General features: G+C 42.7%; 4 protein-coding genes across 4 annotated transcripts; 3 read left to right on the forward strand and 1 right to left on the reverse strand.

The window, feature by feature from the left end:
* Positions 1 to 1,093: 1,093 nt before the first annotated feature.
* psmc6 (proteasome 26S subunit, ATPase 6) lies at positions 1,094 to 10,132 on the forward strand. The gene is made up of 14 exons (XM_070925377.1): positions 1,094 to 1,178; positions 1,718 to 1,797; positions 3,000 to 3,039; positions 3,497 to 3,549; positions 4,700 to 4,767; positions 4,992 to 5,106; positions 5,369 to 5,456; positions 5,617 to 5,678; positions 5,809 to 5,932; positions 7,880 to 7,941; positions 8,648 to 8,768; positions 8,860 to 8,940; positions 9,572 to 9,643; positions 9,726 to 10,132. Exons 1-14 carry the CDS (start codon positions 1,094 to 1,096, stop codon positions 9,842 to 9,844), a joined length of 1,170 nt encoding a protein of 389 aa, XP_070781478.1. The 3' UTR covers positions 9,845 to 10,132.
* A 1,939-nt stretch (positions 10,133 to 12,071) lies between these two features.
* Positions 12,072 to 17,964, reverse strand: cgrrf1 (cell growth regulator with ring finger domain 1). The gene is made up of 6 exons (XM_070926218.1): positions 17,861 to 17,964; positions 16,882 to 17,015; positions 16,398 to 16,575; positions 15,621 to 15,768; positions 15,298 to 15,405; positions 12,072 to 13,011 (listed from the first exon to the last, which is right to left on the reverse strand). The coding sequence occupies exons 1-6, from the start codon at positions 17,962 to 17,964 to the stop codon at positions 12,646 to 12,648; spliced, it is 1,038 nt and encodes a 345-aa protein (XP_070782319.1). The 3' UTR covers positions 12,072 to 12,645.
* An 898-nt stretch (positions 17,965 to 18,862) lies between these two features.
* On the forward strand, positions 18,863 to 32,021 carry ddhd1b (DDHD domain containing 1b). Its single transcript, XM_070926070.1, has 13 exons — positions 18,863 to 19,607; positions 20,997 to 21,173; positions 21,381 to 21,509; positions 22,941 to 23,088; positions 23,184 to 23,293; positions 24,017 to 24,123; positions 24,425 to 24,681; positions 24,906 to 24,981; positions 25,292 to 25,441; positions 25,759 to 25,823; positions 27,231 to 27,409; positions 31,420 to 31,677; positions 31,837 to 32,021. Exons 1-13 carry the CDS (start codon positions 18,863 to 18,865, stop codon positions 32,019 to 32,021), a joined length of 2,586 nt encoding a protein of 861 aa, XP_070782171.1.
* A 10,167-nt stretch (positions 32,022 to 42,188) lies between these two features.
* Positions 42,189 to 45,333, forward strand: stxbp6l (syntaxin binding protein 6 (amisyn), like). The gene is made up of 6 exons (XM_070926193.1): positions 42,189 to 42,342; positions 42,922 to 43,052; positions 43,184 to 43,514; positions 43,591 to 43,689; positions 45,033 to 45,190; positions 45,310 to 45,333. The coding sequence occupies exons 1-6, from the start codon at positions 42,189 to 42,191 to the stop codon at positions 45,331 to 45,333; spliced, it is 897 nt and encodes a 298-aa protein (XP_070782294.1).
* Positions 45,334 to 71,743: the final 26,410 nt, after the last annotated feature.

Here is a 71,743-nt window from a genome sequence, read left to right on the forward strand (position 1 = left end):
TTTTAAAGCTTGTGGGGACAGTGCCAGTCGTAAGTGACATTATTCAGCATTGTAGGTCAGAAATCTTTCAAGGAGGCAGGTGGTTGGTTCAGAAGCTAAAATCAGCTCAGACAATGTCTAAAGACAGGTAGTCTCAAAATGTGTAAGAACTGAGTCTATGTGGGATTCAACACGACGGTAAACAGATGGCAACTTTTGAGTAAGTTTCACACCTGAACTGCTCTCCATTTCCAGCAGCTGATGATGACTGATGATTTCTATGAAACTTTACCATCCTGACCTGGTCATAAACCAATGTAAATCTCTATAATGCAGTTTACAAGCATGTAATATGAGTAATATTACAAAGAATATTAAAGATCCCATTTTGGAGATTGAGATTTCCATCATAAAGCACGTCTAGCCGCTATATAAATACTGTGAAAGTATCAAAGCGCTCAGTCGACGGAGAAATTCACACAGCCCGTATTCAGAAACTGGGCCTTTAAAAGAGCTGTCGGGACTTCCGTAAGGTTGTGATGTCACAACTATACAGTCACCCCACTCAGCCACGCCCCCAGCAGGTCATCTGCTCCAGGCACAGCATGGCCATGACTTACAGGAATGTGCACATCCACCCGCTCAGTCTAAGTTATGCGAACACCCTGCTCCGGACTACTCCTTAAGTTTTTGGAGGTTGTTCAGTTTGTCTAAAACGGCTTGTTTCAGACAGAGGGTGAACTGAGGGGCTGCAGAAAGGGCCAGTATAAGATAAATATGGACTTTTTTCAACTGCAAAGCCACTCCAGTGGAATATAGAGATGAAATTAGTATAATATGGGACCTAATGAGGGAATTTAGATGTAACGCCCCCTACTGGTTTCTGGATTCAGTATCATGACGTCAGCAGGACAAATTGACGAACTTAATTTATTTCCGTTTAAAGCCTATCAGTGATTTATTTCAGTGTGTAATCATTTTATGTCACACACATGACATGTCCCTGTTACAGGCAGCTGCAGATGTGCACACCTGCAGATAACAAAGTGTCGGGGCGGCCTGACAGCGAAACACTGTAGTGACGCTGCAGTTTCCCAGCATTCAGTGGGGCATCATGGCGGACACCAGGGAGAAAGCGCTGCAGGACTACAGGAAAAAATTACTCGAACACAAAGAAGTTGACGGGCGATTAAAAGAATGTAAGGGACTATTTAATGTCGTCGTTTGTGGTGTGGCAGAAATATATCTGGTTTGTTTTGATAAGATAAATATTATCGGATAGCCAGCATCAGCTAGCTGGCCAGCTAGCTATTGCTTTGTCATGCAGTTAGCATCCTCGTAGAAGTGAATGGAAGTAAACTGGATAAATGCTAGCAGTGCTACCTTAGCTTAGCCGTAACGTTAGTTGACAAACAATAGTAACGTTAGTGCTATGCCAAACACTAAGTTGGTTAATAACTTCTAAAAGTCAGCTAACGTTAGTCCGTGTAGACATGACATGTGATATAGCAACATCACACATTTTGTCGCATCTTTTAACGTTTACGTTACCAAGAGCTTTACGTTAAGCTAACTTTGAACAGCTAACCTTACAGCAACAAGCATGTTTGTTTGACAGTGTGAGCTTCTAACCTTAGCTGTAAACAGAGTTACAGAGTTTTATTCTTGCTGTGTGTTGTGTGTCATAATGAAAACTAGAAACGATACATTCTGGTTATCCTTCTTGTTCGTTTTCCAGTGAGGGAACAGTTGAGAGAACAAACCAAACAATACGAGAAATCAGAGAATGACCTAAAGGCTCTGCAAAGTGTTGGTCAGGTAAGATTTACATTAGCGTTATGGATCTCACTTCTGGATGAATTGACGTGGCTGCAACAGTAGACTTTAAGCTACCGTTGGCGACACTCGATCTGTCACTTTTAACTATTCTAACAGTTTGCAATAAACACTTTACAAACGCCTCCGGCAGCCTTATGGCAGACATTCATGAAGTTTGAAATTGGAGGCTACCATTATTTTAAATTTAACCCCCCCCCCCCCAAGATATGACATTTGGTAAGCTGCCTAACTAGCTTCCACCAGCCATTGGTCAGACAAAAAAGACTATCTGTGCTGGTGTCAGGTATTTGTCATTAATTTTGACTTTGTCATCTGTGACTAAATAATTGACAATGAAATAATGGATAGTTTAACTAGTGGTAAAAATGATCACTATTGCTAGCAGTGTTCAGAAGGCAGCATTCTGTCTCAGACTCCACAGAGACTCTGCATCACACAATACAGGTGTTGTCATTGATATTGTAAAGGAATATGAATTTCAAGTGTCAGAAAATTGCCTCAATATATTTAAAAGGATCTGACCAAGTGTATTTAAATTTGACCTGGCTTACAAAGAGTACAAACAGTGTTGAGTTGAGAAAATGATCTGTTGACAGTCATATTGACATACACACAACATGACACACATTTCACTACAGTTTCAATGTCTATATCTGTAGAATATGTCACAGACAAAAAAAATCCAACTTTTTTAAGCAAGTCTCTCAAGCTTTTTCTGTCTAATTTAAATAAGAATTAAATGTATAATTAAATGAAACATTCTATTACTGATGGTTGTTAGGAAAGGCAAAATCAATGATAAGGCTGTGGTAGAGGTAGGATGTGTGGCCCGGCCATAAGTTGGCTTCATAACATGTCTGACAATGGTAAGAAGAGGTGTCTGTAGAGCAGGATATGATGTTATCAAATACATATTTGATAAGCAATATGTATATTTTATTAGTTATTGGGAACGTTTGTATATTATTCAGCACAATACAGTCAACTCATTTTTAGAGTCTGTACTCTCAGCACATGCTTATAGAGAAATGCAAAATAGTACACATTTGCCATCGCATTTTCCAACATATTTATCACACATTGTCATCCAGCCTAAATTTGAGTTAAAGATTTGGGTCCGAGGGTGTGTGGGGGGAAGAGAGGGTAGAGGGTTAATCTAATCTGTGCCTGTTTCCCTGCAGATTGTTGGAGAAGTGCTCAAGCAGCTGACTGAGGAGAAATGTAAGTTCATTGGCTGACTGATCTCACATTTACAAGTGTCACAGCACAGGTAATGCTGGCTAAATCTGAGCCCATCGCTCCCCTAGCTCCCTTCGTTCCCCGTACGGTTGTCCTCCTGACTGAGCTGATTTGGTTTTAGGTAATTTAGCTTCACAATTGGACATAGAGTAGGTAGAAACTACGCCAAAGTACTTCAAGAATGAGGGTCATCAGTCATTGTCCATATTGCACTGTGGATTTATCTGCAACATGGCAATCTTGTGTCCATATCGCTGCTCTCCTCTCTTTTTCCTCTACTCTCGCTTGCTCTGTGGCAGGCTCATATTACGTCAGACCTGCCCTCTTGAAGCTTGGCAACCAATGAAAACGTACAAATGCCAACCCTGTGACTGTGACACATGTTAAACCAGTGTTTAGCTCAAACATAAACTAATTCGTTGTTTTTGTTTAATTCTAGTTATTGTCAAGGCCACCAACGGCCCCCGATATGTGGTTGGATGCCGCAGACAGGTAGGTGCTGAACGGACACATCCTGTAATGTGTTATTGTCTCTGGGGTTTCTGAGCCCTCTCCGATCCATAACACAACTTTTAGAGGTAAAGAAATTGTGTAAGGGGGATTTGACTGTGGCTTATTGTATTCCATTTTCAAAAGACTGAAGGACATTAATGTCAGACTAGACTGACTCACCGGCTCTAGGCTGTTGGGATAAGCCTGCCATTGAGCGATTATTTCACTCGGCATTCTCATCCTCTTCCGCTCTCTGCGTGTTTACCATTTTGCTTGATTGTGATTGGTTTAAAGAAATACAAACAAGCCAGAGCGTTTTTTCCCCCCCCTATCCCATAATGATAGTGGGTTGAGCAAAACCTTACTATGAGATGTCAAATTAAAATGAATATATTGCAAACCTGTCTGCATATATTTGTGTCATGACCCAACGGTTAAGAACCTGTCATTAGCTGCGCAGAACATTAGGATCCCTTGAAATAAACAGATCAGGGGAAAGTCATTAATTTAACCTGTTCTTTAAAGCTGAGCTGTATGTAGATGAATAGAGTGTGATGGGTAAACGGCGACGATTCGAAATGTGTTAATCATGAGGTATGGCAAAAGTGCATAAAACTTGGGGAAAAAAAGACCTCAGTTTTGGTGCTGTCAGCTGCACCTTAGGTTCAAGGTTCAAAGGGTTGGGTCACTTGAAGTTTAGGGGGACCTCCACTGATTGTACACTTCAAAGTGTGTTTCCAGGTTTTGGCAAGTACCTCTGCTTGTCAGAACAAAGTAGTATAAAGTCCTTATTGTCTCCAGAGAGAGCTGCGTGAAGTGTCCTCAAGTGATGTCACTTGGTCCAGGCTACGTTAGCTGCTACTAGAATAACACACCTGAATCTCAGACCATACCTTACCGTCCATCATGAGACTGACAATATTTATAGAAGTTCGTACGTATTATTCTGCCCACCTTTATTTTGTATGATTCATTTATTGATTTTTTTTTTTTTTTTTTACAAATCAAAATTCAAAATAGTTGATTTTGGGTTGGATTTTTTGTGGGTAGGACAAAATGTTCCAAATATGCCTACGCAATATAGTCTCAGTAAATGTTGACCTGAATAATTTGAATGTGAACTCTAATCTATTTGTATTTTTCATCCCAGTTGGACAAGTCACAGCTGAAGCCAGGCACTAGAGTGGCTTTGGACATGACTACACTCACCATAATGAGGTAGGCGGGGTGTAATTATCACTCAGAATTGGTTAAACAGTATCACAGGCTAGGACACTGAACTGGAGAATTATAGTCTGTGTCTTGGCATATGTCCTCCTCCATATGGTGTTCAAGCAGTCTTCTTGCTGCAAATTTACACAGGACAGGTTACGGCTGAACATCAAATGATTGTTTATCACAGCAAGGAAATTGATGGTGATGCATTTCCTGTTCTTTCAAAGGTACCTGCCCAGAGAGGTGGACCCTCTGGTTTATAACATGTCCCACGAGGACCCTGGCAGTGTCTCCTACTCTGAGATTGGAGGCTTGTCTGAACAAATTCGTGAGCTGAGAGAGGTACAACAAAGCCACAACAATCAATCAGCAATTCAATCATACAAAGCAGACTCTTCATTTTTGGCTTTTTTATTATAATGCTCACGTTCTTATAAATGTATTGGCATGATTTGCAGTCTTGTATGTGTTTTACAAGATGACATTTGTATGGTTGGGCCTTGATTGGAGGGATTGATTCTGTTTTCAATGAGAGGCTTTAAAACCAGATGACAAATTCAGATTATAATTTCAAAACAATACCGCTACTGTTATTTCGTGACAGGTGATTGAGCTTCCTCTGACCAACCCTGAGCTCTTCCAGAGAGTGGGGATCATCCCCCCTAAAGGGTGTCTGCTATACGGGCCTCCAGGTTAGTAGTGACATCCATGCATGCACATCACATCACATCCCATCTTATTTTATGTGTGTGAGGTTCATATTATTTATTTGAGTTTTATGATGCAAATATAATCCTGTAGGGTCGTTTTGGACCTGTTTATCTAGTATTGATGAGATTGCTTCTGTAACAGGCACTGGGAAGACTCTTCTAGCCAGAGCAGTGGCCAGTCAGCTGGACTGTAACTTCCTCAAGGTGAGAGTCGGCGCCAGTGGGGGTGGACTGCCACGCTGCAGTGCTGTCAGTCAACTGATGCAGATGTGTGTGTGTGTGTGTGTGTGTGTGTGTGTGTGTGTGTGTGTGTGTGTGTGCGCGCGCGCTGCAGGTGGTGTCCAGCTCCATCGTGGACAAGTACATTGGTGAGAGTGCCAGGCTGATCAGAGAGATGTTTAACTATGCCAGGGACCACCAGCCCTGCATCATCTTTATGGATGAAATCGATGCCATCGGTGAGTGAGGCTTTAGCTATTTAGTTTAGCTTTAATGCTTTTTAAACAGTGTATGCATTTTCTCATCATCTACTCTGCTTGAAGCTGCAATCAAAGCTTTACATATCTGCCAAATGTTGTAAGGCTTTTATTTTGAGGTTGCTTCAGCTTCCCGTTGATTTTTGTCATGTAGTTAGCGGCTGCTAACTCCTCAATTAGTAAAAATTGGGCTATATAAAGCTATGTACACTTTCAGCGCACTCAGATCCCATCACGTGTATTGCACAACCTACGGGGATTGCACACATGCTGTGACATTGTTTCCCATAATCATGTGCCATGTTTTCAATGAGATTTTATTAGATAAAGCGAGGGAGAGAGTACATTATTCATCTCAAAGAGAAACTACAGTATTAACGCAGCCAAGTCACATACACTATGTTGCCAAAAGTATTCACTCACCCATCCAAATAATTGAAATCAGGTGTTCCAATCACTTCCATGGCCACAGGTGTATAAAATCATGCACCAAGGCATGCAGACTGTTTCTACAAACATTTGTGAAAGAATGGGTCGCTCTCAGGAGCTCAGTGAATTCCAGCGTGGTACTGTGATAGGATGCCACCTGTGCAACAAGTCCAGTCGTGAAATTTCCTCGCTCCTAAATATTCCACAGTCAACTGTCAGTGGTATTATAACAAAGTGGAAGCGATTGGGAAAGACAGCAACTCAGCCACAAAGTGCTAGGCCACGTAAAATGACGGAGCGGGGTCAGCGGATGCTGAGGTGCATAGTGCGCAGAGGTCGCCAACTTTCTGCAGAGTCAATCGCTACAGACCTCCAAACTTCATGTGGCCTTCAGATTAGCTCAAGAACAGTGCGTAGAGAGTTTCATGGAATGGGTTTCCATGGCCGAGCAGCTGCATCCAAGCCATACATCACCAAGTGCAATGCAAAGCGTCGGATGCAGTGGTGTAAAGCACGCCGCCACTGGACTCTAGAGCAGTGGAGACGCGTTCTCTGGAGTGACGAATCGCGCTTCACCATCTGGCGATCTGATGGACGAGTCTGGGTTTGGCGGTTGCCAGGAGAACAGTACTTGTCTGACTGCATTGTGCCAAGTGTAAAGTTTGGTGGAGGGGGGATTATGGTGTGGGGTTGTTTTTCAGGAGCTGGGCTTGGCCCCTTAGTTCCAGTGAAAGGAACTCTGAATGCTTCAGCATACCAAGAGATTTTGGACAATTCCATGCTCCCAACTTTGTGGGAACAGTTTGGGGATGGCCCCTTCCTGTTCCAACATGACTGTGCACCAGTGCACAAAGCAAGGTCCATAAAGACGTGGATGAGAGAGTTTGGTGTGGATGAACTTGACTGGCCTGCACAGAGTCCTGACCTCAACCCGATAGAACACCTTTGGGATGAATTAGAGCGGAGACTGAGAGCCAGGCCTTCTCGTCCAACATCAGTGTGTGACCTCACAAATGCGCTTCTGGAAGAATGGTCAGAAATTCCCATAAACACACTCCTAAACCTTGTGGAAAGCCTTCCCAGAAGAGTTGAAGCTGTTATAGCTGCAAAGGGTGGACCGACGTCATATTAAACGCTATGGATTAAGAATGGGATGTCACTTAAGTTCATATGCGAGTCAAGGCAGGTGAGCCAATACTTTTGGCAATATAGTGTAAATCAGGAAAAAAAACCAAAAAACCCCATTAGTTAGGTCAGTAATAACCATAATTATTAAGACAAATTCTGTGTGATAACTAAAATAAGCGGAATAACAATACAACCAGAATAGAAGAGAATAAAGACTGTGAATAGACACACAATTTCAATATGCTTCACATCAATACAGTGGTTCAGATTCTCACTCAGGCCTTCATTGCTTGAGTTAGGACCTGCCACCCTGTGTCCTCACTGTATATCGTATACACATACGTATATATGTTTGTGTGTCGTTCCATGTAGGCGGCCGTCGTTTCTCTGAGGGAACCTCTGCTGACAGAGAGATCCAGAGGACTCTGATGGAGGTAATGAGTCACTGTAGTGTCCCAGTGACACTGTAGTGTCCCTTTTTAATGGCCCAGGCTCTCAGAAGCACACATTGTGGTACACACAGGCTCTCCCACACCACACATATACACACACTATATTGAATGTTTCTTGTAGTACAGTGTAGTTTTAGAAGTTTCATAGGCTGCATTCGTCGTGTATTTGAGTTTTTGTTTTTTCCCTTACGTCAACTTTCATATACTTATGTTTTATATGCGTTGTTTACAGCTATTATTGATTCAATTGTTTAAATTTCCAGTGAAGTTTAGTACAACATGGGGGCACTGTTACTATTTCCATCCATGTCTGTCCAGACTCACCATACCGATGATACATAAGTATGATTCCAGTGAATATACATTGTTGAACTGATAAATTAGTGATTATCATAGATGTATTGGCTAAACGGGTACACAAGCACTTTACTATGTAAAGATGGAGTGTATATATAGAGCTACACAAAATGTTGTGCTTTTGTTTTCCCCTGGCAGTTTTGGATGCAAAGCCTTTGCTCATTTGAAACGAATGAACTTGCAAGGAGTGGCATGTTTGAGTTATTCAGTAAACGTACTGCAAAGCAGGGCCAATATGTTTTGTTTAAAATATTAGAACTATCAAAATAAGCACAGTGGATAGATGATTAAAAGCAGTGATTTGAGTGAGCTGTTTAATTTGCCGTGTCAGCTGCTGAACCAGATGGACGGCTTCGACACACTGCACAGAGTCAAGATGATCATGGCCACCAACAGACCTGACACTCTGGACCCGGCCCTGCTGCGGCCCGGCAGACTGGACCGTAAAATCCGTAAGACCTCCTTCTGTTCCTGGTCATCGTCCGTGCGTCAGCTCGGCGTGACAACATCCAGCAGATCTAAATATCCTCTTCTCTTCCTCAGACATCGAACTGCCCAATGAACAGGCTCGTCTGGACATCCTCAAGATCCACTCCAGTCCCATCACCAAGCACGGAGAGATAGGTTAGTGGTTTACCTCCTCTTAATACCGTCCTCCTCTGCTGGCTTCGATATGCTCCCTTAAGCATGGCACGCAACTTGCTCGCTGCAGTGGACTTCCTTTGTCCTATGTGATCATTGGAAGGTCACACAGGTTGGTTGCTTGTTAATGAGCTCATCGAGGAACTCTACAGCCTTATCCTAGCATTGTACGCACTGATGCTGTGGAAGAGCGTGAGCTGAAAGCAGGCAAAGCCTTCCAGTTACTGAGTCAGTTTCCTCAAATTGACACAATTCACTTATTGCATTCATTTCATTTGTCCTCATCCCCTCAACACTTTCTTGTGTTTTATTCATCATGCAACTTTCAATGTGTAGTGTGACAAAATGTTCATGTCAGTGTACATTGACAGTCATTTAACTGACACCAGAAGCTTTTGAGACCCTTTCCTGGTTTGAGAGTGGCACTTGGATTTATAGTAAGATAAATAAATGGGAAAGATGGGTCCCACCAGACTGCAACAACTTGAATCTCTAGATAATAGACATTAGAAGCTGACAAACAGTGAGAAGGTCTAAGGGTAGACCCACTTCCTGTAAACACAGAGAGGGAGATGCTGGGGTACGTTTCCTGATTGCCTTTGGTTGTTTTCAGATTTTGAAGCCATTGTGAAGCTGTCAGATGGTTTCAACGGAGCTGATCTGAGAAACGTGTGCACAGAAGCAGGTTGGACCTCAAACTGCCATTCAGTATCATCATTAGTCTGTCTCTATTCGCCTCTATTCACGTGGACGTTGTTTGTTTGCAGGTCTGTTTGCCATCCGCTCTGACCGTGAGTACGTCACTCAGGAAGACTTCATGAAAGCTGTGCGGAAGGTGGCTGACTCAAAGAAGCTAGAGTCCAAGCTGGACTACAAGCCTGTATAAACCCTCTCTGTTTCATAGTCCTTTTCTCATATTTTTCATGGGTTTGCTGTGTTCTGTGCCTCAAGGCCAGAAATAACTGTTTGTTTATGTTTGTGGGACGCAACAAAAAAAAGTACATTTCCTCCCAGTTGCCAACAAAGTGACAGTAACTCCTGTTTCCACTTGTTAGTCTGATCCGCCTCAGTGTTTACACTTGATCAAAGGCTGATCATTCCGGCATACCACAAAACACTGATAATAAATCTTGGAAAATAACTTCATGTACTGAAATATACCATTATATCTCAAGTTTTCTGTGTTTTTCAATTTCTGACTGAACATTCATTTCTCTTATTACCTTCAAGTTAGTGTGATGGACGCTCAGCATCGTCCAAACTGACACATGGCATTTTGAACGTGAAAGAAACTGATGACCGTTGAATCAAGTTCCCCTTACTAGCTTTGTCCTGTGGCTTTCAACGATTTATGGTCGTCATCAACAGACAACAAGTGGGCCATTTTCATGACAACTTCACTACTCCATCCTGTGATGAAAACTGGTAGGCTGAAAGCTCTGGAAAAAGACAGTAAGCGGACTAGTCTAAAATGAAACTTTGAAAGGTTGAAATGGTACATATTTAAGCCCTGTTCGGACATGATTAACATTACAAAGGGATCTGGGGGATTAAATAATCACTATGTTCCTCTGTAAATTAACTGATCATTCTGGTGGGGAAATGACAGGATATGGTCAGTAATAGACATGGACATTCAGTGTTATGGCGGCGGCAGCTCTGGAACTGTTCATCACGAATAAACGTCTAGAAAGAAAAGAGGCTGCAGAACTTCTTAAATCATCATGTTTTGAAGTTTTCTTAAGTATCAGAGTCATCCAGTGATGGTTGTATGTCCATGCATGGGTACACAAACGGGAGCAGCTAATTCAGCTACTTTTAACCCTAACAAATATTGGCTAAAAAAAAATAGCAGTACTGTCCTGTAGCTGACAGTATAGCACATCTGATGAGCTCTTACGGGGTCTTGCTCTACTGATGGCTTTTCATTTTTTAATGATGGGAACCTGGGAACCTGTCCATGGCGTTTCCCTGCTGATACTGAATTCTGATGCATCACCTATTAGCCTTAGAGACTGCATTGTTCACTCCACAGTACACAGACATACTGATGACTTGGCTACTCTTAGAGCCTTACCATAGTGGAGCTAAAAATTTAAAGTTTAGCCTAGACGGTGGCACTACACAAGCCTTCATAAACCCTCATGGATCTTCAAACCCTGACGTGCTGTGTGGTGGTCTTTACACCTGCTGGTGTTTCTGCACTCAAAAACTTAAGACTTTTTAATTACGCCTTCCCGTTCATGGTTTACAGTCAGCCTCATTTACAGCGTCAGATCAAAGCATAGGAATTGAATTGGTCAATAAATATGTCCTGTAAAAGTGGTCAACAAACACATTCACAAAATGGACTAAACATAAATGATCTGTAAATGAAAATATCACTAACTCTTACCTACGTCCTTTACAATGTGAAGACTCTTCCTCTGTGATCTCAAATTGATCAGCCGTGTCTGACTGAGTGAAAATGACTGAAAATGTCTCCTCAACAAAGCTGATCATTCTGTTTGGTTCAGCATCTGGATTTGATTGTGACGGCCTAGTTCATAATATACCTAAGCTGGAGCTCTCAGGTCCCTGCTGATATTTTTAAGTTGATTTAGAAAGTCTAATTGGCCCATCAAAGTAGTTCTGTGGTCCATTATGTCCCAAATGAAGCTGTCTATACATGATGTGCTTGTGGTCAGGTTGTACATGTGTCAGTGCTGAAAGCTCAGCTGTGTAAATGAGAGCACTTACATTCATGCTGGAAACCACAACAACGTGCTTATAGTATTCTTAAATGAGATGAATAATGAAAGGCCAAACAGAGTTAATACTGAAATAATGTGAACTTGAGGCAGAGATGTGGGATAAAATCTTAAGTGGTGAACCCAGGAACACCCAGGAAGACTGCAGCTGTATCCCAAATCCACACCACCCACTAGTTCTAAGTAGTTAGTATGTTGACCAAAAAACACTTTTTGAATTGAGGACCTGCTCACAGCTGCAAATTAAAAAAAACTAAATTGTGAATGGTGTTGAGACAGCAGTCAAGTAAAGAAATCTTGTAAGAAAAAAGGTACTAAAACTTTGAGGAACGTTTCTCTTCGCGAATTAAGTTTCTGTTTAACTGATGTCTGACAGTGCATTCATTGTACAGTAAAGTATGTTGATTTCTTGTATGCTATCAGCTAAGCCAGTATATAACTACGAAGATTAGTATATAGCACATGCTGTATACGGCCAGTTTGTAGGTTTATTGCACCGTATACAGATAGATTGATAGAATGAATTGGGTTAACAACACAGCCTAACAGACCAGTGTTTCACATTAAATGATGTCTCCGCTGTCATTACTCTCTACAGCTCAACACAGGAAAAACACACGGTAAACTGCGGCTGGAAAGAGACAATTCCTCATTTTTGTTCTTTTTTTTTTTAAAGTGGAGACTTTGGATCAGGCGTAAAGGCTGGAGGCGGTCTACTGGATTAGTTTGTATGGTTTGCAGCTACTGCAGTGTAACCCACTGATGTTGAAGATGCATCGACACCGCTACAGTCCAGCTAAACTTTTCTATCCATGGAAGCTTGATGCAAAATCATTTCGCGATCTCGGTGACAGGGAGTTGCAGGGATTCTTTTGTAATGATGACTGTCTTCCTACATGTTATCTCATAAATAATGATTCACCGGTTCAACATAGAGTCACTGTTCTGCAGCTGGTCCCCGTGTCAGGGTGAAGGACTCCAGCACGAAGGCCCTGCAGATGGGGCAGTGCTGGAAGTGTGACACACAGCTGTCGCACACACAGGCATGTCTGCAGGGCAGCAGCACCCTGTTCACCGCTGCATTCTGACAGACCACACAGTCTCTGCCGCTCCCCTCTGACCAGTCCTCCTCCTCCTTCTCCTCCTTCTCCTCCTTCTCCTCCTCTTCCTCCTCCTCCTCCTCCTCCAGCACTGGACTCTGCTGCACTCTGGCGGCCTTGTCATTGCGTTCACTGTGTTGGGTACTCTGCTCGGAGTCAGGAGGCCCAGACGCCCCCCCACTGTCAGCTGACATGAAGAGAGGCTGCAGGAGACACAAGGAATGGTTTTCTTACAGAGGACACTTTAACTTGCCATAGCAGAGACGACACTATGCCAACCATTTACACATCAACATCAGTTCACTGTTCACAGGGAAATAACCACGGTCATGTCAGAGCTATGTCATCAAGGTTATCTCAGGTCAGGTTCAGAGGTGACACACAGAAAGCCTGCATTACATGCGTCACATACTAGGGACTAAATGTAAGCTTCTTCTCTTGGCCTGCACAGATTTTGACCCCTAAGTCGCTGGAATATCCCTATATATGTTATCAGTTGCACCTGTTAGACATGTCAAAATGTCCACCATGGGAGGCTTTATGAGTTCTGTTGCCTTTGAACAAATAACAGCAGTTTGTTGGGCAATTTGTCCTTCGGTTGACCTAATCTAGGACAGGGTTAGGGTTAGGAAGAGAGGTTTCACACCTGTAGTTTGGTTCATTTGGTCCGGCCTTTTAGTTCTGGTCCAGTTCCTGTTCACCCTGGCTTTTTACAAACAAACCCAGAGCTCGAAACATGACGTTATACAGACTGACATGCAACTCATTCACTGTACGGTTCTGATGATGATGTCATCCTGCATCATCAAGCACTACATGAACCTTACAAAGGGAAATGCGCTTCAGTGTTTATTAACTTTATCCTCTCTGGTTTCAAAGAGAGCTCACAAAGAAATTAACTACTAGAATTTCTGAGCCCCTTTCAAGCCCTTTTAAGTTAAAACCTACTGACTGTTTCCTGTCATCACTGATGGATTTTAAACCACATGTTGATGCAGATTGACATAAAGACCACAGCAGCACAAGGTGAAGTGCGCCTTGTTACGCCTTCTAAAATCACCGTAATAAATGCATTATTTTATATTTCATTATGTCTTCACCTCAAGTCCACAAAGAAAATCAAATCAGTTTAATAATCTGGGAAACACTGTTGTTGTTGCTTTGTCTCACAGTGAAGTGCAGCCGACACGTGCCCTTATTCATGTGCATTTATTTATAATAAAGTCAATCCAACAAAACCATCATTCAATATGTGCATTTTGACACATCTGCACGTTGTTTTCACGATCAAACACTGTCCCTCTGCTCCGCCGGACCGCCTGTTGCTCTTCTCTCTGCTTGGTGGCGTTTAATAATAGATCATAAACATAAACTTGTATATTTATCATCAACGGATAATATTAGGATACATGAAAGTAAGTCCGCAAAATAATAGTTCAAGCATGCAAAACATAGAAATGGCTCAGATCAGTTCAGTCTAATACAAAAAGTATTGGTGCCCTTTACAAAGGGTTTATATCATTATTATTTACTTTATAAGCCATTAATAAGAATCGCTTTTGGGGTGCCAGGTTGTGGAAAATCCACTGTGTCATTTTAGCTCTTTATTCATCAAGAGGACTCCTCCAACTGACCCTCTGGAAAAGGGCTGCAGGGCATCCATTTAGAAACAGCTACAAAAATGTACATGTGCAAAATGAATGGATTACTATAAGAATCCTTTATTAAAGATGTACTAACGCTTATTATGAGGTCGCTTCCTGAGCAGCTCGCAGTCAGCAGATGGAGTTATTGAAGTTTGGTGGCTTTTGAATTTTTCATGCTTGAATCACACATCTACTATCACAAAATCTCAGCTGCGCCAGAACTCCTTGGAAGCGGACCGAGACCCTCCTTTTCAGGTGGTCTCGGCCTGGTTGTTTGGTCCACGTCACAGTTCAAGTGACAGCTCTCTCATGGGCCCAAACGACACTAAACGAGTTTGTGTGACCTGAACAGGTTAGAGGTGAAAGCAAGAGAGGGAGAACAAAATCCACAGAATCTTGTTTTGTGCAAAAATGAAGATAGTGTGAGGGACTTTGGTACTAAAGAGGTGGTAACTTTGGATGATACCCACTTGATTAACTTCAGCTGAACTTTGGAGGTCATTTTTATACAGAACGAGGACTGTGGACTAGAATCTCTTGGCATCCAGTATAAACAGGAGAAACAATTACAACGCCCAGTAAAGCTTTCCATGTACATTTGGGCATGTGACATTAAGACAATCCTTTAATGCTGTGTAGAATCTTTAAAGCCACAACTCATGACTGGTGAGTTCCACTCTATGCTGCTTCTCTAAACACTGTTTTTGTGAGTCACAGTGTGGTTACCTTTATTACCATACTCTCTTCCAGCTAACCACCGATTTTAGGCAAAATATGGAGCACCTGACCGTGAGTTTGACAGGAAAGCAGGAACAACCTGCCGGAACCAAAAAGGTAACATACCTTTAACTCGTACATGTTCCCTTGTGAGGTGAGAAGGTACTGAAAGAGAACCCGTGCAGAAAGGCTGTATTTGTCATCAGGGACATGAATAACTGTCACACTGGCCACCTGGAAGAGGAAAGACAGCGTAATGAGTTTCTTTGAATTCGGATTTTTGAATTGCTTCTCTTGAAGTCTCTCCTTTCTATGGTGAGGGTTTTCTTTCCAGAGAGCTGGGGCTGGTCAGGATAGTTGGTGCTGGGGGCGCAGACACTGACAGTGTACTGTATGTGACAGACTACACAAAAAAGGAGATGAAACTGAGAAACTGCTGCTAGACTCACGATGTTGTGTGTGTCCCTGGCTTGTTGCTCTGCCAGCGTCAGCACGGCCACAAGAGGGTAGCGTTCTCTTGGCAAGGGCCCCAAATCTGTGATGCACTGCTCAGCAGGAATCTGTGTGTGTCGCTCCTCTCTGTCTTCACTGCCAATACTGGGAGGACGGGGGTCAAAGAGGCTAACATCTGGAGCTGCTGTAGGAACAATGTACATCAGCCAAGTAAACATCATGACAGCGTATGATCACCATGATAAAATGGCTGCTGTGACTGTAACATCCACCCCAACACTAATAACCGACAGATAGTTCACTTCCTTTACTTTATTTTGCTGTTTGGCGTATTTATTATGACCAAACATGAGCATGACATCACCTCTGAATATTTTCAGCGACAGTGAGGACAGAGAGCAGAATCATGTGGGTCATCATTGACACCAGGAGTGAGAAAACGTGCTGATAATTTGGGAGGACTGACCTTTTAAGGTATGAGGTTAGAAAGGGTTATGTTTAGGTATCAGGTTATGCTCTATTAATAATAATAAATAATAATAAATCACCTTTATCAAGTGCTTCTCTGTATACTCAAAGACATTTACAAAAAAAGAAAAATGAAAAGATAATATAAAAACTCTAATCTAATCCAATAATAATAATCTAATATATCTAAAATTATAGAGATGGGGGGTTGGGGGGTCAGGTAGGGAAGGCAAGTTAGAACAGGTAATATTAACCTGCACATTAAATTGTTTCTTGTGAGTCTTTGTTAGTACTGTAAAGGATACTGGAAGCTCTGACAGTGGTGGTAACAAAGGTGCAGGGCCTCCTGGAAATACTGGGGGGTGCTGAGCCTCAGACCGTGCTGGTGGGCCTGCAGCGTCCCCTGCAGGGCACTGACCTCACAGCCCCAGAAACAGCTCAGGACACAGGGCTCCAGACAGCAAGGCCTCACTGACACCCCGTCTGCAAGAGAGTGCTTGCTAATGTTATCATGGCCAGGCACACAAAAGATAAGGGTACGACACAGAACAGAAATTAAGTCTGTATTTTGTCCTAGAAATGCTTTACTAAGCAGTAGTTACTGTAGCTTTATGTATACTGATTCAGGTACAGACACACATGGGAGCTGCAGTACACTGCAACAGGAGGGTGAATTGTCATACTCTTGTAACTCTTTATTGTATTTGTTGGATGGAGACACTTTAAATCCAAGTGAAGCTATCTCCACCCTTCCCAGCCACTGATAGTACTGATGGTGACAGTTCTCACCAGTGAAAGATGCCGGCCCAGAGCCCATCTCCAGGGCAAAGGGATTGGTCACCTGAACCATTTGCTTCTCAGGGGTTGGGAGGATGGACTCCGTCTCGGAGCTGCGAAGGATCACTGGGACGTCGAAGCCAAACCTGCGGGACGGGAGGCAGAGTGAACAAGGTAATCATGTCTTGCATCGCTCTTAATCTCCTACCAGAGAAATAAAAAGCTGAGAGCTGTACATATGAGAAAATATGTTTGTTATCTTTTCTATATCAGACCAACTGACTTTGCGGAAAGGAAGTTTTTCCCTGCATATGCTTGCTCACGGTGGGACCTGTTGGGTCTCTGTAAATAATATGATAAAGAGTAGGGTCTAAACTTGCTCTGTATGTAAAAAGTGCCCTGAGATAACTTCTGTTATGGTTTGGTGCTATATAGAGAAAACTGAATTGATCTGCTTTGACTGATTACAAAAATGTCAAATGTTAAATGTTCAAACTGCCACTCTGTTGACACACATGGTGTTTTCTCTAGCGACACCTTCAGGACAAAACCCACGTAGGATTGCAATTTGACAGTAGGGAGCTTATTGTAGACATTCAATACTTTTATTTAAATTTTGGCTGCAAATTTACAGTTAATATTTATGTATTTTCTTGATATGTATTTTTCAACTGTTTAATACAGTATGTGTGTGTGTGTCATAACAACGTACTTTCTTATGTGAATACATTTGGCCAAAGTATTTTTGTGAGCATCAGCGACGGGTAGAATCTGCCTCAGATGCTCTACTATATAATACTGTAATACGTTTTATGATGTCACGGTTTCTTTCAAGGTGATAATGTAGTCCACGTGCCAAGCTATTAAGATAAAACTAAAAGTTTATGCTTAACAGTAGCTTAAAGCGACAAATCCGAGGGAGATGTGGAGGTAATATGTGAACATAATGTAGCAACTGTTGTCGCCATGACAGCGGCTAAATATCACTTACCAGCCGAGCACCATGGCGGCGGTAACAACGAAACACAAAGAAACAACACTAATATAAAACAGTGGAGAGTACTCATACAAGGTCACCAGGAAAACCGCTGCCATTTGATATAATTTATGTCATAGAATAAGCCAAGTTGTTAAAAAATCCTCTGGTAAACACTTCCCATGACGGCCATGACAGGAACCCTTCAGCTAGAACTACGGTGGCCCAAAAGGTATATAAAGTTTACAACGACTATTAGACTTATGGCAGTTTTCAAGATTTTTATTTTAACCGCATAAGAGGCTGATATTCACTTTAAATTTGTGTTTATTTTAAACATGAAAATGACTAAATTCTTCCAAAATCGTATGTCCTTGGGTTTAGCTAACGATCTAAATTAATCAAGCTAGCTAGAGAAATCTGGAACAAATACATGTAATTTATATGGTGAACCTGCCTTCAAAATAAAAGCCCACATAAAAAAATTAAACTTGAAATAGCTGGCTGCAAGCCGTGTTTTGAAAATTACACAGTAAACAACAATACAAACTACTTGAACAGTTGTGTTTTCATTCAATATATATATTCATCTTATATGTATAGTTTGCATTGTACTATTAAAATACGAATATTTTATCTCGTGGATAATCGAGTTTATTTTGAATGTTTGAACAGGAAGTGAAATCTTGTCGCAGTTAACTTGACGTGATGGAGCGACTGAGATTACCGTTTTAGCTAGTGCATTCATTGATTATTCCTTTATCACGAAAAACTGGAATATGAACGGGAGGGTGTACCAGCAGGAGGTGTATGTGTCGTTTAAACAGTCCGGGAAAATGTTTTGAAATCTGTAGCTATAATGTCTAGAAATATTGTCGTGGTCAGAACAGTTCGGCATACAGATGTTTCCAACTGGGGAGAAAGAAAGCGTTAATCTGGTATAATAGTGTGGCGGTGTCATTGTGGGTTTTTCTCAGACTATTTCCATGTACTGAGTGTAAACAGTGCGGCCAAACCATGAGCAGTAAGGACAAGCCGACTATCCGCCAACAGAGCTCGGAGAATAACTCTGTCAGCAGTAGTGAATGGGACATGGCAAACGATGTGTTTGTGTCCGGCTACGACGACAATCCGATGGGAGAGAGTGTTGCTGCTGGGGACGGTGACCCAGCTCAGCCCGATTTGGACAGACACCTGCCGCTGTTACGGGGGGACTCGCACCGGTTATCCCAGGATGGCATGATGCTGGGCCTGGCTGGGGAGGAGTATACGGGCTCGTCGTATCTTTCCATCGACCCAAACTACACCGAAAGTGACGGGAATGTCACAACCAAGAAGCGCATACGGTCCAACAGCTCCAGACACCGCGGTGAGGTCGTCACGGAGCTGGGACCAGAGGAGGTCCGGTGGTTTTACAAAGAGGACAAGCGGACGTGGAAGCCATTCGTCGGACACGACTCTTTAAAAATCGAGATCGTCTATCGGAGATTCTGTGAGCAGAACCCCGACAAGGTCAAACGCCCGGTCTGTCCCGTCGAGGCCGAGGGGAAGGAGGCAGCCAGGTCCGGCGAAATCCAGCCGGAGAGCGGGGCGGTGGACAGTGGAAGTGTCCGGGCGGAGTCGGCGGTGCAGCGGCGCTCGGCTTCAGAGGAGACGAAGGACCCGGACGACATCAGCGTCAGCGTGGAGGCAGTGTGTGTCCGTGGGGGACTCTATGAAGTGGACATCAGGGAGAAGGAGTGCTACCCTGTGTACTGGAACCGTGAGCATGTCAATGATTTATGTCCATAGTTGTTACAATATCCCATTAGTGCCACCAGTTACCCCACCTTAGACCAATGAGAAGTAAGACGGACCGTTGCTGCCTACACCACCATCAGTAACAGCCTTAACTTCTTGTCAGAGCCAGCCCTGGTTCCGTGCTGGGTAGACCTGGCACAGTTGCCCCTATCACACCAGGCATGGCCACTACTACCAGCCTGTTTACGTGACTATATTACTATCATACAGCTTGATTGCAGCTTCCACTCTTTTGTACTGAAATTAGACAGATAGTCATTGAAAGATGTCACTTAGGTCTCTGCGACCCTGTGATAGGTTTAATCATTTCATTGTCATTATTATGTACAGTTGATGTAGTCGACTGAAATGTATTTTCAATTAATAGTTTAATAAAATGTCTGAAAGCTGTAAAAATCTAAACTTCTCATATCTCAAGACGATGTCTCCAAATGTCTTGTTTTGTCCCTCAAAGTCAAAAAAATAACTTTACAATGATATAAGACAGAGAAAAGCAGAACATTGGGGAGGCTGTTTCTGCTTGATAAATGACTTAAACAATTGATTGATTGTTTATTCAAACTTTTGTCAATCGACTGATATTAATCATATATTAATCAAACACCAAAATATTTATTTAAATATAAATCCTCGATAATGAACTTTTGTGCTCAGTCGATCTGTTTTTGCTTTAAAAAAAATGACTAATTCATTCTTTGTTGATTGACTAACTAGTTTCAATACCATGAGTATTGTTCCTGTCTCTGCTGTTACTGATGCTATTAATACAATACGGCTGCTAATACAGCTTCTGGTGACAGCAGACAGGACAGAGGGACAGTTTAAACAGAGTCCTTCCAGTGTTCTTCTCCTTGATGTTCTGTCTTTGATACTAACTACTTAACTTATATTCACTGTTTGTTACTGTTATGACTTTGGCCCCACTGTCCACCTTTGTCTCCCTGACTTACATCATTTTATGCTCCCTCTCAGGTTAAAGGTCCCATATTGTAGAAAGTGAGGTCCATGTCTTGTTTGATTATAATGCAGGTCTAGGTGCTGTATGAATACTGTGAAAGTATCAAAACGAAGTACAGGTTACCACCAGTTATTTGCATGTCTGAAACGGCTTGTTTCAGACAGAGGGTGAGGGGCTGCATAAAAGGACTTTTTTGAACTGTGAATCATGCTACTCTAGTTGAGCCCCAGAATAAAAATATAGAGCTAAAATAAGCATAATATGGGACCTTTAAAGTGTATCCTGTATCCTAAGTGTTTCCTGTTCTTTGTCTAAGATAGGGAAGTAAATAAATCAAACATAGGCTACGCAACCTGTCAGATAATGTGGTAAACGTCATGTGGTGTCCCTCAGAGCAAGACCGTATTCCTGTGATGAGGGGTCAGTGGTTCATTGATGGAACGTGGCTACCCCTGGAGGAGGACGAGAGTGACCTCATTGAGATGGAGCACCTCGCCCGTTTCCGGGGGCAACAGATGAGGGACACCTACGAGATGGAGGTGGTGACCACCACAGTGGACAGCAAGGATGGTAAGGAATGGAGACAGTGGGAGAAAGTAGACCTAGAAAGATATGTGTTTGTGATGGACAAAGACGAGTTTCTCACACACACACACACACACACACACACACACACACACACACACACATTCCACACACCCTCATGGGGAATGGTAAATTAATTACACTGCATGAAGTGTGTCACTTTCTGTTAATCACTGTGCAATTGTCTCCCAGCCATCCACAGTCTGAAGCTGAGCAGGAGTCACGTGGACTGGCACAGCGTGGATGAGGTGTACCTGTACAGCGACGCCACCACCTCCAAGATCGCACGCACCGTCACTCAGAAACTGGGCTTCTCTAAAGGTATATATGTTATATGTTAAAAAAAAATGTAGCACCATCAGACCACAGCAAATTCCTTGTAATGTATGTTGCTTGGCAATAAACAGTTTCTGATTCTGATTCTGATTCTGATATGGAAAAAACATCACAAGGAGGGATCTGATGGAATGCCAGTGGCCTGGTGAACAGTGTGGATATGTCTCCTACAACAGGAGAGAAACACAAGGTCAGGGGTCACCATGGGACTAAAACTGTAGAGCACGCAAGGAAGTACGGCGCGGTCAGGAGAACACTTTCAAAGAATGTAATAGAGAGTTGAGAGCCCCAACAAATGTGTCACTATACAGGAATGTGTTTTACATCTTTCACACATCTGTTCCGTTGGATAGTGGTTTACTACTGCTGACCGCCATTTTACCACTACAAGCCTAATGGTTGTTGAACCAACTGACAGTAGTTCTGTGTATTACAGATAGACATCAGCACTGCCCCCAAAAAAGGCATCCTCTTGCAAAGAGGCCACGATGATGATGCAGCACTGTGTTGGCCAATCAAATACATGTGCACATTCCTGGTAGATAACTTTATAATGTCAAAGGGGTATTTCTGCTGATTTTTGAGATGGAGTGTTGTAGCAACTATCAAAGCTAACAATTATCTGCGGAGAGGGGAAATGCAGGGAGGCCTGTCTGACACTACTATGTCCAAACAAAGAGCACAAACTCTGTCACTGTGTTTTGGTTGTTTATGGCAGACACGAAAAACACCTTTACCTTAGAGGAGGCTCTGCATGATGCTGTATTGCAGAAAAAAAAAAAAGAATATAAGGGCTGCTACTCACTCCCTCTCTGTCATAAACAAAACTGATAACAAGCAGGTGCAAAGATGATATTAATTACACACACCGATATTCTACTCCATCCAGCCTTAAAGAATAGTATTTCAGCCGTGCAGCCCCTTGAGTTAACCCAGTGCTTTCTTTGTATGAATGCCTGGTAACAGGGACTCAGATGTTAGATGTTGTAAAGATGTGACAGTGACATTTTCAAATGTAATTTGTTTCAGTGCTGTGAGCAGCAACCAATTCCACTCCTCTGTGTTTGGAAAATCCTAGACACAGATACCTCCAAACCTTAAAACCCGAACTGACCTTAAACAAACCATGAACTCTGACTACAGTTTGTAGGTCACAGAACGTACTTAGATATGGATAAACATCAAGTCATTATACACTAAGCTCTTAAGGGTTGTTCCGTGCAATGTGACCTGCATAAATGGCCCATCTCATATGTGAACATGTAGCATGGTTTGCTTGGTGACGTAGAGGGGTTTCAGGAAAAAAAAAGACAAGTTTGCCTTGTTGGTTTGACCACTTTTGATTAGTAGTCATTAGCTGGCAGTGTCAGAAAATGGACTGGACACAGGGAGTAATGTTCCCTCTTATGTCCTCAGCCTCCAGCAGCGGGACGCGTCTCCATCGGGGATATGTGGAGGAGGCAGCACCTGAGGACACCCCACCTGAAACCACACACATCGTCTTTGTGGTGCATGGCATCGGCCAGAAGATGGACCAGGGCCGCATCATCAGGAACACCAGCATGTGAGATATTGGGGAGGTTTCCGGGGGGGGGGGGGGCACAGAGAATTGACAAAGGAATCAGAATAGTTCTTGAACTAATTGCTTGTTGTGTGCAGGATGAGAGATGCTGCCAGAAAGATGGAGGAGAAGCATTTCTCTGATCGCACCACAGAGCATGTAGAGTTTCTTCCCGTGGAGTGGAGGTCAAAACTGGCTCTGGATGGAGGTACGCTTCACCTCAGCTCACAACCATCCAAAACTAAAGCTGTAGTGGCAGGTTACACTATTCTATACTGACCCACCTCTCCACCAAATCAGTATCAGATAAAGCCAGACAAATGAGATGAAGGCCAAATTACATGCTAATGCTAGTACAATGCTAAACAGTACATTTTCTGCACACAGTGGAGGTGGCTGTGAGAAGAAGGACTGAAGTGGGAAATTGATAAATATTTGTCATTAAGCCCAACAACTGACAATTACACAATTTTGAGAGCCTTCCCAACAGTGGGGCTAAAAATGTCATTTTGACCCAAGTGATTCCCTCAGGGCCATGAGTTTGATCAGCACAGTTTATTGTCATCTTTATGGTTAGATTAGAAGATGTGTGGGTGATATTTTGGCTTGTGAATATCACACCAAAAACACTGATTTATCCTCTGGGGACCATGATTATCCACATCTGATTTCACTCAAATCTGCTCTTTCATATTTTTGTGATACCATGCCATGGTTGATTCAGGCGAGGTGCTTGATGTGATATCGTTAGGATATCCTCTCTGACTATGACATGTCAATTACATTTCATTTTCATGGCCAGTATTTGTCAAGATGTCGACCAAAGGTTTGGACGGGTGGACAGTCCTTTTGATCATCAACATCTACTTATGGTCATTGTAAAACATGAAAATATACAGTATACACACATATTTGCATGTTCTTCCTGCAGACACGGTGGACTCCATCACCCCAGACAAAGTGCGAGGTCTCAGAGACATGCTGAACAGCAGCGCCATGGACATCATGTACTACACCAGCCCTCTGTACAGGGACGAGGTGAGCCTGAGACTACACTACACTACAGCTTTCCTGTCACCTCATAGCTGTGTTGCTGCCCTTTGTCACCCTGCTGGCAGTTTGGGAGCGTTAGTCCCATGAGTCAGAATCAGCTCCCCTCAGGCACAACTAAATCCTGGCTGTTTTATTGGCTGGATAATGGTCTACTGCCTGACTTGAGACTCTGAAGCATCAACCAAATCATCACCAAATCTATTTGAATCTTATTGACACAATTAAAAATAGCAACAGATATAAATACCTCACACATTTGTATATGTGTCCGTATGTGTGTGTGTAGATTACCAGGGGTTTGACTCTGGAGCTGAATCGTCTGTACTCGCTCTTCTGCTCACGGAATCCAGACTTTGAGAAAAACGGGAAGGTGTCCATAGTGTCGCACTCGCTGGGCTGCGTCATCACCTTCGACATCATGACAGGCTGGGACCCCGTGCGCTTCCATCATCAAGAGGCGCCAGACCCAGAGGAGACAAAGGTCCGCTGGCCGAGTGACGAGGAACGCCACCTTCAGGAGCAGCTGAGACTCACACGCCTCAGGTACCTACACGGGTTGCTGGAGCGGGTGAGGAGTTTCACTCCACATCTGTTTTGGCGTAAAATTAACCTAAAGGTACAGAAGATTTCAGTGATGCTGCTAATCCTGTAGGTCCTGTATCCTGTAAGTGTAGGCTTCAGTGTAAGTCTGCCTAACAAACATGTAACTGCCTTGCATCGGAGTAATTTTAATCTCTGTATAATATAATCAATATCCATCATCCCAGGTTGAGGGACTTGGAAGATCAGTTCCAGGGTCTGCAGACCTCGTCTTGTGTTGCAGTGCCAGCCTTGAAATTCAAGGTAAAGTTGACAGATGTTGGACCGTACTGTATCTGTCATCAGCTGTTGCCAGCCACTGCCAGCAATATCCTGTTTAACATGTGTCCATGTCCATACATATCGTTACAACCATAAACACCCTGAATCAAACTACAAACCCTCTGATTGAAACAGAAATTCCAGATTTTCTTTTTAAAGTTATGGTGATTAAAAGAACGTTTGGTTAGTGTCCATGTTCATTTGTTTGTTAAACACATTGGCCCAGTACAGCCACAGTCCTCTGTAACTGGTCAACGTTCATGTTAAATTAACCCTCTTCTCTGTGTTGCAGGTAGAAAATTTCTTCTGCATGGGTTCTCCTCTGGCTGTTTTCTTGGCCTTGCGAGGGATCCGGCCTGGAAACAACGGTGTGCAAGACCACATTCTCCCCACGTCTATCTGCAAACGCCTCTTCAACATATTCCATCCCACAGACCCCGTGGTGAGCTACGCTACCCACAACTGAGTGTGTTATTATCCAGCTTCGGTAGCAATCATCACCCACTTTTATGATCAGCCTGTTGTCATATTTTTAGGGATGAATTTGGCCTATGGCTTGTAATGAACAACACAGACTTACATAGTATCCACTGAAAAGTTTTGTTTCTAAGTCTGTGCCGTGTAATTATATTACACAACCAAATAATGAAAACTAAATGACCAGCTGGCAATTACTAAAATATTCAAAAATAACATTTCTGAGAAGTGATGTTGAGAGAAACCCCCACCTGCTCAAGCATTTGTTTTTGTTTGTTTCAGGCGTACAGGTTGGAGCCTCTTATCTTAAAGCACTACAGTAACATTGCACCTGTTCAAATCCACTGGTAAGATATTACATTACATTTATTTAGCTGATGCTTTTATCCAAAGGGATTTGCAATAAGTGCATTCAACCAGGTCAAAAGTGCATGCAAGTACATCAACAAATATGCTGAACTGCTTCAAGTGCTACATTTAGAAACAATAAGAGATACAGAGAGTTTTTTTATGGGCCAAGGTGCCGTCTGAACAGATGAGTTCTCAGTCTGATCAGCCGAGCTTCTGCATTCTGGATGAGCTGCAGAGGTCGGAGAGATGACAAGGGCCTGGACCAGAACCTGCGCCACCTCACGGTGTATCCTCCTGATGTTGTGGAGAATTAATCTGCAGGTTGTTGCAGCGATGTTGGCAGTGAAGGACAGCTGGCCATCCTGTATCGCACCCAGGTTCCTTGCAGTCCGAGCCAAGAACACCACAGAGTTGTCAATGGTAATGGAGAGGTCATGTACAGCAGACAGTTGTTGAATGTCATCTGCATAGCTGTGATAGGAAAAGCCATGTGAGCCAAGTGACGTGGTGTAAAGAGAAAAAAAGGAGGGGACCCAGAACAGAACCCTGAGGGACCCCAGTAGAGAGGCTTCAAGGTTCAGATCAAGGAGGGTAGAGAATATAGAAAAGAGTTTTTGGGGTTTGGAAAGGGAAGATTGAAATGTTGGGAGATGGGGACATAGGTTATGGTGGATAGGGACTGTATGTGTAGAAGAGAGAGGTTTGAGAGTTTGAGAGAGGTCAGTGGCAGAGCAGTTGCTGGTGAATATAAGGTCAAGTTCGTTACCTGCTTTGTGAGTGGGGGGGGGGGGGGGGGGCTGTGCAATTCCACAGGCTCCCTGTTAAAAGGTGTGGGGTGTGGTGTGTGGAGAGGGTGGGATAGATAAGATTAGAGAGGTTACAGTGATGTCGTGAGCAGGCGTGTGGTCTGCAGCATCTATGAGGAAAGTGGTGTCCAGTAAGGGAAAGGATTCAGCAAAGCAAAAAGATACTCAGGCCTGACAACGTTAACCCGTCGTCTCACTTGTCCTCAGAGGAAAGACTCCTGGAATAATCCCTCGTCTTTGTATGCCTAAGCCTTTGTATGATGAGGCTGCCGCTGAAGTGCTGAACACAAGTCATATGGTTGTGACAGATAATAGGCCGGGTTATTAATGAATTCTCCTGTGAATTTATCAAAGCAGTAGAGGCTGTGATCAAATGAATTGTCTCACCTTATCCCCAGTTTCTGTCTCTCTCTCTCTTTACGAAATAATTGTGTTTACTCAAACAATTAGATCAATGGTATAAAAAGCTTAAAATAACAATAATTATCATCGTCTAGTATTATATAGCCCAGTTATGACTGAAGCTACAGTATGCCCAGTTGAAGTTACAGCTGCACGTTTCAGTGACTTGAGGTTGATGTGGTATGCGATGTGCAGGTATAACACCACTAGCCCGACACCGTACGATCAGATCCGGCCCACACTGCTCAACCTACCAAAGGAGACCGCGTCTGTGTCCGACTCGGAGAGCATCCCCAGCCCCTGCACCTCCCCGCCCCAGGCCCGACGGCACTACGGAGAGTCCATCACCAGCCTGGGCAAGGCCAGCATCATGGGTGAGAACACAGGAAGGGTTACGGCTGCATGGATGACAGTAGGACATAATATACGTGGTGTTTTGTTTTGTTCTTGTATTTGAGGACCCATGTGAGAAATAGGAAAACAGGGATGTGAAACCCGACTGAAGATCAGCCCTTTCAGTCACAACAGCCACACACTCACTGTGTATTTGATCTGAGCTGAGAGAAACAGGAGCTGCTTGCACTGCTGATATTGTAGCAAGGCAAGCAGTGGACTGTAAGCAGTCGAAACAAATCAATAGAAGCAATCAGCTCCTGTCTCCTGGACTTACACCATGATGTTACTTTTCCTTTATGCATCAGATGTAGAGTGGAGACTAAAAGCACATTACAGAACACTACAAACTGATGATATATGTTTTATAATATTCAGAAGATGTGATATGTATATATATGATATACTTTATTGTCATATAAACAACATATAATATAACGTATAAACAAATCAGGGCATACTGTAGCAAATCACAACTCCAAATTCCACATGTTGCACATATTACACAACCAGTGATAGGAATAATAAGAATGCATTTCCATTAGGAGATACACAGACATTATCATAATGTTCCCGAACCCAGTTGGAAGATAAAAAGGTCTCAGCGACAGCAGTTCAACATCAGCGTTGCATGCAGTCTCACTCACTGTGTAGTGTCTGCACCAGCTGTCACTGACAGACAGACAGACAGACAGACAGATGCCGCCTCCTCGGCTCTTCCCCCGACGTTTCAGTTCTATCCGCCCCAACGAGAGAGAGAAACCCTCCAGCTCGATCAGAGAGTTTGGAATATCCCGATGGAGCCAAGTCTCTGTAAACATCATCATCACGCTCGATTCCCGGTACTCAAAACAACAGTTCCTCTATTTTGCTTCTCAGCGACCGTGCGTTGCTAAGTATCATACAGGGCAGCGGCGGTCTGTTGGCTCCTTTGTCTGAAATGTTATTGTTAATATTGTTACTATCACTACTAAATATGCCCTCTTTATTGAGCTCCTACTCCACATATCAGACAATTATGGAAAAAGTGTCAAAGGAAAAAAAACCTTTCTTGACAAATCATTTAGTGTTCTGTGTCATCAACATATAATGGAAGAGATTGGCCATAACTTTCTTGGCTAAAGGCCATGGTGGACATGGAAGTAGGCTTTCTACCAAGGGAATTTACATCAGCCATTATCACAGCAGTCTACATCCCACCACAGGCGAATACAGAAGCTGGAAGTCTATGTAAGGACTTGAATTGCCCACAGATCGGTAATCCTGATGCTCATTTTTGCTGGAGACTTCAATCAGACTAACCTTAAGAAGGTTTTGCCTGACTTCCATCAACATATTGACTGCACCACAAGGGGAAGAAACACTGTGGATCACGGGTACACGCCTTTCAAAAACGGCTACAGAGCGGAGTCGCTGCAATTTTTGATGTCTAAGTATGTAAACAAACTACGACGCATACCCCCCCCCCCCCCCCCCCTCCCAGTGACGCAAGGGGTCATGAAATGGTCAGGCCAATCAGAGGCCACCCAACAGTGGGCACTACATGATGCATCCCTGGAGCACATTCCAGGACCCCACCGGTATGGTGGCGCAGTGGTTAGCACTGTCGCACGGGAGGTGAAGCTGGTTAGAGCGGGTTGGGGGTTTGATCCCCGGCTGACACATGTCAAAGTGTCCTTGAGCAAGATCCCTAAGTTGCTCCCGATGGAGACCAGCACCTTGCATGGCAGCTCGGTCGCCATTGGTGTGTGAATGTGTGAGTGAATGGGTGAATGAGACTTAGCTGTAAAGCGCTTTGGGAAGGTTGAAAGGCGCTATATAAGTGAGATCATTTACCATTTACCACAGATGACGTCAGTGGGTTCACTCTGTGAGTCAGGGGTGGATTTCATTTGTAAAACCATGGATTACCAGAACCATCCGAGATGCCACAAACACACTCGACAATTTTCCAACATGGGTAAAGCAGCAGCCTACAATGTAAGAGGAGCAGTAAAGGAGGCTGTTACGGCCGCGGCCATTCCCAGCAACCCCTAGTGTTTCCTTGTGTTTTTTCCCTTCCCTGTTCCCAGTGTTTGTCTATGGTGTGTGTGTGTGTTGGTGTGGGCGTGGCTCCCTTACTCACTCTCCTGGCTCCCTGGTCACTGGCGCACCTGTCTTCCATCAGCTCGTCACCTCTCCCAGCAATCACATCTGCCATCCATCAACTCATCAGCTCTGCAGTATATCTACCCCAGTTCTTCAGCCACTCATCGCCTGATCGTTGTGTAACCTTAGCGGATCATCTTCAACCTGCCCGTCTTCATGATTGTCTCCCTCCCTGCCTACCTGCCACCACCCTGCCTCCCAGCTATCGTCATCTGCCACGCTTCCCTTCACTCCACGCTCACGCCAGCCTCATCCTACGTTACCTTCACTCTTCCCTGCTGCCTTTGGATTCCATTCCCCTGCCATCAGCTCTGCATCCAGATTCCATTTAATAATAAAACCTCCCCTTATCCAAATACAACTCTGTCCGTGTCCTGCACTTGAGTCCCTCCAGTGTGCGTAACAGAGGCAAAAAGGGATTACGGGAAGAAAGTGGAACTACAATCCCTCAATTCCTGGAGGGCAATCCCTGAAGCATGTGACAAGCATTTACTATATTATTTGTAGTTTTGTTACTATTAAAGCTGTTATTGCTATTATTAATCTCAGCTATTATTACAGCTGTAACTACTATTATCAGTCATATTTCCATTATTATTATAATTATAGCTGATATTGCTACTGCTAGTGCTGCCATACATCTCTGCCTGTCTTCTTGTCTGCCTGTCTGTCTGTGTCTCTACATCTATCTCTCCCTCTGTCTCTTTCTGTCTGTCTGTCTATCCCCCTCTCTCTTTCTCCCTCCCTCTCTATGTCTGTCTCTCTCTCTCTCTCTCGCTCCCTCTCTCTCTCTATCCAACCCAACTGGTCAAAGCAGATGACCGCCCACCTAGAGTCTGGTTCTGCTCAAAGTTTCTGCCTCTTAAAAGGAAGTTTTTCCTTGCCGCTGTCGCCAAAGTGCTTGCTCATGGTGGGAACTGCTCTATTTGTAAAATGTCATGAGATGACTTTTGTTGTGATTTGGCGCTATATAAATAAAATTGAATTGAATTGAATTGAAGGTCTAAGAACTATGACAAGCCCCCCAGTGAAAAGGCCTACATGAAGGAAGTAAAGGACCTGACAGGCTGGCGTCAGGACAACAACCTACGGTGACAGCAACATGCTGGACAGCTTGACATGTCGTTGGCCGGTTATAGTTGATTAGCATGGTGGTGACTTTGTAGACCAAAGTGATATAACCTGCTGCGGAGGGCTGTGTTGAGTGTGTGTTGAGTGTGTGGGTACAGTTAAAGAGGGGGGTGGGTTCTGGGACGCAGGAACAGTGTTGGGAGTTCTCTGTGTCGTTGGCCCAACTCAACCTAACACCAGTTATTCAAATGGTGCCCACCTGATGACCCTGTAGATTTGCCTGCACTCTCACACTCGCACACAATTTCATATTGATACAATGTTCCTTTATTTGGTCAAACCGGTCATAATTCAAGAAAGGGGTCTCATACCAGTGGGGCTGCTAATTAGCGGCTTTCTGGTAAGACTAGTGGGACAAGATATACCGTTTTCGGACAACTGAGCAGGCGAGTCTGATAAAGTTGCTTATTAAGCCAGTGGGGCCAGCCACTGTAGTTTAACCTGAGCAGATGTAGGTAGTATCTGCTCTTTGCTTGGGTTAGGCTATGTCAGGTCAGGGCTACAGAATGGTGCCCCCTATCTTGGGGCTCCAGTAGATTTATGATGGCACAGACTTGATACCCACTGCAGGGCCTAATGATAGGTCAAAACATCATTGAACTTGAATACCGTGCTTTCATAGCAATGCTTGCCCGGCTTTTGGCACATTTTACTTTGTATTGATAAGTGAAATGAATGATTATATGATGCATGCAATCTTACTGCTCCTCAGGTGCTGCGAGTCTTGGAAAGGGAATCGGAGGAATCCTGTTTTCCCGCTTTTCCCGTTCCAGCGGTCAGGTGGGCGGAGTGGAGGAGGAGCCGTCAGACTCCGAGGGCGGAGTCTCCGAAGTGGACAATGTGGCACCAGGAGAGGAAGGAGCAACGGCGGCAGAGAGCGAGGAGAAGGACAAACAAATAGAGGAGGAGAGGAGCGAGGTGGAGCCAGCCATGTCCCAGTCCACCTCAGCCGTCATGGACAGCACCTCGTGTAAGTACTGTGTACCTTTTGGTGAGAAACCCAAGTAGATTTACCTGCAGGCTGGATATCAGAGGGTCAAGATCAACCATACCCATAAAATCATCACTGTTTCCTGTAGTCGGTTTTGATTACGTTCTCACATTCAATTTCTCTTTTCCTCTGTTCCAGTGCAACTGGAGAGACGCATCGACTTTGAGCTGCGGGAGGGTTTGGTGGAGAGCCGCTATTGGTCAGCAGTGACCTCGCACACGGCCTATTGGTGCTCTTATGATGTGGCTCTGTTCCTCCTCACCTTCATGTACAGGCCACAAGAGCCACCTGAACCGGCAGAAGACAACCCAGACACCTCATAACATAAGTGCAAACTGACACATGGAGCCATCTCGGCTGGGGTCACTTCACTTTCTATTCACGTCTTTTGAAATATAAATTTATGAATCATAATGAAACACCCTTTTTGAAGTCTGCAATTTTAAATATAAATATATTATTTAATATATTAACTGTAGATTTTGGAAATGTGAAGTATTAGAAGACAAATTCTTATTTTAAATTGTTTACATTTTGTTTGATCAAATAATGATCGATGCAACTCAATTATTTGTTACTATTAGTTTATTTGATTGGAAACAGGACTTAAAGTCTAAAGCCCTGCTAGCAGTCTGGAGTCTGCATTGTTCATTAGACCCCACAACACTACTGTTAATGTTGGTAGATGGACTTCACTTATGTAGCGCTTTTTAACCGTAACGGTTCCCATGCGCACACCGATGGCAACCTAGCTGCCATGCAAGGTGCTGGCCTCCATCGGGAGCAACCAAGGGTTCAGTGTCTTGCTCAAGGACACTCCGACAACCCCCAACCCGCTCTACCCTGCTCTACCTCCCGTGCGACAGTGCTAGCCACTGCGCCACCATGCCGCCCCTGGGCTGTAATACGTTTTCAAACTGATGAAAACGTTTTTTTTTTTATTTATTTAAATTTGTTGTACATCATGCACCCACACATGTCAAAGAAAATGTCAGTTTGATTCGAAAAATTTCCTCTTAAATCGTCAGTCCTTGACCTCCATATGAACTAGCAGAGCAAACTAAAATAGTTTGTTAATAACTGAGTGAATTGAAAATGAATTGACCCAACATAGACACAAGCACACGCACGTCACTTACCTGTTTTCCACATGACATCTAAATTCCTCCCAGTTTATACACTTTAACCTCGCTGTGACCTTTGCCACAGACTGAGCGGACATACGTTGGACCCAGGCTAGCCCTCAGAGAGGGTTTCCTGTGTGAAGCACCCTGCTGTGTTCGACTGCTTTCGGCTATAGCAGCGACATATTATAGAGAAGGCCAAATGGCATTTTTTTGCCCAATCTTAAAGCCTGAATACTTTACAGGTAATCAGAAACGGTCAATATCGGAGTTAAAGCTGCATTAAGTGATTTTTGACCACTGAAGGGCATGTTAAATGTTAAAATCAGGCTGTTGGCCTGTTTAACACACAGTTTAACACCGTATCTACACAGGAGGAGTAGCGTGAGCAGCGCGTTAGCAGAGCAGCAGCTTCAGTGCTCCACCTCTGAACGGGATGCGTTCAGGCACAGTATGGAGTGTAGGTCACCTGCGTTTGGCAGCACTGTAGTTACACGTTAGTAAAACAGAAGACAACAGACTGGAAGAGTAAAAAAATGCTTGGGGTTGTGTTTAGCACGTGCAGTGTGTGTAAACCGCTGCATTGATTAAGATAGAAGCGTATCTGTTCTGCGAGACGTGCGTGAGACGGACGACTGAAGTGCTTTCTGTGTCCTTTTGAATTATTCCAACGCTGCTCGAAAACGTTGCTGCCTTCAGGGTGTCTAGGGAAGACATCTTAGGATAGAATTTTAGATTTTTTTGGAAATGTAATTGCTCACATGTAATGTCATGCAAACAAGAAACCTGGTGTTCCCTAATCGGAGAAGGGGATGGATGAGAGAAACCTAATTACCCCAGCTAGTTGTCTCCTGGAGAACACTACGAGTAGCAATGCAATCCTTGTATTTAATGTAATGAAATGAAACTGAGACTAACACAAAGGGCTTTATTTTGGTGAACCCAGCAGCAGGTCAAGTCCTCTACCCAGCACCTGTGGTGCACTAGGATACGGGGAGGGACCAGAAAGAATACATTATCATACATTATAGGTGGGCATGTTAGAGGCTGCGAAAATCAGCGGCAGTCACATTCACTACTTTGATCACCCTTTAAACACAGCGCTCTCCCTGTCAGGACGCACTGACAGTTGGCTAGTATGGACCTGAGGAATGATCCTTTAATATGAAAAAATAAATCACTTAATGGAGCTGCTTTAACTCTTCTCTCAGACCAACCCAGGACACAACACTGACGTTTAGCTGATGACAAAACTTGGTGACCAAATATTTGTGAGTTGCCAACAGACTAGTTGTTCTTGTAACTCTACTGCTCTCACTTACCGCAGGATGACGGCATGATGCTGACTGGGATCTCAGTCCACTAAAACTGCATACTGCACATTATTTGACATTTTACTGCACTTTGTACTGAGGCGACTTGCCAAATGATCAGTCAGGCCAGAGTCAAACAGTAGCAATCAAATAGTAAGTATGTTGTCGTGTTTCCTAACACTGAGACGTGTTTGTGAATACTGCGTGACCCCAGCTGGACATCCATGATGGAAACGTCACATCTGAGAGTATTTTTTTAAGAAATCAAAGTCACACTTGGGCTCAAACAAAGCATGATGTGGATATGTGCCATGTACATAGATTATGGGCTTTGATTCATTCGGATTTAACTGAGACGTGGAGACACGAGCATGCAGACCAACATTTAGAACCTGCTGATTCTACAAGGCGTACGTTTTCAATGACTCCAATGACAAACTGAGAAACATTCAAACCTGCCATGAATGAAGCTTACAGTTTTATATTTTTACCTTGATGTCCATTGGTTTGTTGTAATACATGTTTCCAGTACTTTTTTCCCATTTGATGTATGTACCTTATTCCCTTAAACAAGTTTACATCTACAAATGTCTGTTGAAGGTAGAGCCCCTGGAGGCAGAGGAGTGAGAGATCCAGTTGGCCCTGCACAGTGAGGTCAAATCCAGTCAGTGATATGATTTCTGACTCTAGTGCAGGTCTGCCTCCAAGAATACTTTGTGATATTCTTTTCAACTTCTTCCCCTCTGGCCACCAACTGCACTCACAGTTAAGTCAACTTGTCTAAACTATGATGCCACTTGGGTTTTGATTGTATCTGCTGCGCGTTAGCTGCCCGTCAAGCAGTTATTTCTACAATACCTGGATTTAAATAGTCCATTATTTAACGATCGGACACCGTAAACAACATACATGTGATCAATACGTACACTTTATTCATCTTGTAGGATTCCAGTAAAGTTAGCTAGTGGGTAGTGAACGCTGTTTAGGTTGTCCGTGTCCGCCCAAACCCAAACTCGAAAAGAGAGCAACTGCAAAGCCGACAGTGAGGGGAAAGACTGATCAGTGAAGAAGAAGAAGCACAGGGAACTGTCAACAACAGGACATGTTATCAAAGAAGGAAAAAACCAATAGTTTACACGATTACACAAAGTGACAAGGTTTTACTTTCGAGATTTTTTTGTTGCTTCGGTGAGTTTTATTCTCTCTCTAATTCTTGTTTTTGTTTGATATTTAAGAAGTTTTGTTTGATTATATTGACACCAATCTGACTCCATACGTCCCGAGCATCTTCTTCTGTATATCCCTGTGTAATCCCAGACTGACTGACTCGGTGAGTTCAGGATCATCTGTAGCAGAACACCTTGTGGGGTGGTTGTCATCAGCAGAATGACTTTGGAATGGATCAGACGCCTCCCCGATGGTGCTGCATGAATCTACCTGTACTTCTGAGCATTGAGGAGACCACTAATTCTGACCTAAACCCCCATCTCCATTTGCAGAAAAACGTGCAGGGAACCACTACCATGATTCCTGTTGCCTGCAGTCTCTCTTCCTTGTAGCGCTCTCTCCAACAGCTGCCTTCTGTTAGAGCCAAATATTTCAACCAGCTGCCATTTTTCTGCCCACCATTTGTTCTTTTTTTTTGTGGGGGGGGGGGGTTCGTGCGTATGTGAGTCGCTTGGCTCTGGGGGATGAATCACTTTTTGGCTGCAAGTGTTCCATGAAGACCACTTCTGACCAGACTTCTCCAGGCTCCAGATGGGTGTACCAGGGTCCCACTGGTTTCTGCCAGTTCTGAGCAGATGGTGCTGCTGGACACCTTCAGACTGCAAAGGGAAGTCTGCTTGATGTGTCTTACGTCTGCTGGACTCAGCATTCGTGGTCGACCACTGCGTTTTTGATCCTTGACCTTTTCCCGTTTCCTTGTGTGTCTCTGCAGGAGAGCTTGGGCAGCACACCTGGAAACATCTGTCTGCCTGTGAGAGACCTTGCTGATGCAGGACGACCTCCTTGTGTCTTGTTGCTGACGCTCACTCCCTACATTAAACCTCAGCAACACCTTATTTAGAGTGGTTTTTCCCCACCCATATATGTAATGATATAAATGTGGCAACCATTAGAGATTTTAATTAATTATTATACTGAGCTAATGTGTACGAAGGATCAGCTTGTGGGTATTGTTGTTAAAACTGACAGCAACGACCCTGAACTGAAGGTTAGGGAAGTATAGGTTAGAGGAAAATGCTGAATATAGTTCAATAGTAAAATGTCAATGATGGCTACTCGTATGAGTCAGGACTTTTTCTGCACGACATGAAAGTCGCATTAGTTTTTGCATCAGCACTACAAGATGCCATTACAATAAAGAGTGGCATAACGATTCTCTCTAACCTAGAAGAATGATGCCTAATGTTGCTTATGGCTGTAAATCACTGGGCCTTGGGTTGCATTATGGTCTTCTCATGTTTGCAGCACCAGGTGGAAGCCTGCTCATTGACAATCACTGCCGGTGTTTGGTTGGTGGCTTGTGGTGACCCCCCCCCCCCTTCTGGTCCACTTTTGTGGTAAATGTCATAGGAATAAATGAATATGTACTTCCCGTGTAGGTCTACCATTACCTGTGCCATATCTAAGCAACATGAATACAAAGAGGAAGTCAGAACAGAGGTGGTGGTGTGATGTGTGCTCCACCCAGCTGGATCCTCTTATATTGCCTTGTCTGGAAGTCATTCCTTTTTCACGTCACTGCGTTGAAAATGAAATTACAACTTTGTGTGGCTCAGTATTGGTATATGTTTAGGTTGGAATATAACACTCAGTGATATGCAGAATGTTTTTGGTGACCATGCTTATTCACCAACCACTTATCTAGTGACTGTGATTGGGCGTGGCGGTATGCTGTTTTTGAGTTGAAATGATTTTGTAATGTGCCATCTTATCAATTTGTCATTTTGTTGGATGAAACTATTGAAATGTTACATTGCAGCTGATCAGTGTGACCAAGGAACTATTGATTCATGTTTGGAGGAGGGTGAAAGTAATGAAACGAGTTGTCGTGTTGTCACGCTCACCCCATCTACCCTTGCTGTACTGTTCCTTCTCGGATGATTTGGTGCTTTACCTTGATAGATCTTTGATTTTTCTTTAAAATAAAGAGGACCTATACCTCTCCTCTGGTCTCCACTCATTCATTTGGTCTGATCTCCTCGTGTTGGCTTCAAGAAACACTCTGGTTCAGTCTGTTAGGCTCATTCAAGACAGTAAGCCCTGCCTATGAGACAGCCCTTATTAACCTCCTGATGTCTGTTCTTTGTTCTGTTGCTGTAACTGATGTGGAAAGTTATTATCAGGGGCCGACTCTTGTCGTATTATTATTATTTTCATTATTATTACATTTGCAATAAGTGCTTGTGCAGACTAAAAGGTCAACGGTGAAAAGGTGTAATTTTGAGGGACAGATATTAGAGGCTGCAAATATTAAGCAGGAAAAGAAAGACCCACATCGACCATAAGTAGGTGCTACAATAAAAGTAAATATCTTACCAACCGTACGTCACTAATTAAAATGCTTTATATCCACAGGTTCCTTGTAGGGGGTTGCATTTCCTGTTATGGGCCGCGCCCATTTGCACCTATAATGTCTTTTGGCTGTGGCATCTGACCAGAAGAGGTTTAATCAGGCACATCCAGTATGAGCTACTTATTCCCCATGCATGCTGTAACACGCTGCTTCATGACACAGTTAACACAGGGACTAACACTATTAAATGTTTCAATTCAATTTTATTTATATAGCGCCAAATCACAACAAAAGTCATCTCATGACACTTTACAAATAGAGCAGGTCTAGACCGACTCTTTATAATGTTATTACAGAGATCCAACAGTTCCCACCATGAGCAAGCACTGTGGCGACAGTGGCAAGGAAAAACTTCCTTTTAAGAGGCAGAAACCTCGAGCAGAACCAGACTCTAGGTGGGCGGTCATCTGCTTTGACCAGTTGGGTTGGAAAGAGAGAGAGAGAGAAAGAGAGAGGGGGACAGACAGACAGACAGAAAGAGACAGAGAGAGAGATAGACGTAGAGACACAGATAGACAGACAGACAGCCAGACAGGCAGAGATGTATGGCTGCACTAGCAGTAGAAATAGCAGCTATAATTAATGGAAATATGACTGATAATAGTAGTTACAGCTGTAATAATAGCTGAGATTAATAATAGCAATAACAGCTTTAATAGTAACAGAACTATGACTAAACATAATAACTGTAGTGATGAGAGTCAGGCAGAACCTTGGCAGCAGCACCCAGGCGTACCAGGACCACGATCCACAGGAACCTGCGAGACGACAAAGCACGAAGAAACTCCGGGGAAGATATAAAGTTAGTAACATGCATTGGACTGTGATGAATGTGTAAAGATGAAGAGGGACAGGAGGAAAGCTCAGTGCATCATAGGAAGTCCCCCAGCAGTCTAGGCCTATAGCAGCATAACTAGGGGCTGATCCAGGCAAGCCTGAGCCAGCCCTAACTATAAGCGTTATCAAAAAGCAAAGTTTTAAGCCTACTCTTAAAAGTAGAGAGTGTGTCTGCCTCCCGGACCCAAACTGGGAGCCGATTCCACAGGAGAGGAGCTTGATAGCTGAAGGCTCTGGCTCCTGTTCTGCTTTTGGTGACTCTAGGAACCACAAGCAACCCTGCATTCTGGGAGCACAGTGCTCTAGTGGGGTAATAGGGTACTATGAGCTCTTTAAGATATGATGGTGCCTGACCAGTAAGAGTTTTGTAAGTCAGGAGAAGGATTTAAAACTATATTCTAGATTTTACAGGGAGCCAGTGCAGCGAAGCTAACACAGGAGAAATATGATCTCTTTTCCTGGTTCCTGTCAGTACCCATGCCGCAGCATTCTGGATCAGCTGGAGAGTCCTCAGGGACTTATTGGGACAGCCTGATAATAAGGAATTGCAATAATCCAGCCTAGACGTGACAAACGCATGGACTAATTTTTCTCCATCTGTTTGAGACATCTGATCTTCCTGATTTTTGCAATGTTACGGAGGTGAAAGAAGGCAGTCCTTGAAGTTTGTTTTACGTGGGAGTTAAACGTCCTGATCAAAGACAACTCCGAGATTCCTCACGGTGGCGCTGGAGGCCAGGGCAATGCCATCTAGGGTAACAATATCCTTAGAGACTGTGTTTCTGAGGTGTTCAGGGCCAAGAATAATAACTTCTGTCTTGTCCAAGTTCAACATAAGATAATTACAGGTCATCCAGGTCTTTATGTCCTTAAGGCATGCTTGGAGCTTGGCTAACTGATGAGGTTCTTCTGGCTTGATCGATAGATATAGCTGGGTATCATCTGCATAGCAATGAAAATGTATGGAGTGTTTTCTAATGATATCCCCTAAAGGAAGCATATATAAGGTGAATAGTATTGGTCCAAGCACAGAACCTTGTGGAACTCCATGACTGACTTTGGCGTACATGGAGGATTCATTGTTAACATGTACAAACTGAGATCGATCTGATAAATACGACTTAAACCAGCTTAGTGCAGTTCCTTTGATGCCAATTAAATGTTCCAGTCTCTGTAATAGGATATGATGGTCAATAGTGTCGAATGCAGCGCTAAGGTCTAACAAAACAAGTATAGAGACAAGTCCCTTGTCTGATGCAGTTAGAAGGTCATTTGTAACTTTCACCAGTGCTGTCTCTGTGCTATGATGAGTTCTGAAACCTGACTGAAAGTCCTCAAGCAACTTATTGTCATGTAGAAAATCAAACAGCTGGTTGGCGACTGCTTTTTCAAGAATCTTGGAGAGAAAGGGAAGGTTAGATATAGGTCTATAGTTGGCTAAAACCTCTGGATCAAGAGTGGGCTTTTTAAGAAGAGGTTTAATTACAGCTACTTTAAAGGACTGTGGTACATAGCCTGTTAATAAAGACAGATTGATCATGTCTAGTAAAGAAGTGCTGACTAAAGGTAAAACCTCTTACACTAGACCAGTATATCTGACTGATGCCTGATGTAAAAACTCAAACTCTTCAACTGTGTATGTAAATATTTCTCAAGTATATTTAGTAAAAGTATATTTGGTTACAGATCAGTTATTTACCGAAATCACACTAATGTATCACCACCGATTTGACACTGATTTACATATCTTAGATATCTTAGATACTGATTCTTAAATTCTGTTTCTGACTTGTCATGAATGAATAAGTTACCTGTGACCCCTGTCAGGAGTGGTGCTCACCTTTAAACTCTGATGGCCACTGTTTGTACAGCTGCAAATGTCACTGTGTGGAGTGTCGGTATCAGTCACAGTGAAACAGGAAAAGTATGGACACCAAAAGTGTTCATCATTAACTAAACAAGACATTATAAAACAGAGAATCTCATTCATGATTACAAACAAATGAATAACCATGAAATGAATAATATCCAATTAAATGTTTAAACTGAGCTTGTTATTTCTTCCTGTTTCTGCTGAGTCATCTGTATTCGCCTACATTCTTTTGACCACAAATGTCCCTTCTTCATTTCGCCACCATTTTCTAAACACTTTTATTTTATATTGTCAGTCAAGACACAAAGAGGAGAGTCAGCTATGTGATTGGCTGTCCACTCATTCGGACAGAAGCAGCAGCCAATGATGACAAATGCCTTGATTGACAAAAACTTTGTGATGAAAAGGGAAGAAGGATGCAATAATATGGTGGCTATTTCACATGTTTCCATATGTATTTATTCACATGGTTTCAAACAATCTCCATAGAAGAGCTGGACCCCTACCCATCCACCCACCACGCAGTCAAAGTGCGTTTCAGCAACCCCCCTCCACCCTGTCCATGAGACAGCTGCTGCCTGTTCTCTGACTTCCAGCCTGTAACCACGTGCATGTCAACCTCTTGAAATGGGATGGACTGTGCTTTATTTGTGCCTTCGCAGCAAGGCACGCCGTCCGGTGTGCTCGGGTATAAATTTGTGACGGAATCCTGGGAAGTATTGAATGATTTTAACAGGACACTAATTTAACGTTTGCCCCCTGTACTAGAAGAATCCAGCGTCAGGAAGAAGGACAAGAACAGGTAGGCCAACCTGCAGAAGTTGAATCATTAACCACACATGTAATGAAGGAAATGATTAATACATCATTAACAAACTTTTTTGCCTCTTTTCCAAGTAGTGAAAGGCATGTGACTGTATCACTTGGTTACCTTATAAAACTGTAATTTATCTCATGAAGCTCTGCCTGACAGCAACAACTGAAAACCAAAGGTAACAAATAAAAGAATGAACAGTTAATCTTTGGGCAAATTAATTTGACGTCCATTTTTACTTAGTAGTATTGCTATTTCTACTGAAGAGAAAGATTTGAATACTTCCACTATTTAATAAAAAGAAAATAAAAAAGTACACCAAGAATATAGTAGTTAAGTTGTAGTGATTCACATTGTAAGTAGCACTGATTTTAGTGACTTTTGTAATTCTTATAGATTTTATTAGGGCTGAAGTAACAATTATTATTTCTCTGATCTGAAAGTCTGAAATGACTAAAAAGTGACCATCATGGCTTCCCCTGAGTTTGTCTTAATGAGAAGATGGATAAATGATCAGATGGTTGTCTTCTGTTATTTGATGAGTTGATGAATGGACAAATAACTTGCTAGCACTAGATTGTATAGCCTCATATATTCCCATTTTCATGTTTTTTGATTTATGTCTTAGTTCTTACGTGTGTAAGTGCTTCTGTCTTACACAATAAAGTCACTATGGCAACATGTAAAAACGACGTGCTGTGTGATATCATTATACTGTAACGTATATGATGTTGTTTGAGCAGCAGGTGCACACTGCAACCTCAAAGAATTATTCAGTGACTTTGTCTATATCTTGCAGATGTAGCTTTTGGCTGATCACTTCTTGTTGTCACAGATTACTCAGCCTGTGGCTCTGTTAGTCCATCAGCCCATGCTGTCTGGACTGTTAGTCCAGTGTCTAAACAAGCACAGTCATGTCATCCATCACCTTGTAGGTCTCAGGACCACAATGAACATTCAGTCTGCCATCAACAAAGAGGTCTTCGTCCCTCGCGATGAGCGGATGCTGGTGGCAGTGGAGGTGCGAAGGAGGAAAAGGAAGAGGATGTCCTTCCTGCCCACTGGAGCCAAAGGAGATTACTCCACATTCATCTGCATCTCAGGTTGAACTGTGACTTTATTTGGTGGAACGTAACTAAGCATTCATGCAAATTATGAATAATAATGCCAAATCATTTACAGACATGCATCACTAAAATGAAAGGAGGTCCAACCCTCAGATCAGTAACAGAGGCTTTGATTGGCTGCATGCCCTTCATTTAAAAGAGGCTGAGCAGTGACCTCCAGCAGCGGTTTGGAAGTGGTGTGATGTTATTATAGAGCTTCAGAACCTCTAGGGGTGCAGGTTGGTGGGCATGGACGCATTGGTCAACAAAGTATAGGACTCAAGACCACTGTTTGCTTCTGGTTTCCCGGCAACAATGGCACATGTGAAATTGGCTCTAGTGTCCGAATGTTGCAGTTTGATCACTTCCAAACAGTAACGTATGTAAATGTGGTGTAATAATTCATTATTTTATCATTTTATTTGCAGTTACTTGACATAAGTGCCCCTGACTAAAATGATTCATTATTTAAGGTTTAACTTAAGTCTACTTAAACTTATTATGTGAAGCGGTTGTTCCATTGTATAACCGTTGTTGAAAGCTGTCAGTAGGGAATTCATTTCTCTGTTTACCTAGTGACCAACACAAGGCCACATCAGCTCCTCATCACAAAGGTGAAGCAGTTTGGTGGCTCCTCCTCCTTCACCAGGAGGTCCCAGTGGACGGTGGAGCAGCTCAGACAGGTCAACGGCATCAACCCCAACAAGGTCAGCAGGATTTGGACATTTCTCAGCATTTCTTACCAATAATTATCAGTAATTATATATCTATATATCTATATCTATATCTATCTATCTATCTATCTATCTATATATATTGCTGAACCTTGCTCCTCCAGGACAGCCCAGAGTTCGACCTGGTGTTTGACAATGCTGTGGACCAGTGGGTGGCCAGCTCATCAGCAGAGAAGTGTATCTTCGTCCAGATCCTGTACCACGCCTGCCAGACCTACTGGGAGGGGAAAGCAGGGAGTCTGGGGAAGCCTGGGAAGCCGGGAAAGGTGGGCCGCCAGGGGAGAGCAAGTCAGTCCTCTCAGCACGAGGTCGGAGCTGGTACCAGCAGTGACTCCCCACCCAAGTCTGCCTTCAGAACCCTGCAGGCCCGACGGAAGAGCTACGTTCCTCCCAGACAGGCCGAGTTCATCAACTGCCAGTCCAAACTCACAGGAGGTAGTGTCATAGGATAAAATGATTTAGTTCATATGTGAATGACCCCAGTTGCAATGTGTTGTCCTTGTTCTTCCAGACGCCTGCACTATGAATCTGGTCATCTACCGCTGCAGAGCCTTCGTGAGTCGTATGAAGAATCTGATGGTCGCAAACCAAAGTCGCTCACCAGGTCGAGGTAAGGCAGTGATTCGGCTTAAAACGTTTACTCATCATGGTTCGTACTACTAATGTAAAAAAAATGTCTTCTGAGGCTCTAGAGGAGCTTTGTCAAGTCTGAGAACCCTGATGATGTCACGGTGATGTCATCAGAATTATCTCCAACTGTGGACACTGCTGAACTTTGAGAGATGGCATACGTCCATCTGGAGGTGTCCGGTGCAGTATCAGACTACACAATATTTTTGACTTTCTTTTGAGATGGTCACTGTGTCAGGTTAGTCAGATTAAGTCGTTGGACCCCGAATAAATCAGAGCTTGCCCTCTTTTATGACCCGTGTGGGGGGGGATTTAGCAGAGAGAGAGGAGGTATAATCCGCAATCCATTAAAAACTCCTGCTGCTCCTTCCAATGTACTCTGGGATTCAAAAGTAGGTTTCCTCCCTACCTTCACTGTATACCACCGTGGCTTCTCAGGTCATATCATCCTGGGCTTGTGTCATTTTCCCTTTTGTCTATTGTCCTCACTGTGCTGCAGCAGAAAGGCCTCTCTGTGATGTGGCGGTCAGATGAGAGAAGACTTTGTTTATTTTCGGGGAGGTCGGTACAATAGACGGCCTTTAGGAGTCCCGGGGCTCTGAGACTGACAGGGAGGACGGCGCACCATTGAACCCTCTAACGGGGGCAGTGTCATGGCTGGGAGACGTGCCAGGCTGCAGCGAGGCACCAAGTTACAGTTCAACAACACTTCATGCTTAACCTCAGTCGACCTGTGACATGCGGCGGTCTGTTGCTGTAGTGAATCAGATGGGTCAGGGGGTCAGGGTTCTGTCTCACAGGCGCTGAACGGGTGGTTTTACAGTTAAATATACAGAAATCTCGACTGGCGACTTTGTTAATTGTGTTGGTAGATTTGCCATCAGCTCTAAAAAATCTTTTTTTTCACATGAGGAAAACTTTCAGCAGAACTGGGTACAAAATGAACAGAGCTGGTAAACCGGTAGCTGGTCTGTGTTGGATCACACATGGAAGTCCTCTCCTCAGTCTGTCCGTGCATCTGTCTGTCAACACTTTGGCCACTAGGTGTTGATATATCTTTCTCTGGACCAGGTTGTCATGACATTTAGTATGCATATTCATGATGACCCCACATGACCTGAGTGCCACTGGCCCCATGGTCAGGTCAGCATGCTTACTGTGGATATTGACCCCCCCCAGAGGATGAATGCTAATGTATAATAACCACTTTCAGGAAAAATGTATATATCTTTTGTTCTATACAGTATTTTATTGATTTCTTACTTTCAACGCACTGACTGTGCACTCTTTACCGGCTTTCTCTTCTGTTGTGTGTCTGAACAGGTCAGCCTGGGCAGCGTGTCGCAGGTAGCACGAAGGGTAATGTAGTCCACAGGGTGAATGTGTCCCTGGGGGAGCGTGGAGACAGACTGACTCGTGCTGAGGACAAGACTCTGGAGCTGATGCACAAAGCCCAGCAGTTTGCAGACACTGCCCACAAGGTGACAAAAGCATACAGCTAATTCTACAAGATCAGTCATTGATAATGAATATATATTTGTATTGTTTTTTATTATGATAAGCAAAACAATTATTTGACGTTGTTTTATTTCCCATGCAGCTGGCCTTGAAGTATTCAAAGTAGAGTCTATTAGAGGATGGGGGGAGTCCTTCAGGATGTTAAAGATGAAAGACACTAACACTGTCTGATGCAGTTAACTCCCCATGAAGGCGTGTCTGAGGGGAGACAACAGGAGGAGGCTTTGGACTGTTACTAAACTACTTCTTTCATAACAGAGTGCAGCACAGAGAACTAAATACTCAGCCCCGCGGTCTGAGGATCATCCGCACCGTGTTCAGTTTGAAAGTTTTGTCTTCCGATGAATCTCCTGTCCCTCATGAGAAAAAGGGAGCTGGATTTAAGCTGCAGTTATTTAACATTTTAACGTGTATTTTAAAGTCACTGCAGACCTTCCTGTGACAGTCATTCACTTATTACCTCCCTAACCTCAGATCTGTGTGACCGGTAGTACTGCTCAGGGTGAATGGTGTTTATTTTTTGGTAATGTAACTGCACATGGTTTGGACTTAATTGGATTCAACTGCACTAAATGTTTGATTTGATATTACTCGATCATTCTGTGTTCCTGATGTGTGTGTGTGTGTGTGTGTGTGTGTGTGCGCAGTGTCATGTTGTCAGTCTGTGTTCTCCTCTATGTGTCCTGAACACTCATCAAACTGTCACGTTATGTTTTGTCTCTGTACTGTGTCTTCTGGTCTATGTATGTCATCGTTGGTTTTTCATTTGTATCAGAGGTCTTGTCTTTGAGAGTTGAGTGGAGGTGGATCAGGTGGTGCAGTAGGAGTACTTTGCAGAGATGAGTTGCACAGTGAGCAATGCGAGTGAAGCTGGTCTGTGTAAAAAAAGTCAGGGTGACTTATGAAGGTCGACATGTTCACTTTAGTTGAATCCCTTTATGTTTGCATCACTTCTTTCAGTAATTTGGTGTAAGACTGATTAACTGATAAACAGCTTAAGCCAATGTGGACTGGAGTTCTCTGATACTTTACCGGAATCGAAGGAATTGATTCTAACCAAACTTTTATGTTTTGTTTATTGCTTTGCTACAGTTTAATATCTCTGATGTATTAATGTATGTATGCTCCCACTCCTGTCTTTGAACCAATTAAATACACCTGGACCTGTATGTCGAGCTGTGCTTTGTATTTTACACTTGTCAAGGATATCAGCTGCTGAGCTTTGGACCACCAGATGGTGCTGACAGACTGGAAAGACTGGACACTTCAGCGCTGCAGCACTCGTGAAGTGTATCTGTGAAAGGCAAAGCAGCTGTAGATTACATTATAACTATTCGCATACAGAAACGTGTTTCTTTATTGTGGTGAACCTAATAAAGTGGCGAGTGAGTGTATAGTCTCTCTTTGTTGCTGTTGATTTCAAGAAGGCTTTCGATGGTAAATCATGATCTTCATAGCTTCAAACTACTATGCTATATCAATGATGGCAGCCATGCGAACTACAGGGTGACATGCTGCGATTGTGGAATAGATGAATTAACCCGCCTGACAATAGACTTACTAAACAAACCTTTTACTGGGAATTCTTGAATAACTTCATGGAGTTATTCTCTACGTTTGGCTTATACAGTATATTTTTTAGAAATAAGTTGCCCTGTAGTATTAGTTAAATCTCTGCTATTTGAAAATGATCAAGAAAATGGTCAAAAGACAGAAAATATCGTATTATTAAGTACACTTACCAACTTCCATTTAGTCAGAGGATGACAGAGAGTGTCACCTGTGTGATTTGGATGAGGTGGAGAAGGAAGTGCATTCTATGTTTTTCTGTCCTTTTCGTCATGATCTTCGAGTTAAGCTTTTACTGAGAATATCTGACAGATGACAGAACATTTTACATACAAGACGTTATCTCAGTTTGCGTTAAATGCTAACCCTCAGGTTTCTATTTGTTTTGTATTTAGTTTATATCTGATATAATGTGTGTGACACATGTATACAGCACCATGTGTTGGCTTGCTTTCTTTTTGCTTTCTCGTGCCTCTGAAGGTAATGTAAGTAATGTGGTTTTAGATTCATTCATTCAAAGAAGGGGGCACATTTGGAAAAACAGGTTACACACAAATTTAAAGCCCCACTTCTAGGCAATAATAAACTGTGCATTATTAATTGTTAAATCTTCTAATTTTTTATTCAATAAAAGAAACACACTTAACATTTTAATTACGCTGCTGCTGGTCCACCCTCAAGACAGGATCCCTCCTGAGAGAGAGACATCAGACAGAGGAAGTGGTGCATGACATCAATATGACATCACATGTGACAGCTGTGGGGAACACTACATCAGTTGGGTGTAACATCCACATGCCCCTCCATTTTTTTCATTCAGCATGGTAGCTCTTCACCATCTGATATTCTAACGTTGGGTCCACTTGATTAGTCTGACTGCAAACTTAGCCCAGCTGAAGCATTATCAGTGTATGCCGGGATAGTAATCAAGTGGACCCACTCATGTTTGTGACTAGAGTGGTAACGTTACTGGGGGAGTTTTAAAGAGGACCTGTTATGCTTTTCCTTATTTTCTGTCATATATATAATGTTACAATGTTGGATATTGATACTAAACGTTGCCAAATACTGAGGTAAACATATGTAAAAGTAATCCCTGTGAGCCAAAAGCTCAGGCTTCAGACTGCTCTGAACGCTCCGTTTCAGTTTTTTCAACCGCTGGGTCTATCTGATGTCAGATAGGCACGGATGTCCTTAGATGGAAAAATTACAACAGGAAGTCTGATGAATGGATGTGCCATGTGTCATTGATTAATTGATGTCTTTTACCATCATCTAACAGTTTCAAGTAATTTTGAGGGAAATAGGGATTTTTAATTTTGCAGTGCCATCACAACAGTGATTCTGCCCAAAGCCTGGCAAGTTAAGTTTTTACATTGTGTTCACCTGAGGGAAAGTTTTCAGCCACATAGGAAGTCACGGTCATCACATTTGTTTTTAAAACTTCACCAACAGAAATCTCACGAAAAAAAATCATGAAGGACCACCCACAAAGTTTGACTGGCAGGTGACGTGCTGAAGTATCACCACATATACATACTGTATACATAGATAATATTTGTTGAAAACGTGATGTTATGTTACTATAACGTACTCATCAATGATACATTGGAACACTCACGGTGACAACAGTGAATTGTCACTGTGTGTGTCATAGTGACGGAAGAGCCGGATGTCTTGAACAGTAAAAGCATCAGCTGGAAGCTGCTGTGACTGAGCATCAGCCCTGTATCCATCCTGCTGGTCTTGATCCTCTGTTGGAATCGACATTACCTTCCAGTGTCACTTGGAAGATTTGACCTCAACACTCATCACTCATCGTGGCTCGTGCTGACAGGAGGAGAATCCTGTGTGTAAATGAGCGCAGAGATCAGGAGGAGTGTCAGGATCATCAATCTGCTTTGTTACAACAAGAATAGATATTCAGCCTTGGTGACTTTAGTAGAGGCATGTTGATATCTTGCGGTCACTGCAGAGGTTGAAAATATTCAAGCAGATGGAAAACTCTTGAGTGAGCTTGAATTCAGTGAGTGGTTTGACTGCACCTCTTGCAGGAAGTTGAAAATGTCTAAACGTTAAGGGGCTATTCAGAAAGATGAGCTGTTTATGAGAAATGCTTTCGAAGAAATAGTTCGGAATTTTGGGAAGTGATCGATATTACACTCTTGTCTGTGTGTCAAGTGTGAGCTGGAGTCAGGACATGGTCAGCTTAGTTTAGCATAAAGACCTGAAGCAGGGGGAAACAGCCAGCCTGGCTGTGTGCAGTCTTTATTGACCACAGCTTGCAGTTTGTTTGAAGGATACAGAAGCCTTCACATTATGAGACACCTTTTGTGAAAAGCTTTTCACTTTTCAAATTTTGGCCCCTGAAATCTCCAAAATATAATTCTATCAGAGAAACAAATATTTTATTGGCACGTGTATAATAAAGATTAGAAATGTGAAAGTCTTTTTAGACACCGATGGTTGTGGTGAAAGGATGCTGAACATCTGGATGGGATGAGGAGTAGCCTTCTGATGAGCTCAACCCGGACACTGAATGTGATGACTGGAGGAGGGTCGCAGCGATTTCACAATGGAAAGCAAGAGGAGACCAGATTTAAGATTTGGCAGCAGCAATATGATTGGCTGATGGAGATTGTGGCAAAATCTGGTTGGATAGTGAGAGAGTAAACGCCCATGATTGGCTGATTAGAGAAACAGGAAGAGGGACGTGAATGAATGAGCAAAAGATAGACTGAACTTAAACTGAGCTTCATTAGAAAGAGCTAAATGGAACAAACATACAGACAGTGCTACACACTGATGATGCCACTGGAAAGGCCACAGGATCATAAAAATCGAAACACTTCACCCTGCAGGGAGCCGGAATGGATCTAGTCAGTTTCATTTTCATGTCTTGTGTGTAAGTGGAAAGTTTAGTTGGATCGTGGCACTAGAGGAAAATCAGGGGGTCACCAAAAACATCTGGAGTCATCCTCTCATGACCACGACTTTCCACTGCATATTTCATCTGGCTGGTAGCTGCCTGGGTTATCAGCACTTAGATAAGAGGTTCACAGGGGCTCACTGTCTTTGAAGCATAAAACTGAAAACACGCACACACACTCACCAAAGCCGTCTCTTAAACAGAGGAACATTTATTTGCATTGCAATGATACTGTAATGCTCGCATGACAGTGACATTTGTCAGCGAACATCTGGAGGCCCATGCATTTTGTATTGTCTCAACAAGGAATGGAAGTGAACTTTAAATTTCCTCCTTCTGGAATATGAGCATAACACAACCAACACATGCAAGTTCATCCAATAATCTGACAAACAGATGTGTGATCAAACCATGAGCAGATTTATGACTGATGCTCATTGTGAAAAACTGAAAAAGCGGTTCATTGTGAAAAGGAAACACGAGGCTGAAGAGCACTGCTGTGACTGTTGGGGAGGATTAAGGACACACATACATAACTATAACTGGGAGCTGATGAAAGTGGGACAGGAAGGAGGATGTGTGTGTGTTTGTGTTTACCTACTGTGGTTCAGTGCCTTCTCCACTCAGGAAGCATGATTTGTGAGCTAAAAGCCACATTTCATGCTGTTAACTGTACACATGCATTAGGTCTTTGCGGTTGTGGATTGGTAACAGCAGATGTGTGTAGTGCAGCGCCACAGACTCCACACGGAGGGCATTATTCAAACAGCAGGGCAGACATAATGAGGTGGAGTAGAACAGAGACAAAAGAAAAAGAAGGCTGCAGCTGCTGTGTTACGTTTTCATTGTCAAAGAAGACAAGGCAAAGAGCAATTAGGCTGCAGACGGTGCATGTATGTTTATTCTTAGAATAAACAATACAAAGGAATTAAATTTAAATCAGAATCAGAAATATTTTATTAGGGGAATTACACCAGTTGCTCCCATTCGAGAGTAGAAGAGTAGCATACATTTAGAATGAGCAGTATGTACAAATAAGATATTAAAAGATAAAAAATAAAAAATATACATTTACAATATTTAAGGGAAAATGAATATATACAATAGCAATGTATATGTATGTGTGTATGTATATATATATATATACATATACATATATGTACATATATGTATTGCACTGGTAAAAAAAAGAGTCTGACACTTTGTTGAACAGTTTGATGGCACCTTGGTCCTCCTCAGGTCCACAGTCAGCTCCTTTGTCTTTGTAAATGAAACAAATCTCAATCCATGAAATTGAAGAGAAAATGTATTAAAAGTTGTACTAATCAATATTTGTATCATACGACAATAGATGCATAACATTACACACATTATCACCAACTCTGCAGTTCCCCTCAGGTCCTGAAAGCATTCTGGACTAGCCACGAAAAACACGACCCCAATAATTTGACTGAATTGTCATTTCTTTTTTATTTCATTATTCTGTCAGATATTGTGGATGTGTAAGCCAGGATTTACTTTTGTGTTCACTCAGCCAATCAGCAGCAAGTGATGTGTCCATTCTGCCAGAGTAATTTTCAATACACATGGAAGCTTAGGTGTTGTTTTGTTTTCTTCACCTTCACCTAAATGAATAATGCTGGCATACCAGAAGCTCCTAACAGACAACATTTGGTCCATTCAAAATGTGCATCTTTATTTGTATGCTTTGAACACATGCATGGATAGTTTGACTCCATCTTTTTTTTGCGTTTTATGTGTGCAGCAGCAGCAGCAGCTGACTTCCGGGCTCACAGTAGGACCATATGGTGTTTACTGCCTTAGTCAACTTCGGCCTCACCCAAACTCTCCCAGCATCACCCTGACTGACCTACACATCACCCAGACTTCACCCACACCCTGCTCCAGGAGCAGTAGGCATTCTGTTGCACTTTGTTTACACATGGGGAAGTCTGAGCATCAAAAGTGAGCAAAAATATCTGTAAAACAAGCCACTAAATGAACCAAGGCTCCTACAGGGTGTTGCCGCTTAAGGATGGTCACCCTTACCTAACTGGGCTGTATGGTAGCCAGTTGGTGTGACTGGTTCATGCTAATACCAGAGGTTTGAAGAAATACTTTTGCTGCATGCCAGTTCCATAATATATACAACATTCCTGTCTCAGCTCATATACAACTCATATGCATTCGAAAATACATTAAGCAGGGAAATATAGTGTTGGCCAGATTACGTTGTTAACATGCCAAGAAAGTGTTTGTATTGAGCATATCTGCAAACTGTTGGCTGTCAACTTCTGTCTTTGTTTTCCTACAATATCTGTTCCTGGCAATAGTCTGTCTGTCTGGATGGAGGAAGGAAAAATAAAAATACATTGAGTGATCTATTATCTATAATGTATCAAATTAGGATTAGAAAATACATGCATTCTCTGTATCTGTTTATTTTACAAAAGAAAATCTGTGTTTGGATTTATGCCAGAAGTGGGCGGGGCATACAAGGCAAGTAGGTCTAAACTGTGCCTACACAAAAGCTGTGTAGCTGTTGTGATCCGGATGGAAATAAACAATGGGGATTAACAGTGGGATAATGCATGTCAGAATTGCACTGGGCCATATTGCATGACTTCTCTATCAAAAGGTTGTGAATAGCGAGGCCCACATGAAAATAAAGGTCTAAAGAGAAAACTATTGACCAAAAAATGGGCCATAATAGCTCAGTGGGCCATATAGCGTACTTGGCAAAAAACAAAATCTCGTCTCCAATTGTGTGGTAGAAATAATCACATAAATACAAGTACACAGCACCCAAAGTATTAATATACATTGCCCCAAATATTGTGTCAACAGTCGAATGAACAGAGAGCTGATGTATGTTGGTGCAGCAGCTGTCAGTTATAGTTGTACAAACAATTCATTTAGGCTAACGTATATGTATACATTTTAAACTCATCAGTCCTGCTTATCCTCTGCAAATTTGAAAGGATTCATTTATGTTTCTAAAGACCAATAAACATCACTGACTCCAGGTCAAGTCAAGTCCATCTAATTTAAACAGCCCAATGACACAAATTTCCCTCAAGGAGCTTACAACCTGTGGAGCATACGACACATACCTGCAGCAGAGGAGGGATCCCTTTCCCAGGACGGACAGACAGGAAATAAATGTCATGTGTGCAGAATAGGCCAACGTAGTAAAATTACAGTATGGACAACAGAATGACACAATGATAGACAGATTGTGAAGAATGTGGATCCAGGAGGACATTGAGCAGAGAGAGCAAGAGAGAACACAGCAGTGCTTGCTCATAAACACATTGGTTGTATAGACATGAATAGTATAGCTTTACAAAAAAGTTTTGTGTATAATTTCTGTATAAATTGGTGGGATAAGGCAGGATATAGTCTATATATATACCCTCACTGGGTCCACCTGGTATCACAAACACAAAAACACACCAGGCGGCATGGTGGCGCAGTGGTTAGCACTGTCGCACGGGAGGTAAAGCTGGTTAGAGCAGGTTGGGGTTTCGATCCCCGGCTGCCTCTGTCATGTCGAAGTGTCCTTGAGCAAGACACTGAACCCTAAGCTGCTCCCGATGGAGACCAGCACCTTGCATGGCAGCTCGGTCGCCATCGGTGTGTGAATGTGTGAGTGAATGGGTGAATGAGACTTAGCTGTAAAGCGCTTTGTTAACCGTGAAGGTTGAAAGGCGCTATATAAGTGAGATCATTTACCATTAATTAATTTATTTACACCCACTTCACGAGATGAAACAATAAGGGCTCCATGCTCCAGCCACTGCGCCATGTGTAATAGTACATAGAATCCCATATGCGCCCCAGTGGCACCACTGCAACACCTGACATTCTCTGTGAGTTCTTACATCACCTCATTTAGGATTATGTTCTCTACAGCTGCAAAGAATTATTAAGACCGAGAAAAGCATAAAACTATATACATTGTTGAAGATGTACGAAATTAGGGCTTGTGTCCATATAGCATTTTCTTTTCTGAACACCAGTATCTTTTTTCAGTTGTTGCCAATGAGGACAGAGTCCCCTGATGACATAGTAGAGGGTAGGCCTAAGTGCCGTTGTAAAGAAAACCAAACTGTTATAGTTTTTGACCTGATGGTGGTGATAGTGGATAGTAGTCATTAGGATTGATCCCCTGGAAATTTTGCACAGATCATGAACATCTGTACAAAATTTCATGACAATCTGTTCAATAGCTGTTGACATATTTCAGTCTGGACCAAAGTGATGGATTGACCGACCGACAGACGGACTGTCATTTTCATCCACAGAGCTAAAAACAAATATTGCTGCAAAAATCTGATCCTGTTTGTATCTGTCCAGAGTGCTCTGTTTGTTCGTATCTGAATGCTGCATTAATGTTCTGTTACATCACCTAACCGCTCACTATTACATCTTGTACTGGGGTGTGATATATTAGTTGTTTAATTTATTTGAGTTTGACAGGTGTAAGGTAGGATTATGTGTGTGTGTGTGTGTGTGTGTGTGTGTCGGAGGGGGGTTATTTGAGGAGTGGTGGTTCATGGACAGGACAAGGTACAGAGAGAAACAGGCTGTTGAAAAATTGACAGTTCAGACAAGGCCATATGGGCTCAAGGTCTGGCTCTCTGCTTCATTACCTGGCAAACCATGCATCTGCTCCTCAAACAAATACAGGCAAGGTATTTGGCAGGTACTGCCAAGTGCCAACTAGGGATAGCTATTTGGTTTAGAATTCTTTGAAAACAACACACTGGTCAAACTGTGACAACGTTGCACTGGATGTACAATATATTGAAGATGTCTTTGTTTTCTTCTATCACCTCCACTGACGAGACAAATCTATATTAAAAAAAAGCAAGCAAACTGCTAGGCTGTGTAGATGAACCTCCACAGACATTATACTGCTACTACAATACTATTGTACTATTGGTTGGGTCAGATACTGAGTTGCAAAATATAATACAAATGATTCTTTGACATTTTCTTGGGGTTCATTAGAATCAGAATCAGAATCAGAATCAGAAATACTTTATTGATCCCTGGGGGGATATTACACATTATGGATTTGGACACACAAAAAAACTGTATGTTATGTTACCACCTGAACAAAAGAGACACATCATTGTGTGGTGGTGCTGCTCAGCTGGTGACTCGCATGCTTGCTCCACTCCTGGACCTGCTGTTGTTAATTTCTTCTTCATTCCCCAGATGTAGGCGATGATTCGATGATGGAAGGAGACTCCGCTGATACTGACTTTTCACATAATATTCTTCATTTGCATCAAAGATCAGGATCAACAGGCATGCGCATCTTGACCTGTACAGCACCCGTAGCCGAATCAGTACTGCTGCCTCGAACACTGTTCAAACTCGTCTTTTATACATTTAGGCATACAGGGCTCCTACTATAACACATAAATCTATAAACTTATCTTTCCCTAGGGTCCCTCAGTACCCCAAAACCGATGATATACAAGTTATTTTGGACAGCAGTCTAGGGGTCAGGAAAAGAGACCTCTATCGCATAACTCCCACATTCCAAGGGAGACATCCAAACAATAATGAATCTTATCAGTATGGGGCCCCAACATCTACTAGTTATTCACCTGGAACATTGCATACGTGGCAACTTTGTACTGCATATTATTTTATGAAAAGACTACTTTTATGATTAGTATCAAATAATACACATCACTGCCATGTGGACTTCATCTGCAATAAGGTAAAACAGAGGGTTTGTTTTTTAAGGAGACTTATCATTACCTGTCTTGGCACACTTTGGGCTCCTTAGTACCAATTGAGCATCATTTAAACGCCACAGCCTATTGTTGCTGACCGTGTCCATCCCTTTATGACCACAGTGTACCCAATGGTTACTTCTAGCAAGATAACGTGGCATCTCACAAAGCTCAAATAATAAATTCACATCATGGATGTGCAACCGACAAATCTGCAGCAAATCTAAAATCTCCAGGGAATGTTTCCAGCGCCTTGTTGAATCTATGCCACAAAGAATTAGGGCAGTTCTGAAGGCAAACGGGGGTCTAACCTGGTACTAGCTAAGTGTACCTAATAAAGTGGCTGGTGAGTGTATAGTACAGATTAAGAAAATGATGTCCCTGTGTCTTATTACAGGTGTATGTAATTATCTTATTATGATATTACTATTATGTCACATTCCAAATAACAATTGAAATTATATATAAATAAGTGTAACAAGGGTATCTGACAGTGTAAATATTGGGTTATACATTTTACTGGATTTGTTGATTCAATAAAACATTTTTGAGAAAAAGTTGATTTTATGGCACTTTCCACAATTGTGAATTGTTGCTACATGGCAATATACCAACTACCCCTCTTTAAAATTCTTTCATTTATTTTCAGATATTTCCAAGGGGCATTTTATGCCAGGGGCGTTGCAGGTCATAATTGGTATCTTAGCGCTGAAGCCACGAAGGCACCCCAGCATTAACCCTAACCCAGATTTTTTGGACTCCAGACTGCGCACCATTATCAAAACAATCATATCAGAGCCCATTGCGAAATGCTCAAAATCTGCCTCTGTATCCCTTTCCATTTAATTGACACAACCAAACTGAACTCAGACACAATAAACATATTTAGCATTTTAGGCTTTGTCATGTATACCAAATCAATTGACCCCATGATGAGGTAAAACTATTCATAAATAAAAAAAAAATGCATTTTAGTTAGAGTTCTATTTGTTCTACTTTCTACTTTCTTTTAATCAGTCATTACATTATCAGTGCAAGTGATAATTATTGATTCATTGTAAACAAATTAAGAAATGATCTGAGTAATTCAAGGCTTTAGTCATGTATCTGAGAGGTATGGGATAATCATTGTGCTGCAGGAGGCTGACCTACAGTAATCCCTGTCTATCTCTTGTTGTGGATGTGCAGATGAACAGAACCCCACGAAACAACATGAAAAAGAGAGGGAGATGTAAGCTTTGAGTTGAGCTGCTCACCGATCCTTCCAGGCTGATAATGGTCCTGACATCCCAGTCTGCTGCTACACTTACCAGTCAGACAACATCAGCATCAGCTTTTCTAACATGTTAATGCATCTGCCCAACTGGGTGGAAGGAAACCAGGTGTAACATACCTATTTATAAATCCTCTTAGTACAAATGTATGTGATTCCACTTGCTATTTCATGTAGATTTGTTGGCTCAAGGGCGCCCTCTCTCAGAAGTGGTAAATACCACTGGCACCTTAGAGGCATTGCCAGTTTGTGAGAGACATACCCGCAGTGAGTTGCTGAACGCAGCACTGTATGCAAATGTGATGCATTAATGTCTGTATATCCGTCATATGAACATATATGCACTGTGGTTTACAGAAACATTAATGAGAAGAGTTACAAATGGGTTGTGGTACTTTTTAAGTGCTAAAAATGTCCAATTAACGGTATAACACATTTTTTAAATTAGCTAGCTAGCCTCTGTGTTAAAATAATATGCTGATCTTTTGTAGTGTGGTGTGTGTGAGCTGCCTGAAACGAGCCAACTAAGACACTGACCAGTACATGTTCTGTTCCTGTTCAGGTACATATTTGTGTATTACAGTATTATGTATTATGTATTATTAGAGGCATTGCCAGTTTGTGAGAGACATGCCCGCGTGTGCTGTGTGTGAGCTGCCTGAAACCAGCCAACTAAGAGACTGACCAGTACATGTTCTGTTCCTGTTCAGATATGAAACGACGGCACAAAAAGAGAAACAAGCCTCCCGTTCATCATTGTCCACACAATGCAGAGTCGAGGGGTTGATAGAACCAGCCAGTTACAGCGAAGTGTAGCTGAGCGCGGTTACATAAACAGTGGAAATGGCCTGATTTTCTTTGAATAAAAGCTCACAGTTGACCTGACGGGCGGCATGGTGATGCAGTGGTTAGCACAGTTGCATGTTTGGGGGTTTGATGCCTAGCTCCCCCCCGTCCACGTGTCGAAGTGTCCTTAAGCAAGACACTGTACCATACTGAATGTCTGACCAGGCCTGAATGAGTCTATTCAAGTAATTAAAGTAAGTAAGTAGGTCTTACATGTCAACCACAGTTCACGGGCACGGAAAGACCTGCACACAAGAATAACATGAATGACGAAGACTTTTCTTTTTTTACAGTATTTCAACAGGGCGTCTCAAAGAGCAAAACGTGCAGTGCAGAGTGTAGCAGGGTTTATTGTCTCTAGTAAAAGAAGACAATTCATGCTGTGATATGCTTGCTTGTCTTTTTATGGTACATACGATAACTATGTAAAGTATCAACAAATGGCACAGGCATATAGCACAGATGAAGGGTGAAGCAGTTCATATTGATAGCTGTATCTTGTATTTTGCTGTCCATGTAATGACTGATTGAAAAAATATAATAGTTTGACCACAAGTTGCGTTGTCTGATGGAAATATTTGCTTTTGTTGGATGTTTTTAATGTTTTGTGAGTGTAGGCCTGCGTGTAAACAGTTTTGAAAAATGTAGCTTCTGATTGGACAAACGTGTTTGAGCAAATGAGAATAACATCCCATTCATTTCAAATTCAAATTGAACATATTTAGAATATGATGGGTGTTTTATATGGTACTTAAAGTTCATGTGTTAATTGTCACAGAAAAGAATCGCTCTGGCTGCTGGAACAGATTGGAGATGTGCTCTGATCTTGGTTTTATCTTTACACACATTTGGAGGAAGAATAACACCAGCCTGCTTTGTGATGGAGTCAATTTGGCCAAGCTGCTAGTGCTACCAAAAATAGACCAACCACATGTGGAGAAACAGGGAGCACACACACACACACACACACACACACACACACACACACACACACACAATACACAGCGTGTTTATTTTCCTGAGCAGACAGCAGGGGGCAGTGCTTAGCTCTGTGGTTTTGGGTCAGCAGCAGTTTACCCTGAGGCCAAGACCTCAGGAGGGGACAATAAACCTGAGTGCTTGCCTGCCAGGCCTATCTCCACCCGCAGAGCCAGAGCCTGAGCCTGAGGCCATGAGACCGCTAACATTCATCAAAACATCCCACTGCCAAGAGAAGGAGAGAAACAGACAGAAAATGCTACATTTTATTGCATGGTCCCCACTCTTTTTAAGAAATAACTTTTCTGAACATTTCCAGTAACCATATGTGCCTGAGATGCATTGCACACTGCAAAGAAAAGCAAGAGAACGTGGGGAAGAACGTGGAGGAGAAGTAAGCAACAGAGGGAAAAGAGGGGAAGAAAGAAAAAGGATACTGAGAAGGAAGAACAGAGAAAGACAGTAAACAGAGGGAAGAGAGAAAAGAGGAAGAAGAGACAGTCACGGGAGAAAGAAATTAAGAAATAAAAATGTTTGTTTCTGAGTATTTCCGAGTTTGGGTGAAACTCTTTCTTGGTTCTTTGGTAAAGAAAGAAGGCTGTACCATATTGAATGTACTACTTGAGTAGACACATTCAGGCTTTCTGTAGGTCTTACGTGTCACAGGAAAAAGACAGAAACAGGAGACTGAGAAGGAAGACAAGAGGGAGAAGAGGAAATAAAGAAGAAAGAATGAGGGAAAAGAGGAGAAAGGTTATTAATGAAGTTTGGTCTGGTTTCACCAGTTTTGTAATACATTCCTGTATTCTCTTAGCTAAGATACTAGTTAGGATCTTTAAATCTGCACACAGTCTTACATAGTGTGTGGTCTTTTCCCTCTTTCTGAATTACTGTTATAATGGCTTCAGACCATGACCCAGGTGGATTTCCCTTTTCTTGCGCATAATTGTATGTTTTAGGTAAGATTGGGGTGAGTTAATTTATAAGTGTCTAGGTCATGATCTGAAATAGTGATGGGCTCTATTTTACTTTCCTTTATTCTGTACATAAATGTGGGACATAAATGTGAAATATCTTTCTTTGGGGTTAGGGGAGCACCAGATATCTACTAACCCTAGTTTTTCCATCACCCCCCAAAGGGTCTTGCCTTTTTTGGGTTTGGTTTGCCCATTATTTACAGGTAGTTTGTCTAATTTCCTGTCTAGTATGCAATTAAAATCTCCCCATTCCTTTACCTTTATGAGCTAGAAGAGAAGCAATTTTCTTTAAAAAAAAAAAATGAAGGCAGTCATTTAGGGTCATTTGGGAGCACATAAATTCAATATGATCACTTTTACAAATTCTTCCATAATATAACTACCTTCATCATCTTGAATCAGCTCTTCATTGTGTAGCTGATTTATTAAAAAAGATATCTACCCCCCCTTTCTTCCCATTTTTACCGGAGGCACTATATACCTGGTCAACCCACTCTCGTTTTAGCTTTGTATGTTCTTTCTCTGTTAGGTGTCTTACTGGGACCAATGCTGTTGAGCTCTGTAAATTCTTAGGTTGACCAAAGAGATTTTTCCATCAACGTTTAGTCAGTAAGAGCAAAATACTCTTGATCTGCCTTTTTCTCATCAGCCATGAGCCCAAAACGTTTGTCAAGGAGAAATGAACAAGGAACGTTACAATGCCTATCAAAAAAAAAACATGCAACTTCCAGATTTCCAACGGGTCGTGGTAAGACCAGTTCCAGTTCCCGATGATAACCAGGCAGAAATATGTGATTAGTAATCTGGGCCAGTGCTGCCATTATTGTCTAATGCAGGCCACTGAGTGAATGTACTTCATAAAATAAACAAAGACCTCTGGCCGTCTGAACTCAGACATATTTGCTTTAAATCTGACAAGGCTTCATTTATATACATACAGTGGGGTCCAAAAGTCTGAGACCACTAGTCAAGATACTTCTATTTTGTATTTGTTTCGAATGTAATACTATTTTTTTTCATGCGGCATGGTGGCGCAGTGGTTAGCACTGTCGCACGGACGGTAAAAGCTGGTCAGAGCGGGTTGGGGGTTTGCGGCTGCCCCCGACATGTCGAAGTGTCCTTGAGCAAGACACTGAACCCTAAGTTGCTCCCGATGGAGACCAGCACCTTGCATGGCAGCTCGGTTGCCATCGGTGTGTGGATGTGTGAGTGAATGGGTGAATGAGACTTAGCTGTGAAGTGCTTTGGAAACCGTAAAGGTTGAAAAGCGCTATATAAGTGAGACCATTTACCATTTCATTACAAATGATAATATCAGCTAAACAATTTGAGTGAAAAGTTGAATCTTTGAAAAATGTACGGGACTGTTAGAAAATCTCAGTATTTGGTATGTCCCCTTTTTGCTTTAATGACAGCATGCACACACAGGTTTGTGCAAAACCTGATGACCCATGTTATCCCAGCATGATTTGAGAATGTTCCAAAGTGCTGTCATTGTGATGTCACAGAATGCTTGGCTCTCGGAGTCTTCAAGAGCCCCCATAAATGTTCATTGGGGCTGAGGTCAGGTGACTGTGGAGGAAAGTCCATGACAGTCACAACTCATTGGTCTTCTTTGGTCTTCAAGTAGTTCTTGCAAAGCTTTCAAGTGTGTGTGTCCATACTTGATCTGTCTGACACACCTTTAAAGAATGCATGAAGTCTGAGAGTGTAGCATCTCTCCTTGGTCTGGATCCACCTGTCGTCCCTCTGCTCTCTCTCCAGCTATTCTCTCTCCTCGACCATTCCTAGCTCCTTAGGAGTTGGGATGGCATCCATATGTGAAGGATATGCCTATTGAGTAAGTTCAACAAATTACACTTTTGAATATGGACTGTAAATTATCTTGCATGACTTTCGCCTTTCGAGACCTGTCAGTTAAAAAGTTAGCCAACCAACAAATGAATCCAGGTCAATGTTGTGGATGCTGGTATGTCCATCTGCTAAACTGAGAAGATTGAGAAGTCAATAAAAAGCAACCGTACAATATTCTTTGCACCATATTAAGTAGGGTGCCTGTGGCATCCTAAGTACCCATGCCTGTCCTGTAAGCATATTGGAGTGGATCCAATTTTGTCTGAGCTGCACCCAAAAGTTCCTCTTTTGTAATAATCTACAAGGTTTTCATTACAAGAGAGGTAGGTGCCACAGGCCTATGGTCATTGAATGATTTGGGTGCTTTAATCCTGGGCACAGGTAAAATCACTGAATCCTTCCAGAGACAAAGGAACCTTATACAGTTGAAATTACTTCATGAAGATGAAGAAAAATATGTCAGACAGGTTCTGCACAGTTCTTAAGAAGTTGCCTGCCAATAATTTTGGGACCGGGACATTTTCTCTGCTTCACTCCCCTGAGGAGTTTAAAAACCTTGTCCCTGTCAACAAGTATCTCACTCTGCTCTGGACAAGCATTTCTATACACAGACAGTTCCTTGCTGAAATCATGAGTGTAAAAAAATGTTCAGATCACCAGCAAATTCCAGAGTCCATCTTGCCAGCAAGGGAAATAGGACACTTCTGACCATGCCTATCATGGACTTCATGCCCTCCCATGCTGGGCGTGAATTAACGTAACACAGGTCCTAATAAAACAATTACGTATTGATAAAAGTTACTATGCAACTCTCCAGGCCTACAGATATTAAAGTCACTTAAAACAAAGTTAGGCACGTCAGACTCTCATTCAGTGAGCTACCCAGCATGAAGCGCGCACCTCCTCAGCCGAGTCGTTCACGTGCACACACCCATTGATCCAAAGAATGAGTGAGAGCTGCGGCTCAGAGAAAAGACTCTCATTTAGCTAACTAACCCAGTAGCACAAAGCGCAGTTACTGAGCTGATTTAAAAAATATAATAAAGAAACAAAGGAGATGGTTCACTGGTGGCGATGAATGAAGTGAACCGGGTTACTTAAAAGAACCGGTCCTCTCATCAGTAAGGCAGGCTTGGTCGTGTTTTCTTGGGCACAGGAATGATGGTGGACTTGTTGTAGCACGTGGGTATGACAGACTGATCCAGGGACAGGCTGAATATCGTTGTTTTCACCAGCGGACCAGCCCACACATGTAATATCAATCCCAAAACACAAGTGTTGAACAGTTGTAGTAAAGGATTTGTTGTGGTTATTTAGAGCTGTCTTTTAGTGACATAATATTAGTATAGTAACGTTGTTTGACCTATGAGGACTTTTGGAAGTAGTTGTTGTGTTGTTTAGTTGTTGATTTATTATTGGTGACTTTGGGTTGTCTGTTAATAAGGTGTGAACAACAGGAAGACTGAATTAAACATCTATTTTGATTAAGCTAATCAGGATCTTAATAAATGAAAGGAAATGTTATGAATGAAACTGAATCTTAGCATCATTAGTGACATGCAGCAAGTGGCTGAATTCATCAGTAACATAAAGCTCAATTCTCAATATGCCTCCAAAACTACTGAGTCAAGCTGCAGGCACGCTTGATTGATGGAAAGAGGGGATCAAGGAAACGAGAGAAGAAAGACCGAGGGGGAGACAGATGGACAGAGTAGAAGAACCTGGAGTTCAATATGTGTGGACACAACTGTGTCTGCCTGCTGCTGATGTTGTCTGACCTGTTGCCAGTCTTTAATCTAAGCTAGGCTAACCACGCCCTGTCTCCATCTCTGCACTTAAAACACAGACTTGGGATCAATGAATGAGGCAGAATAAAATAGATCAGCATGCCTGAATCCAGAAAAATGTTTGAGCCAGACATTCTGACAGATGGCACCACAGACATCACTGACATTTTTGTCTCAGTCTTTGGTGCCTTGTGGTCACTGGTGTCATGTCAAACATTGTGTCAGGCACGAGTGTATTTTTGATTATTTCCATAAGATTTGAGTTTTTGTTAATGTAGAAACAGAGAGAAGACACTGATTTAAATAAATAGGCTACAGACTGTTAGTGAGTCAGAGTAAGGACTGAGGAATAAAATATATGTATTTTTTGCAGTGGAGTCTGGTGAGTTCAGTCTGGGCTGTGGCAGCCAGGCCGGCTTTAGTCCTGGTGTCCCAAACCACTGGCCTACTTCACCTGAAAAACAATGAGATAGAGAGGCAGCAAATCCCATAATCCACACATTCTGCCGGCTGCCCGATGATTAAAGAGGCCAGACACAATCATACTCTCTGCTTTGAATAACACCAATCCCAAATATGCCTAATGGTCTCTCCATCGAAGGACAGAGCCAGATGAAACAAGGACAAAGCCTGTTAAAGAGGAATTCCAGCCAAACTGACTTTTAATCATCAAAAGGAGCCTGACAGCCAGTTAATGAACATAATAAACAATTTTCTTGCATCTTAGGCCCTGCAACTCAAGAATAGCATTGGATTAAACATCCTTTGATTAGGATGCATACAATAATAAAAAGGTTTAGGTCGATAAGATCATGTTCTTGGCCAGATGATGGGGATTTTGGTTTGTGCACCCAGTACTTTAGTCCAGAGTATCAGGGCGGCAACAAACATTAAATGACCAAGTCACCCAAATTACAAAAACAACTAAACTAATATTTTTCCTTCCCTCTTCACATGTGGATAGATTTGGATTTGTCAGTCCAGGTTTTGAAATGTCTGTCTCTGAAGAACAATATCCACAGCAGCCACAGACCTCACATCCCTTTTTTTGCTCAGAGGTGGAATTGCATTTTGCTGACTCCCTGACCTTTTCTCTACTCTTAAGCCAACATTTTCACTTGTATACAAGTATCATCATCATCATCTTTGAACACACATTAAGCTTGATGTATAGTCAAGGAGTTAAAGGGAGTTTCGCTGTAGAAACTTGTGTGCAGCAGGCTTTGATCTACAGTTGTGCGTCAGATTTTATCCGTTGATATTACCACCACAATGCTAGATGAATGTATCGTACATAATCATGCTTCAATTATATTCACTCCTTCACTTTGTGATACAGAGCGATGGTTGGCTACACACATGCTCATAGAACTAGAGTTGTATCCAAGTAACTTATAATGTTATTTCGCCATGTCTCACTACCGAATTGGAGACTACCACAGCGCAGTCACTGTGTTTACATTCATTGCAATGTAACCGCTTTGTTAGATGTTTGTTACTGAAAAGGAGAAGATTATTTAGAGTCTTTCTTCAGTTTCCTCACTGTTGTCTTTACTGTCAACAATCACCACTGGCACAGTTAGATTTTTAGTTAGTTTGATTTTTAAGGAGGTGAACATCAGCTACGTCCATGGTGTAGATGGTGAAGAGGAAGGGAGAGAGGACAGTCCCCTGCGGGGCCCCGGTGTTGCTGACCACTCTGTCTGACACACAGTGTTGTAAGCACACATACTGTGGTCTGCCAGTCAGGTAGTTGACAATCCAGGACACGAGGGGGGCATCCACCAGCATCTCCCTCAGCTTCTCACCCAGTAGAGCCAGACGGATGGTGTTGAACGCACTGGAGAAGTAAAAAAACATGACTCTCACAGTGCTCGCCGGCTTATCCAGGTGGGCGTAGACGCGGTTGAGCAGGTAGATGATGGCATCCTCAACTCCAAGTCGGGGCTGGTAGGCGAACTGAAAGGGGTCCAAGTGTGGCTTGACCAAGGGCTGGAGCTGCTCCAGGACGAGTCTCTCCAGGGTCTTCATGATGTGGGAGGTCAGTGCCACGGGTCTGTAGTCCTTGGAGCCACTGGGACGCGGCATCTTCGGCACAGGAACGAGGCAGGACATCTTCCACAGCACGGGGACCCTCTGAAGACTCAGGCTCATGTTGAAGACATGGTGAAGTACTCCACATAGCTGGGGGGCACAGGCTTTAAGCACCCTGGGGCTGATACCATCAGGGCCTACAGCCTTGCTGGAGTGGAGTCTCATCAGTTGTCTCCTAACATGGTCGGCAGTGAAGCACATTGCAGAGGTGACCGGTGGGGGAGGGGTGGTGTCGTCAGGTTGAAGAGTGCCGTCAACCTGGGGACTGGGGAACGAGGTGTGAGGAAAGCTCTCACAGGGGGGTGGGGGGCTGTGAGGAGCAGGAGGGAGAGGGGGAAGTGGAATAAGTGAAGGTAGGAGGCAGACAGCAGAAGAGTCATGGGGGGGTTGACCAGGGCCCACAGAGTCAAATCTGTTGAAAAACAGATTCAGTTCGTTGGCCCGGTCCACACTGCCTTCAGCTCCTCTGTTGTTGGTCGGCCTGTAACCCGTGATGGTCCTCATTCCACTCCAGACCTCTCTGGTGTTGTTCTGCTGGAGTTTCCACTCCAGCTTCCTCCTGTGCTTCTCCTTGGCCTCCCTGATCTTTACCTTCAGTTCCCCCTGGATCGTTCTCACCTCGTCTCTGTTGCCAGCTCTGAAGGCCCTCTTCTTTTTATTCAGGATGGCCTTGATGTCCTTTGTCACCTTTGTGGCTTGTTGTTAGAATAACAATGGACAGTCCTTGCTGGGTCAGTGGAGTCCACACAGAAGTTGATGTAATCCGTGATGCACTCTGTGAGCCCATCAATGTCCTCTCCATGCGGCTCACAGAGTGCCTGCCAGTCAGTCACCTCAAAACATCCCTGAAGTGTCTCATAAGCCTCCTCTGACCATCTCCTCACTGTCCTCGTGGTTACAGGCTGGCTCTTGATGATAAAATTCTAACTATTAGAGACAGAATTGATCACCTCCTGTCTTCAGGTAACCCAGGTAAGTGTAACCCTAACCCTAAGCCATCAACTTGTCTCTTAGACCCCATCCCAACCTGGCTGCTCAAAGAGGTTTTACCTTTAGTCAGCACTTCTTTACTAGACATGATCAATATGTCTTTATTAACAGGCTACGTACCACAGTCCTTTAAAGTAGCTGTAATTAAACCTCTTCTTAAAAAGCCCACTCTTGATCCAGAGGTTTTAGCCAACTATAGACCTATATCTAACCTTCCCTTTCTCTCCAAGATTCTTGAGAAAGCAGTCGCCAACCAGCTGTGTGACTTTCTACATGACAATAAGTTGCTTGAGGACTTTCAGTCAGGTTTCAGAGCTCATCATAGCACAGAGACAGCACTGGTGAAAGTTACAAATGACCTTCTAACTGCATCAGACAAGGGACTTGTCTCTATACTTGTTTTGTTAGATCTTAGTGCTGCATTCGACACCATTGACCATCATATCCTATTACAGAGACTGGAACATTTAATTGGCATCAAAGGAACCGCACTAAGCTGGTTTAAGTCGTATTTATCAGATCGATCTCAGTTTGTACATGTTAATGATGAATCCTCCATGTACGCCAAAGTCAGTCATGGAGTTCCACAAGGTTCTGTGCTTGGACCAATACTATTCACCTTATATATGCTTCCTTTAGGGGATATTATTAGAAAACACTCCATACATTTTCATTGCTATGCAGATGATACCCAGCTATATTTATCGATCAAGCCAGAAGAACCTCATCAGTTAGCCAAGCTCCAAGCATGCCTTAAGGACATAAAGACCTGGATGACCTGTAATTATCTGATGTTGAACTCAGACAAGACAGAAGTTATTGTTCTCAGGCCTGAACACCTCAGAAACACAGTATCTAAGGATATTGTTACCCTAGATGGCACTGCCCAGGCCTCCAGCGCCACCGTGAGGAATCTCGGAGTTGTCTTTGATCAGGACATGTCGTTTAACTCCCACGTAAAACAAACTTCAAGGACTGCCTTCTTTCACCTCCGTAACATTGAAAAATCAGGAAGATCCTGTCTCAAACAGATGCAGAAAAATTAGTCCATGCATTTGTTACGTCTCGGCTAGATTATTGCAATTCCTTATTATCAGGCTGTCCCAATAAGTCCCTGAGGACTCTCCAGCTGATCCAGAATGCTGCAGCACGTGTACTGACAGGAGCCAGGAAAAGAGATCATATTTCTCCTGTATTAGCTTCACTGCACTGGCTCCCTGTAAAATCTAGAATAGAGTTTAAAATCCTTCTCCTGACTTACAAAGCTGTTACTGGTCAGGCACCATCATATCTTAAAGAGCTCATAGTACCCTATTACCCCACTAGAGCACTCCGCTCCCAGAGTGCAGGGTTGCTTGTGGTTCCTAGAGTCTCCAAAAACAGAACAGGAGCCAGAGCCTTCAGCTATCAAGCTCCTCTTCTGTGGAATCGGCTCCCAGTTTGGGTCCAGGAGGCAGACACACTCTCTACTTTTAAGAGTAGGCTTAAAACTTTGCTTTTTGATAACGCTTATAGTTAAGGGCTGGCTCAGGCCTGCCTGGACCAGCCCCCTAGTTATGCTGCTATAGGCCTACACTGCTGGGGGACTTCCCATGATGCACTGAGCTTTCCTCCTCTCCCTCTTCATCTTTGCACATTCATCACAGTCCAATGCATGTTACTAACTTTATTTCTTCCCTGGAGTTTCTTTGTGCTTTGTCGTCCCGCAGGTTGCTGTGGATCGTGGTCCTGGTACGCCTGGGTGCTGCCGCCATGGGCCTACCTGACTCTCATCACTACAGTTATTATGTTTAGTCGTAGTTCTGTTACTATTAAAGCTGCTATTATTAATCTCAGCTAGTATTACAGCTGTAACTACTATTATCAGTCATATTTCCAGTATTATTATAACTATAGCCGCTATTTCTACTGCCATACATCTCTGCCTGCCTGTCTGTCTGTCTATCTGTGTCTCTACGTCTATCTCTCTCTCTCTGTCTCTTTCTGTCTGCTCTGTTAACTCCCAGGTAGTATTCCAGCATAGGAGCACTGGCTGGTTTAGGGGACTCTGCAAATGATTAAAGAGAAATTACGTATTTTCTGCTGTGTGTTGTACTCAATACATATCTGAAGGTGATAGGATACATAATTAAATTAAATTAAATTAAATTTTATTTATATAGCACCAAATCACAACAAAGGTCATCTCATGACACTCTATAAATAGAGCAGGTCTAGACTGTACTCTTTATAATGTTAAAACATAAATTAGGCAAAGAGTGTGGGATGGCTGAGGGCTCAGTCAGGGCCCTAATCTGGCCTTGCCTTCTACCTTTTAGAACATTTTGGCACACCTCATGGGACAAGGAGGTTACTTAAACACAATTTACTTTTTGCAGGATGAGGAATGATTCCCCCTGTGGATGTAGAGCCAATCATATGCTTATAAAGGCTTTCATATGGTGATCCAGTTTGCTTCTGGATTGAACTACTCTTACCGACCTTACAGATCTTACCGGGTGATGTATCGTGGTTAAAGTGAGCTATCTTTCTGAGATTTAAACGAGGGTTAAGACCAAACTTTGCTGGCTGACCCACTTATCTTGCTCCGTCATCTGGGGCCCAGGAGGCCTCTCCCAGCAGTCCAGAGTCACTTTAGCCCAGCAAATCAGGACAGTTCACACACATACACACACCAGGTGACTGACAGCTTTGTGGCCTGACTGGACTCTGGCCCAGCATCCTGTGTAATGGTGGTGTTGTGTGCACTTCCAGGTGTCAGCACATTGCACGTTGGGATGTCACAGCGGATATTTCATGGTGCGACAGTCCGTCTCATCAAGGATTGACCTCCAGACCAGCGTGTCAGCAGGATGGCTCGTGATGTCACACAGCGTGACGTTGAAATGAGCACAAAGCTGCACAGACAGAACACTACAACAATTACCAACACTGCTCACTCTTTGTTTCTATGTTGCAGTGTGTCTAATCTCTCAGGTGGCTGGGAAACCATTGACTTTGACAGGGGCCACCAGCACAAACTCACAGTTCACATGATTCAGATGATTTGAACCCAAACCACCTTCAACAGCAACTACAGCCAAGGTGCAGTCTTATTAACAGTGATATAAATACTGTACACTACCGACAACTAAACTGAAGGTGCAAAACATTCAGGTCTTCTTCCTGATTCAGAACTGCAGCCCAAAGATGACAATATCTCCTGTGATAAAGCACTTTCAGGCCACCAACTTGCGTTAATTGCATTCATTCTATTTGCAAAAATGTTTTAGGTTTTAAAGGTTTAATTCTGGTTTATTACCATTGTGCCATTGTCATAGTTTTGTCCATCATTTTAGACCATTATATACAAAACTAAATACTAAATACAATATTTTTTTTGAATGTAATGTACTTTTGAAAAAGTGGCAGTTTTCTTTTTGAATGCAGTGGGTACCTGTGTAACACCAGCTCCTACAGAGAGTGTATTATGGGTTGTTTGTAGCCTTAATGTTGCTAGGCTTGTGGTTTTCTTTAAGTCTGTTTATAGTGTGTTGTAGTGAGCAGAGCTGGATTAATATGGCAATGTGACAATGGTGTTCGATTGGTAATATGCACCACATATGCACAATAATGAAACAATAGAGAAAAGAAATAAAGAAATAAAACTAGATTTTGACATAGGGCCCATCTTCAAGACAGGGCCACCTTAGGGACCTCATCAGTTCAGTTTATATTCTGCCTTGGCTGACTGCTCGTGTTTCTTGATTCATCAGACTTCCAGATCTCAGCAAATTAACTTGGTGAGTACAAAGTTATGTATTTTCTCACAATGCTTTCTCACATACATTTTCTTCACATTTCCAATAAACCCAGCTATACCTGTGAAATATAATGACATCTGGACAGTACTTGAATTGAACAAGAAAAGTATGACAGATGTCTAAACCAAGCTTATTTTTTACAGATACAAAAATTCAAATTTCAAATTTCACACAGTGATATTCCAGACTCAGTTGCTGAACCTAAAGTATGGATTTGTTTTGTAGAAAACCTGCTTCATAGATTGAAATAAGAACATAACAGTGTTTGAAAGTTAGATGCAGGCTGGATGGCTGCATTTGGCACTTTTTCCTTTTAACCACAGCAACCACGTGCCCATATATGGTCATTTATTAACAGGATCTGACATAAATTCTTCTATAAACCTAGAGGTAATATATAAGTTCTTCCATTCCAGTGACAATCCTTTACATTTTACAAATACCCTGCATTTAACTGTCAGAATCACTGAGTTCACATTTTCATTTCATGCTCATTAACTTCTGTTCTGTTACTCCCACACAGTCCGGTGTGTTTCCATTTGTTCTCCTTAACGCTTCTTTAAGGCTTCACTCTGTCACATTGGTCAATATTGACATCCAGGTCAGCCAGTTTTCTTACATCTTCCTGAATACTTTGCAGGCCAGGCAAAATCGCTGTTGACAGACCACCTTCCTGCCAGGTAGTACAATACAGCAGGTACTTGTTATTTGCAAGACTGAGACTCACAGAAGTCCAGGGAGTCTTTCCATACAAAATTAGCATGCATTTGTTTGGCTCCTGGAAGAAACTGCCTATACAAATTGAACACAGCACTAAAACCCACACAGCTCAGGCTCAGGTGTCGTTTTTTTTCTTGCTCACGTGCCTCACGTGTTCTCTGATAGAAATTAGAAAGGCCCAAAATGATAAAGCATCCATAATGTGTTCTTTGATGTAGAGAGGGTATATGATATAGTATGGAAAGTTGGATTCATGATTACATTTGAGAAAATGGGAATAACAGGAGGAGCTTTTAGTTGGATAAAAAATGTTTCATTTGATAGATATATTCAGGTTAAGATGAAAAGATACAGCAGTATGTACTAGGTACACTTCTACCATGCTGGGAAAGTGGGAAAGCAAAGGGAGAATGTTATGTGTGGGCAGCAAGTAAAATGGCAAAAGAAATGGGATTACATGAGGAAAGATACAGTTCCACAGTGACTCCAACATTTTTAATTCCCCCTTAGATTTTTATATTCAAGAGAAAATAAAGAGAGATAAAGGAAAAGGAAATTGGTTCCAGTATATACAGATGGATGAAAAAAGCCTATGAATAGAAATACTGGGCTTGGGATGAAGGAGGACACAAAGGACATCGTCTGTATAAAATAAATCAAAAAAGTGGAAGGAATGAAAACATTAGGAAAAAAAGAAACACTCCACTGAGCAAACAATCATATCAGGACAAACAGGGTTAAATAAATAAAACAATGCACTTAATAGGGAAACATCCTTCAGGACTATGTGAACGTGGCTTTGGAAAAAGAAAGGCTTGAACATGCTGTGAGGAAGCACCAACTCCCTCACCAACTATTTGCTAAACCCCCTCTTTGGTTAAAGGTGGAAAGAATTCTCATACCATTTTCTTTCTTTTCTTTAATTTATGGTTTCAACATT

Source organism: Enoplosus armatus, chromosome 19 (genome assembly GCF_043641665.1).
Source record: "Enoplosus armatus isolate fEnoArm2 chromosome 19, fEnoArm2.hap1, whole genome shotgun sequence".
NCBI classification, from domain to species: domain Eukaryota; kingdom Metazoa; phylum Chordata; class Actinopteri; order Centrarchiformes; family Enoplosidae; genus Enoplosus; species Enoplosus armatus.

Excerpts from the sequence above, each read along its gene's own strand:
- psmc6 (XM_070925377.1), top strand. The coding sequence starts at position 1,094 with ATGGCGGACACCAGGGAGAAAGCGCTGCAGGACTACAGGAAAAAATTA. Across the intron at positions 5,457-5,616 it reads TCTGCTATACGGGCCTCCAG|GCACTGGGAAGACTCTTCTA; the intron begins GTTAGTAGTGAC and ends CTTCTGTAACAG. Across the intron at positions 5,933-7,879 it reads GGATGAAATCGATGCCATCG|GCGGCCGTCGTTTCTCTGAG; the intron begins GTGAGTGAGGCT and ends CGTTCCATGTAG.
- cgrrf1 (XM_070926218.1), bottom strand. The coding sequence starts at position 17,964 with ATGGCAGCGGTTTTCCTGGTGACCTTGTATGAGTACTCTCCACTGTTT. Across the intron at positions 16,576-16,881 it reads TGGGCCGGCATCTTTCACTG|ACGGGGTGTCAGTGAGGCCT; the intron begins GTGAGAACTGTC and ends ACTCTCTTGCAG. Across the intron at positions 15,406-15,620 it reads CCAGGGACACACACAACATC|GTGGCCAGTGTGACAGTTAT; the intron begins GTGAGTCTAGCA and ends TTCCTCTTCCAG.
- ddhd1b (XM_070926070.1), top strand. The coding sequence starts at position 18,863 with ATGAGCAGTAAGGACAAGCCGACTATCCGCCAACAGAGCTCGGAGAAT. Across the intron at positions 19,608-20,996 it reads CTACCCTGTGTACTGGAACC|AGCAAGACCGTATTCCTGTG; the intron begins GTGAGCATGTCA and ends GGTGTCCCTCAG. Across the intron at positions 24,124-24,424 it reads GCCCTCTGTACAGGGACGAG|ATTACCAGGGGTTTGACTCT; the intron begins GTGAGCCTGAGA and ends GTGTGTGTGTAG.
- stxbp6l (XM_070926193.1), top strand. The coding sequence starts at position 42,189 with ATGAACATTCAGTCTGCCATCAACAAAGAGGTCTTCGTCCCTCGCGAT. Across the intron at positions 43,053-43,183 it reads ACGGCATCAACCCCAACAAG|GACAGCCCAGAGTTCGACCT; the intron begins GTCAGCAGGATT and ends TTGCTCCTCCAG. Across the intron at positions 43,690-45,032 it reads AAGTCGCTCACCAGGTCGAG|GTCAGCCTGGGCAGCGTGTC; the intron begins GTAAGGCAGTGA and ends GTGTCTGAACAG.